The sequence below is a fragment of the Myxocyprinus asiaticus genome, chromosome 5 (genome assembly GCF_019703515.2).
Source record: "Myxocyprinus asiaticus isolate MX2 ecotype Aquarium Trade chromosome 5, UBuf_Myxa_2, whole genome shotgun sequence".
Classification (NCBI taxonomy): domain Eukaryota; kingdom Metazoa; phylum Chordata; class Actinopteri; order Cypriniformes; family Catostomidae; genus Myxocyprinus; species Myxocyprinus asiaticus.
Window position 1 is genome coordinate 39,248,044 of NC_059348.1, and position 72,089 is coordinate 39,320,132.

General features: G+C 37.7%; 1 protein-coding gene, 2 long non-coding RNA genes and 6 gene segments (V, D, J or C); all 9 read right to left on the reverse strand.

Moving 5' to 3' along the window:
* Positions 1-683: 683 nt before the first annotated feature.
* On the reverse strand, positions 684-3,370 carry LOC127441191 (uncharacterized). The gene is made up of 5 exons (XM_051698380.1): positions 3,250-3,370; positions 2,850-3,160; positions 1,645-1,991; positions 1,546-1,556; positions 684-871 (listed from the first exon to the last, which is right to left on the reverse strand). The coding sequence occupies exons 1-5, from the start codon at positions 3,296-3,298 to the stop codon at positions 684-686; spliced, it is 906 nt and encodes a 301-aa protein (XP_051554340.1). The 5' UTR covers positions 3,299-3,370.
* Positions 3,371-3,683: 313 nt separating this feature from the next.
* On the reverse strand, positions 3,684-5,001 carry LOC127440370 (T cell receptor alpha variable 18-like). The segment is given in 2 exon segments: positions 3,684-4,556; positions 4,668-5,001. Coding segments are annotated over 2 exon segments (357 nt in total).
* A 2,958-nt stretch (positions 5,002-7,959) lies between these two features.
* Positions 7,960-9,443, reverse strand: LOC127440376 (uncharacterized). Its single transcript, XR_007897124.1, has 3 exons — positions 9,290-9,443; positions 8,787-8,825; positions 7,960-8,700 (listed from the first exon to the last, which is right to left on the reverse strand). It is a non-coding gene; the product is annotated as an uncharacterized LOC127440376 (long non-coding RNA).
* Positions 9,444-9,445: 2 nt separating this feature from the next.
* Positions 9,446-10,493, reverse strand: LOC127440368 (T cell receptor delta variable 3-like). The segment is given in 2 exon segments: positions 9,446-9,850; positions 9,963-10,493. Coding segments are annotated over 2 exon segments (396 nt in total).
* A 198-nt stretch (positions 10,494-10,691) lies between these two features.
* Positions 10,692-11,628, reverse strand: LOC127440361 (T cell receptor alpha variable 18-like). The segment is given in 2 exon segments: positions 10,692-11,339; positions 11,517-11,628. Coding segments are annotated over 2 exon segments (456 nt in total).
* Positions 11,629-12,446: 818 nt separating this feature from the next.
* On the reverse strand, positions 12,447-13,070 carry LOC127441192 (T-cell receptor alpha chain V region RL-5-like). The segment is given in 2 exon segments: positions 12,447-12,811; positions 13,015-13,070. Coding segments are annotated over 2 exon segments (414 nt in total).
* A 16,321-nt stretch (positions 13,071-29,391) lies between these two features.
* Positions 29,392-30,040, reverse strand: LOC127440365 (T cell receptor alpha variable 19-like). The segment is given in 2 exon segments: positions 29,392-29,839; positions 29,935-30,040. Coding segments are annotated over 2 exon segments (420 nt in total).
* A 20,123-nt stretch (positions 30,041-50,163) lies between these two features.
* LOC127440373 (uncharacterized) lies at positions 50,164-52,737 on the reverse strand. The gene is made up of 3 exons (XR_007897122.1): positions 52,689-52,737; positions 51,350-51,406; positions 50,164-50,207 (listed from the first exon to the last, which is right to left on the reverse strand). It is a non-coding gene; the product is annotated as an uncharacterized LOC127440373 (long non-coding RNA).
* Positions 52,738-53,541: 804 nt separating this feature from the next.
* Positions 53,542-54,392, reverse strand: LOC127440359 (T-cell receptor alpha chain V region CTL-F3-like). The segment is given in 2 exon segments: positions 53,542-54,134; positions 54,246-54,392. Coding segments are annotated over 2 exon segments (582 nt in total).
* Positions 54,393-72,089: the final 17,697 nt, after the last annotated feature.

A 72,089-nucleotide genomic window follows, 5' to 3' on the forward strand; every position in this document is an offset into this window, starting at 1 on the left:
TTGACGTGGAGCTGACAAAGATGGCCCCAGCACCTGAGTCTGCAGACACTTCCACCTGAGGGGGAGAGCGGCGGGGCACTGTAGAGGCAGGGGTGTGTGACCACCACCTCGCGCGGGGATCTGGCCGCAGTGGCGGAGCTCCTCGCCTCCGCGGGGCAGGAACGGGCTCTGGGGAGAGAGCAGAGTGAGAGGGAGGAGGGAACACAAAGGAGGAGGGGAAAGAGAGAGAGAGAGAGAGAAGAAGATGGCTCTTCTGCCCTTGAGTACGCCGCCATATGTTCCTCCGCCAGTCGGACTCCTTCCTCCAGTGATGCCGGATGGTGGCACTGGACCCACTCCGCTGTTCCCTTTGGCAGTCGAAGGATCAGCTGTTCCAGCACCACTCAGTCGACCACTCCCTCGATGTCATGAGTCCCTGCCAGCAGCCACTTCCGGCACGCGTCTCGGAGCCGTTGGGAGAACGCAAATGGGCAGCTGGTCCTCTCCAGATTCAGGGTTCTGAAGAGCTGGCGGTACTGCTCTGGACTGCGGCCAACCCGTTGCAGAATAGCCTTCTTTAGATCCTCATAAGCCAGGAGGTTAGCCGCCGGCAGTTGTTGTGCCACAAGCTGGGCTTCCCCGGACAGCAACGGAAGGAGTCTGACCGCCCACTGGTCACGCAGCCAGCCCCAGATCTCTGCGGTTCACTCAAAAAGATCGAGGAAGGCCTCTTGGTCATCTTCCGTCCCCATCTTTAAGAGTGTGGGTGGGGGCAGGGGGCTGTGGCTGTCCAGGGTTGCGGCCGGGGTTCTCTCCTGGCTGAGGAAGCTCCGGATCGCGTGCCGGTCCTCTGCTTGAGCTTGCAGAATCTCAAAGAACCGGCGGTCTTGTTCTTGGCGCAGATCAAGTAGGGTTTGTCAGTGAGTTTGATGCAGGCCGGCAAGGGACTGGAGGACTTCGGCCAACTGGGTGGAGGGCTCCATGGGGCGTACCTCCAACTATGGATCCCGGGTTTCAGCACCAGTGTGAAGGCGGTCGATAAGGAGGACACGGGAGGCAGGTAAGGATTTTAATGACCACACTTCAGCGCTTACAGCTTCACACACTAATCTCTTCAGCTTCGCAATAATAAATTTTTATCTTCACAATAATAATCTCTTCAGCTTCACAAAAATAAATTCTTAGCTTCACAATAATAATCTCTTCAGCTTCACAATAATAAATTCTTAGCTTCACAATAATAATCTCTTCAGCTTCACAATAATACATTTCTGGACCCAGGCTCTCTCTCGTCCGCTGGTTGTGTGGCTGCTTTTATGCCGCTCTCCCCATGCTGACTGGAATTAGAAACAGGTGTTAGGCATAATTTAGCTCAGGTGTTAGCGCCCATACCGCTTTCTCTCTCTCCGGACAGGCGCTTGACCACGCCCCCGCTGCTACAGCTTTATAACAACAGTAGGCTTAAGGGTAAAATAATACTAATTGTATGAACAGCACTGAGTTGCATTTCTGATTTAATGAGTGTCAGAGAAAAATTGACATTCTTAGTTTTATTTCAATTAGAACTTGGAAGTAATCTGAATAGAGTTTAAATTTGAACACATATTAAAACATATGTAACAATAAATTACAAAATTAAAAACTAAAGTTGTAAATGATTCAAACTTGTGAATGCTCACACAGAGTTTTTGTATGAGTGCTGAATGTGTTTTAGTCTCAGTGGGCCGCAGAGCACAATAGTACACAGCAGAGTCAGACACATGCAGATCCTGGATTGTCAGTGGAACTGATTTTGAAGAGCTGTCGAGAACTGCATTAAACCTGTCTTTGAACTCTTGGTTTTTATTTCCATAAGCACTAATTGTGTTCAGCATGTATTTTGGGGATCCATTCCCTTTTTGCTGGTACCAGAAGATAGTTGGGGATGGATCAGTGCTTTCATATGTACAATTGATTGTTACAGCTGCACCTTCAAAAGCAGTTTGAAATCTTGTATTCTGGTGGACAGCATCCTGAGATTTACACCCTGGAAATACATTTAGAATGTCATGTACCATGTTTTTTATTTCATATTTATTACAATTTAAAATGAAATCAATGGTGTATAAATGTACTTACCCCAGAAATAAGTGATTAACAATACTATATATTTTTGCCAGCTGGTCATCATAATAAATGGACTGTGCAACTAAATTGAATTCACACATCAAATACAACAGAGTTTTAAGCCCCTTTATTCTACAATCACTGTTTGCACTGAGCACTGCCATGTGCACAAGCACCTGGAGGAGGAGACTACGACTATAAGAATATCTGAATACAAATAGTTTCGTTATCACCTCCCTCTGGGGATTTCAAGAGCAGTATGACACTTAAATGTCTAATTTTATTTTTTATCTTTTCTATTTTTGACTTTTGGGGCTCTGAGTTTGCAGAGACTAAAATATGATATTGTCATCAATATGATGCTGCGTAAAATCCATTATTGGATTGGATATCCATTATTTGAAAACAAAAAGGAGAACATGGAGCCAGGGGCTTACTGTGGGATCCCTGCCAATTGTCACTGTATGACAATGGGGCTTTATTTGAGAGATCAGATCTTGCGATGGCAGATGTCTGTTTAAATCTAAATAAGAATAAACATGTATCTTGAATTCTGTTAGCTTCAAAACTACAGCTGTTTATGTCTGAGAATTAAACATGAATGTTTTTGAAATGCTAGAACAAAGAGGTCGTGGTTGTGAAAAATGTTCTGTCTTGGTGACTTTATTTTGTATTTGGGAATGATTTGCGATATATTGAATGACAGGGGCTGTTTGTAGTAGAGCTCTATGTTCTTGTATGAGAGTGAAGCATTCTGAGATCACTGTGGGCTGCAGAGCGCAGTAGTACACAGCAGAATCAGACACATGCAGATTCTGGATTGTCAGTGGAACTGTTCTCAGTGTGGAATCCATTGTTGCAGAAAATCTCTCCTTAAAATCAGGTGCAGTAGTTCCTTTACCAATTGTGAATTCACTCAGAATGAATGTTGGTGATGTGTTTGGTAGCTGTTTATACCAGAAGAGATATGCATTTGTAGTAACAGAAGTATAATTGCACAGTAAAGCAACTTGTTCTCCTTCTTTTGCAGTCATTTCTTTGGAAGGCTGTTCAACGCTGTCTTGTCCCCAGCACACTATAAAATATATTTATCAATTCATGCAAATAATGAGTAGACTATCTCAAACAGATATTAAAGTGCAAATAATAGAAGAATGTTCTTACCAAAAATATGTGCTGTGGAGATAATAGTAAAAATGATCAATTTTGCCATTACTGCTTAAATTCAAAATGAAGAATATTTTAACCAATGTGACTTTTCCAAATGTGTTATAGTGAGTCTAAGTATCCTTCTTATGATTCTTCGCATTGTATTTTCAGATTCTAATACTCCTCAAGTCACACCCTGTATGATAATTTGAGGGATGATGCCTCTTTGTGGTGAGTTTAAAGACATTTTGATTCAGCAGTCTATATTAGGCTACATTACATGCCATCAGTATCTAAATCAGATTTATTTATTTATTTTCTTTATTTAATCTTTTTCTTATGTTTTTTTGGTTTTGTTTTGTTTTATTTATTTATTTTGCCATACACAGTGGGGTTCAAAAGCATGATTAATTTGTGAAAATCCTTCTATTTTGTTTTTATATAATAACTACAGTATTTTCATTAGAATTAAGATTATCAGCATATTAATTTGAGTAAAAGGTTGAAAAATGAACATGAATTTCAGAATTTCTAGTATTTGGTATGTCCCCCTTTAATGACATGTATGCACTCTAGCTGGCATGGACTCCTAAAGTTGTTCAAAACCTGAAGACTCATGTTATCTCAGAATGATTTGAGAATGTTTTAAAAAGCATCTTGTATGCCTTAATGGAAGCAAATGAAAAATCTGACCATTTTGTCTAAAGGGTTAACATGGCCAATGTCACAAATTTGCTTAAATTTTATTAGTGACCTAGAAATGAGGGTATCATAAGGTACATAAACTTATGTGCTTCAGGGATGAATACCATTTTACATTATATTATATTTTCACTTTTCCTTCATTACCCTTTAGAACTAAAAACTCATTTCATTTTTAACCACACACAGGTGTTGCTGCAAGTGTTATCGTATTATCTGAATATAGATTGTGGGTTTGATGTGGATTGAGATCAAAGTGAAAAATCAATATCAGTTTTTGTACAGCTTCACATAGACTTTGTATCACTGGGCTCCGACTCTTAGAGCACAGTAATAAAGAGCTGAATCTGACAGAGTTACATCATTAATAATGAGTTCAGTGGATGTTTGTGATGTAGTCGACTGAAACCGAGGATCAGAGGGGGTCCCAGTATCACTCGATGACCGAGCATCTTTCCAAATTAAATACTGAGGTTCTGTATTAGGATACTGTCTGTACCAGTAAAGTGTAATAGAACTGCTGCTTGTTTCATATGAGCAGCTCAGTGTTACTTTATCATCTTCTGTCTTAATGATATTTGTTCCTATATTTGGTTTTATACGGTCTGCAGTCATCACACCTAAAAACAAACAAACAAACAAACAAACAAGATTACTTATGAGTCAAGTTGCACATAATTACCTCATTCACTTTTTGTACACCACTGGAATGAAAAAGTGTGACATTTTACCTGGAGTCACAATTAAAATCAGGAGCAGGTATCTTTCCATGTTTACTAATTCAGATTAGTTCTGTGTTGATGCTGTCTGTGTTCTGAGCTGTAGATCTGTGTTACTGTGAGTCTCTGCATTTCAAACATAAAGCCATGATGGAACTTCCTGTTTTATGTGAGATGCTGCGATCTTTGCATTCTCAAGTGTCATATTTCTACCTTTTATTTATTTATTTATTTGTTTGTTTGTTTATTTTTGCTGTGCCATTGCTTAGTGGAAAGCTTTTGCAGCAATGCTTAATATTTTGCAGGAAATTCCACTTATATTTACATTTATTCATTTAGCAGATGCTTTTATTCAAGAAAAATGCAGACATGCATAATAATAAAGAGCCAACAATATTAGCAGTGCTTCAGAACATATTTTTATGAAAAGATAGTATAAAGCAAGGCCATACTGTAGGTATAGCAGCAGAATAAAACATAAAATAAGTATATATATGTTAATAATAGAAAGTGCCTCCACATACGTAGGCACTGCCTCTAATGGCTGCTAAGCAACTCCCTATACATGACAACAATTTTATATCTTCTGATTTAGTGTGTCAATAGGAAATATCAGTTTTATATTTCCAAACATTACTTTTGCAAACTGAATAGAATAGAAGTAGAACAAGTAGTCCTGCAACAGATGAAATGGGCCCCACAGAGCCCGGATCTCAACATTGAGTCATTCTGGGATTAAATGAAGAGACAGAAGCAACTGAGACCATTCATAGAACTGTGACAAGTTCTTCAAGATGCTGGGAACAACCTATCTGCCAACAACCTTGGAATGCTTTGTGAAAGTGTATCTAGGAGAATTGGTGCTAGTGGTCACACCAAATATTGATTTACTGTAGTTATTTATGTTTAATGCACATTGTATTAAGTTCATTAATAAATTAATATAAAATTGTACTTTTGATCTTTTATTTTCACCTTTCCCTGTATTACCATAACTGAGATATTAATTCATACGTAACCACACACAGGTGTTGTTACAATTGCAATCATTCAGTGTGTATTGTAGATTGTGGGTTTGATGTGGCTTGAGATCAAAGTGAAAATGAATTTCAGTTTTTGTACAGTTTCACATAGACATTGTATCACTGGGCTTCTACTCTTAGAGCACAGTAATAAAGAGCTGAATCTGACAGTCACACCATTAATAGAGAGTTCAGTGGATGTTTGTGATGTAGTCGACTGAAAACAAGGATCAGAGGGTGTCCCACTTCCACTGCTTGATCGTGCAGGTTTCCATATTAAATACTGAGGTTCTCTATCAGGATACTGCCTGTACCAGTAAAGATCAACATAACTGCTGCTTGTGTCAAATGAGCAGCTCAGTGTCACAGTATAGTTTCTTTATTTGGACCAATCTGGTCTGCAGTCATCACACCTAAAACAAGCAAGAATTATAATGAGTCAAGTTGCACAAAATTATCTTTTTCCCTTGGATGTTTTTGTACAGCACTGGAATAAAAGATAATAATATATTTTTTTTATTTTTTTACCTGAAATCAGGATTAAAATCAGAAGCAGTTGTCTTTCCATGTCTGTTTATTCAGGTAAATTGATGCGCTCAGCTCTGAGCTGTTGCTCTGTGTTACTGTGAGCCTTTCGTATATTAAGTCACTACGGAACTTCCTGCTTTCTGTTTGATGCTGCTGTCTTCTCTTGATATCACCCAGAAACAAGCCATTGCAGATGTCATTTAAAATTGACAGATAGACAAACAGCAAACAGGGTTGATTTTGGAGGGGTCGAGGAGGCCAATTGCACCACCTTTAGTGAGCCGCTGGCGCCCCCCTTTACATGGTGCCCCTATGCATTGCATACCTTGCATATATGGTTTTTGCGCCTCTGGCTCTGGTGCAGGTTAAGAACTATTTATTTCAGTGTAGAATGTTTTTGTATGAGCGTGGGATGTGGGGAGAATAGTGCAATTGGCCCGGTTCACCCACGCAAATAACCTACTGTCATACTAATATCGCCACACTAGATAATAACCTCAGGACTGTCAAATGTACATATTTACTGTATCTCTCCATGTCTTTTCTTCAAAGCTTCTATAATATTTGTAATAGTTTTGACAGGTTCCATCGGACTGTTAGCTTGCATATAGCTGGACTGTGAGGGCAATGTTATATACACTTAGGCCACGTTCACACAGCAGCAGAATGCGGTTGTCAGACCTGTTTCGAGTGCTTAATATGGTAACGTTCACACACAGGGCGGTTATTTACAGGTGTGACAACCACATTCTATAACCGAACTGACATCCGCAAATTTTCAGGTCTCACAACTGCATTCTCGGTTAACCAGTGCTGTGTGACTCATGACAACAGGCCCCACCAGTGCAAAAACTGTCATAACTTTAAAACATATAAAACCACTGTAAATGTGATGAGTGTATTTTATAGAGAAAGCACAAAAAATAAGCACTTTATAGTTCAGACAAATAACATGTCCAAACATACAGATGTTAGGTTAAAATGTACAAATGAAAGTACAAGGTAAAGTGTGTATTTTAGGTGCTGTGACAAGTCAGCATTTCTTCCAAGTTTTTAAAGATCTTAATCACCTTTCAACTTTTTTCTAGTAGTGCAAATAAACTATTGTCTTAGTTAATATGAGGTTGTGGAAACAACAAGTATAATAATAATATATTATATATGTGTATACTCTGTGTAGCTATTCAAGATCATAAAATGTTATTTAAAATAGTCAGATGAAGAAAGTGTCACACAGCAGGACACTGTTGACACTGCATAAAATGTCATTTCAATTAACCACATTACTATGTGTAAATGTTTATTTTAAAAAAATCAATGAATAGAAAGTTGGCCAGAATATGTGCATATATAAATATAAACAAATATAAATATATGTAACAAAAATAATAAAAACATACATCTTAAAGTGTAGATCTTTGCAGATATTTTGCAGATTAATTGCTCATCCTTTCACAGCATACTTTCTGTGTGTTTGTCTTTATATTTGCAGTGTTTTAATTCCTTCCCCAGATTATTCTTGAGAAAAACGGAAAAGCCCTATGCTTTGACAAGCACTGTTTCTGCTATCCTTTAAACAAAGTTAGCCTCAAAGACTCAAATAACCACAAAGTAATATTTTGCATGACTTATTTTCTGCATTTTTGTCAGGTGTGAGCATTATTCAGCAAGCCTCACTTCAGCTCCCAGTAATGTTTTGCAGTATGAATAAATTATGCAAATAACTATGTACTGCTCATAGCTTTACTGTTTTCCAATTTTATTTACACTTCTGTTATTGTATTTGTTGTAACTTGCAGTTATTTGTCATTTTGTGATTATTTAGAGCTCATCTTATACTTAATATGTTGTTTTTGGTTGACACCATTATTGTGATTTGTATGACAAATAAAGAAGTCCACGCGAGGTACATAGTCAATGGAACCTATGTCCCCCCGTCTCTCCCAATTCTATGACAGTGAAATCATAACAGCTCTAAATGATCAAGCTATATGAAAGCAATTTCATTATATGACAGCAATAGCAATACAGTTCTTTTCTTGTGGAATCTTATCGAGCATGCTAATGGCCATAAATAAACATTATGTTGGACAATCATCCAAATCTGAAGGGGATTATACATAACTGCTATTAGCTGTTTTCAATGTGGGTATAAACTTGTGATTATATATATACTTTATGTATACATGTACTTTATAAAAGTAGAACACATCAGAGTCAGACACATGCAGATCCTGGATTGTCAGTGGAACTGTTCTTAATGTGGAGTCCAGTGTTGTTGATAATCTCTTCTTTAAATTCAGGCTCAGTTGTTCCTTTACTAAAAGTATATTCACTCAAAATAATTATTGGTGATCTGTTTTGCAGCTGTTTGTACTAGAAGAGATATGCATCTTTTGTAGTGCTAGTATAATTACACATTAGAAAAACTTGATCTTCTTCACTTGCAGTCATTTCTTTTGTAGGCTGCTCAACTCAGTTCGGTCCCCAGCACACTAAAAAAATATTGTAAAAATTAATCATTAACATGAATAATTTGGAAAGTAAACCTAAACAAGTGTTAACAGAAAATTACTCTTACCATAAAAATGTGATCAAAACCCATATAAATATAGTTGCTCTGTGGAGAAAAGAACAGAAAATTGTATATATCAGTGCTTTCAAAAGCTCTTGGTTTATCTCGTTCTACTTTAAACATTTGTACCATATTGCATGACCTACTAATTAATAAAGGGATCAATGTTGCCCTCACGTGGATGATGTGTGCAATTGCTAAACCTGGTGTTATTTTGGAAACCCTGAACAATTTTTCACAAAATAAGTGTTAGCCTAGCATGTATTTGTTTTTAAAGCTATAATGCTTTCCTCATACTAAACTTGTCTCTCTGTGTGTACATGGGGTATCCATTTACTCTGAATACACCTGAAGAGGTCTTGGTATAGTTCATAAGGTAGCCTATGTGAAGTTATGGGTCACCACTACACTATCAATGATCACATTTTTTATTTATTTACATTTACTTCTGCACTGGTGTCTTTAACATGCTTTTGATACCAGATTCAAGTAAATATATGCAACTGTACCTCTATGATGGTTCAGTAATGAAGATTGTGATATCTATCGTAAAGTCCTTTATTCTTCAAAAGAAGACAATAATATTATGTTAGAATAGAATTTTGTAAATTGTAATAGTTTAGGGAGGACAGTTAGTAGTGTCTTAATGTACAGTAGGTGGTTGAGAATGTTTGAGCTGTAGATGTCATCAGATGTTGTTGAGAAAATTATAGTTAAATTTACTCAGTGTTTTTGTATGTGTGCTGAATGTGTTTTAGTCACAGTGGGCTGCAGAGCGCAGTAGTACACAGCAGAGTCAGACACACGCAGGTCCTGGATTGTCAGTGGAACCGACAATGAAGATGCGATGAGTTTAGCATTAAATCTCCCCTTGAATGCTTCATCATCGCTGCGAGATCCAGAAAATCTCATCAGCATGTTTTTGGGGATTCCATTTACTTTTTGCTGGTACCATAATAGAGTTGGGTTTGAATAAGAAGTTTTGTATGTGCAGTTGATAGTTACAGCTTCACCTTCAAGAGCTGTTTGAACTCTGATATTCTGATCAACTTTGTCCTCAGAATTACATCCTGGAATAGAATTAAACACAATATCAATAAACATACTACATACTGTGATCATACATGATGAAATGTACTCATTAAATATATCTAAAATGACACATGTAATGGTGCTACTTACTCCAAAAATATGTGACAAGGATGAAAACAACTCTGTGCCAATGTGTCATTATATCTGCTGAGCTTTGCAGTTGAAATCACCAACTCAAATGAAGGCTAGAGTTGAAGACTGAACATTCCACTTTAAGAATTTTTGTGATACAACAGCTGTATACTCATAATCCTGGGAGGAGCCTGTGCTACAGTGAGACTCAATACATTCTGTTGCATTGTCTTCAACCTACATATTTTATTTAACTGTGTTATATTTAATGTTGGGCTAAATGTACATTATATATTCAGTTATGTAAATTTCTCCTTATTAGCATATACCTTATTTGCTATTTATTTGTTATTTGCTATCTAACTGTTTTATGTTTTAATAATTATATATTTAGTCTTTTCTTGTGTGATAACACTCCTAGTAGATGATGAACTATACAGTATATTAATCATTCAAATGAATAGCTAAAGCACATTCCACTGAAGCCTTTTATGCATTTAACCTGTTCCCATTGCCCCATTTTCTGAGCTCATGCCTGAATTGGACATGCTCAATAGTAATGGCTGTAGATCATCACCTCTTTGTATTACAGTCATTATTCTGGTCTGTTTTGAAGGGACAAAACATGTCTTAAATAAAAGTCATTTATAAAATAAAAAATAAAGACATTTATTAAAAAAATTAATAATAATAAAAATAATGGAAAATGTGAATACTGAGGGCATACATTACTTATATTTTTAAATAATTTCATTATTTTTTTAAATGCATGCTCTATACTTGGAAGCACATGTAACTTACCCTGTCCTCAGCAAGAAGTCACAATTTTAAACTGCAAAATAAAGTGTTTAAAAATGCAACAAATTATAACTTTAAATTATACTTTCCATAAAACTGTCTATCAAAGTTGTCAGTTTTCAGGAAGGAAGAAAAAAAAAAAAACTGTTCCCTTACATGGTTCGTATCCAATTGTAATTAATTTAGTACTGAAAAATAAAAACTTAAACATGTTTTGTTCCTTATCTCAAGAATCAGTGATTTGTCTTTAGTTTTTGTACAGTGTAGTTGGGTTTCCTGTCACTGTGGGTTGCAGGGCGCAGTAGTACACAGCAGAGTCTGTTACAGCAGCAGAAGAGATCTCCAGTTCAACTCGTTTTTCTTCTTTAGTAGCTTTTGATGACAGACGAAGACCAGGCTCAGATTTGCCTTCATATTCAGTGACAAGAAGCAGAAACTCTGGAGCTGATCTGAGATACTGTCGATACCACTGGAGTGAGGACACAGTAACAGTTTCAGTATAGTTACAAGAAAGAGTCACACTTTCTCCCTCAAGAACATGTTTCTCAGAGGATGATGGTTGTATCATGTTTGATGTTGACTGTGCAGAAGTGTCCCCTGCAAATCAAGTGAAAAACTTTGTTTCAGTTTAAAACATTCAACTGAATTACTATACTTGGATTAAATAATTTTTTACAATAGAGCACATCAAATGATGATGCATCTAGATATTAATTTAAAAAAATCTGGATTATCTGGACAAGTAGCAAAAAATGTTGAATTTCAATAACTTACACATACTTTTAGTCACCAAAAACAGAAGAAGAGAGAACAGAATAGCAGGGGTGGACTGGGAAGAAAGTTCGGCCCAAAGGCCAGTCCGCGCCTGCAGAACAGTCATGTTTGCAATATGAAAAAATGGTTTGTCTGTTCTTTCTCAACTCAATGGGCTCCTCCCATCTGTCAGTGAAAGAAAATAGCTTTGATCTTCTGCAAACATTTGATTAGAAATTAAGTTTGAAGAGAGACGAATGTAGTAGCAGATGAGGATTTCTACAGAAAATAAGCTTGCGAATATTATACATAGAAACAGAGTTGAGCATGTCAAAAATGAAAACATCACAATGAAATGAAAGAATCTGTGTAGGCAAAAAGTAATTTTGGAATCCAACAATAACACAAAATTCAAATTAAAATAATCTATAAAATATGGTTTATTTATAGATGTTTATCTGCTGTGATTTTGTACACTGTGCAGTACAACATAGTTGTGAAATCACTCTCTGCTCCCATATTGTGGAGGGAATGTGTCATTGCTGATTATAATTCAAGTCAAACTTACAGTAAGAATACTCTGCACAACTGATTTCCTCCACATTTAAATAAAATAATAATAATAATAATTATTATTATTATTATTATTGTTGTTGTTGTTGTTGTTGTTAATATTAGCATTATAGAAGTATACAAGCTGTTAGGGATCATCACTGCACTGTCAGGTTGAATTCTGTTAACTGGTCATGGGTAAGGGTGGCGTAGTGGTTAAAGATCTGGGCAAGTTAGTGAAAGGTTGTAGATTTAAACCCCAAAAGGCACTATCCCTGTAAATAACAAATATTTAAAATTTTATTAACTCGGGTTCTCATGTGCAAATACATGTTCTTTCACACTTTTTATATTATTTATATTAATATATATACTTATTGAGTATTGATTTAAAGGAGCTCATTGTTTTCCCAGCCTGAGCAGAATCATGTTTTTGTACAGTGTAGCTGTGTTTCCTGTCACTGTGGGTTGCAGGGCACAGTAGTACTGTGCAGAGTCTGTTACTGCAGCAGAGGAGATTTCCAGATGCACCTGTGTTTTCTTTTTGATGAGTTTTGCACTGAATCTAGGATCTACAATAGACTTCTGAGCTTTATCCACATCATCTGCGATGAGCACAAGAAATTCAGGAGCTGATCTGGGATACTGACGGTACCATTGAAGATCATATGCGGAGGAATAACTGCAGGATAATGTAATATTTGAACCCTCTACAGCAAACACCTCAGTTTTGTTTGGCGTGATAGTATCTCCATTACTGGTACCTGCAAAAGAAAAGCAATATGTCACTTTTCATCCTTTTAGTTTAAAACAGTGCTGGTATTATGACAATTCATGATGTAAGTGTGAGCATTTCAATAGTGTGTAAACTTATTTAGGGCACCCTTTGATTCTGATGATTCATTATTAAAATAATCTTAGCATACTTCATTGTGATCATAAATCGAATACATGAAACATAACTCACATGCTAAGGCAGAGAGCAGAATAACTGAATGGAGTATCATTGAACACATGATCACAGTGGCAGGACTGAGCTGAAATCATTTCATGCCAGAGTCAGCATAATGTACTTCTTTAGCTCCTCCTTCTTCAGCCACATGAGAATGCAAATACGTTCAATATCATTTTGTCATTATCACCTTTTTTGTGACTTTTATAAGTACAACAGGATGAGTGATATCTTTTAAACAAATCCCTGTATCTCACCTTTAATGTTGTCAAAGACAATCCTTATATACACACTCGGGTGTTCCCATGTATAAAATTATATTCTATTTTTGCTGAACAGAGGTGTGCCTCCATCACATTTACCTTTGCACTGCAGTTGCTTTTAAGTTGCTTGGTTTGGCAGACACCTGTGTGGGCAATGCTTTGTACACTAAATATTCACAATGGACAAGGAAATCATTTTAATAGTGAGTTTATTTGTACAGCAACTCTCCCAGAGTATAAAGTGCAACATTAACCTTGTGAGACCCCACATCCTACTGCGCAGACATTGTGTTTTGGCTTTGCTATACACAAAGCATAATTTAAATTAATTTAAACTGACTTATCTCAGTTCAGAAGTCTCTGAACTGTCAGTATAGTGTTAAACTTTCAACGTACAGAGTCATTTGACAAAACAACATGGCGCAGATCACAGTGGAGTTTGTCTTTGGGAGAAACGCCAACAAAAGTACATTTGGTAAGCAACCTAATTAAGTTTTTACATTGAAACCTGAAACCCGAGTCTCTGGTTTCATCCAATATGCCATTTTAAAAAAATTTTATTTGAGCGATTTATTGCGAAACGGCACGCTGTTAAACACAATGACCACTGTAGTGGACAATAGTGCTAGTTTTTCCATTAGAAATACTATATTTACTATGCATTTTCACAATGATTAAAATGTTTTGCTTTCAAAGGCTTTATGTTGAGTTAGGATGAAAATAATGTGCATTTTGAATTGTTCTGAGACCAGTGCAGACAGACAGCACACTGGAGGTCAAGTCATTCACTAACTAGGGAACAAGGGAACATCCTATAGACTTCCTATGCAGCTAAGTTCATTCACTCCTAAAATGTAGTTCAGTTGAAGGCTGCAGATGATGTTTGCACCACTCAACATGTTTGGCAGACATGGGACAATGGTAATCAGTGCATATATTCAGAATTTATAATGTATAATTTTATTTTAACACGGTTGGCAGTGATTGGATGATACTGCCCATTACTTTGAATCAGAATTATTTATGTTCATTTCTGATTGGTAAAATGCTTCAGCAATGGCTATTACTTGTTTGTTTGTCAGTGCAAAGAGAGAACATTGAGATTTGGTTGCCAAAGTAGAAAAAAACATTGTAACATAAAAGTCAAATCAAGTCAAATCATTGATTTGTGTTTTCCTAACACACCTTGTATTTGATGAAAAGAAATCTGACTTTCTACAGCTTGGTATTATTTTAAAATTTCACAACTTAGTTTCGTTTTCCAAATATGTGGACATACATTTTTAGGAAAACTATTTGCTCTAGAATTTTTTGTGCATTAGGTGTTACAAGTTACAAATCAAGAAGGGAATTGGAAAATGCACACAGCAGTCACACTTGGGTCTCAGCATATTAAAAAGAGGCTGCTTGAAATTTATGCATTTCAGTTGTATGACAAATTTAGATCAAACTAAAAGAGTAATTATTAAAAGGTGTACATATGTTTAAATTAAATTTTTGCAAGGAATCATTATTTGAGTGTTGAAAGTGTATGGTAATTATTAAAAGACTAATTATTTGTGTCACTGCAGTCTTTACAATTTATCGAGGGAATAAAAGGGAAAGGTACATGACAAACCCTATCAAAGAGCACCTTCCATTTATTTTTGTACTTTTGAGCAGATTGGATCATTTTTTTCGGTACATGACAAACATTGAATTCTGCAACAAGTACAAGAGCTTGAATAAGAATTTGGTGAATTTACTAGCATTTAAGGGGGTTAGATAGGTGTGCTCTAGATGCAATTTTGTGTCTATGGTTTTTGTACAGAGTAATTGGGTTTCCAGTCACTGTGGGCACCAGTGCACAGTAGTACAGAGCAGAGTCTGATGTGGCAGCAGAAGAGATTTCCAGATCCACACGTTTTATTTCTTTTGTAGCTTTTGAAAATAGACGAAGAGCTGGCTCAGATCTGTTTGCATATTCAGTTACAGAAAGTAGGAACTGTGGTGTTGCCCCGAGGTACTGTCGATACCATTGGAGAGAGTTAGTAGAGGTACCAGTAGTGACACTGTAGTTACAAGAGAGAATCACATTTTTACCCTCTAAAATTTGTTTTTCTGAAGACAATGGTTTCATTGAATCAGCAATAGAAGTACCTGTGAATAAGAAAAGGGCCTCAATTAATCAAGCAACAAAATAGACATCAGAATCTGTATTGTATTAAATGTGGCTTTTATTTATTATTTATTGTATTTTCTTTTAACAAACATATTGCTTAAATCAATGTCTTACCCATGAAAAGTTGGATCATTGTGCAGGTAAAGAGAAACATAATGTCTTCAAAAAGACAGTGATGGCAAAATAGAATTTGAATAACTGTTTTACTTGTTCAGCTTCTCATACTCAAAATCTTTGTGGTAAAAGCTCCACCCACAGCCTTTTGTTTGTTTGCATGAGGGATTTACATGCTCATGTCAAAAACTGTGTAGTGTTTGTGGTTTAATAGCTATGTTTGTTATGTGTAATGTCTCAAAGCTCCTGCACATACAGTAGCAGAGCTCGTAGTTCTTGAATGAAGCTTACAGTGAATCAGTTACAGTGGGCTGCAGAGCGCAGTAGTACACAGCAGAATCAGACACATGAAGATCCTGGATTGTCAGAGAAACTGAGCTTGAGGATTTGTTGAGATCCACTTGAAATCTTTTCTCAAATTCTTTTTCGCTGCTGCTTGATCCAGTTGAGAGTTTACGGAGCATGTATGTTGGGAATCCATTGGATTTATGTTGGTACCAATAAAAAGAAGGATATTGGTCACTTGTGCTGTATTTACATTGAAGTGTAACCACTTCATGTTCAAAAGCAGTTTGAATTCTTGTTGGTTGATCCACAGAATCTTCTGCATTGCATTCTGTCAAATTAATAATATAAACAATTTCAAATATCATCACAATACCGTATATCATATTAAAAATATATCATAAGAAGTAATTGTTTATTTAACATTAAATGTACTTGCCTAAAATAAGAGCCAACAAGAGTATATTCATCAGCCATGTTAACATTGTTTATAGATGAAGCCGGCAATATTTGTCAGATATTATGATGTTAATGAACCAACTCAAGTTTACATTTCAAAGTATGTGACAACAGTGTGTTTTTGCTGAAGCTACACACATAAAGGAGGAGCTTACATGCATTGTAGGCCACTCAGCACCACCATAGGTTCTGCCACAAGGTGGCCTTGTTAAATTACATAATTTTCCAGTGGCGATTGGTGTTTTACAGCAGAAATTCTCATTTGATTTTCAATCTTTTCACTTTTGAAAATAAAAGTATTTTTGAAAATCAGATCTTTTCTGACTTTTACTGACTAAACTCTAATGAAAAATAAAAATCTTTGCATTCATTTAAACAACAACAGGCAGTTTGAAAATGATGAATGATTTTTGTGTATCTTGAAGCCATGTTTTTTATTTTTTTATTTTATGAAATATTGATTTAACTACATTTGTGCCTCTCATCCAGACTAGATTGTTGTGTACTTCCACCAAAAAAAAAAAAAAAAAAAAATGCTGTCTAGTACCACAAAGTTTTGGAAAAAGATGATGTTAAATAACTGATAACAGAGTTTTCAAACAAACATGGATTCGTGTGGATTTGACCTTATCACATTCAACTTCAATATGCATTTAGTTGCTTTTATGCATTGATGTTTTTAGTCTTTACAGTATATGAACTAGTGGAGGATTGGTTGGCAGTGAATCTGTACTGAGGAAATAAAGAGTTAAAAAAAAAAATCTAGCATAATTGAAGAGTTATATTGAAAGAAAATGAAGTCTCAGCAAATGATAACTGACTGTTTCTCCCTTCTTTGGCTCCCTAGCCATCTGTTTTATTTATTTATATAATACATTGTATTACGTGTAATTGTGATATGCTAAATAATTATAAATTATCATCACTGACATTTAAACCATGTTATAAATGTTAAAATATCCAGACATCTCCAGTACAAAAACAGCTCTCTTTCTCTTAACTCTGTAGCACATTCTGAAAGGTTAACTTTATTTTTAAGGAATCCATCTATGTCATTTTTGCATAAGTATTCATTCAAATAAATAGTATAACCTAGAAATGCATTAGCCAATATATAAAACCATGATAGTATGTTTTGTCCAGTGTACTGTATGGTCATCTTCTTTATATGACTGGAATGATTTCTAAATAAAGAACAGATCAGATCCATGCCTCCATTTATGTTTCTTTATGATGTTTCTGGTTTACTTTTATACTTTATATGATAATCTTTTCAGCTACTCACAGGTGTCACCTCATATATTATTTTCTCCCCACTTTGGAATGCCCAATTCCCAATTCGCTCTTAAGTCCTCATGGTGGCGTAATTACTCACCTCAATCCGGGTGGCGGAGGATGAATCTCAGTTGCCTCCGTGTCTGAAACCATCAATCCGCGCATTTTATCACGTGGCTTGTTGAGCGCTTTACCGCGGAGATGTAGCGCGTGTGGAAGCTCACGCTATTCTCCGTGGCATCCACGACACAACTCACCACGCGCCCCAACGAGAGCGAGAACCACACATTATAGTGACCACGAGGAGGTTACCCCATGTGACTCTACCCTCCCTAGCAACAAGGCCAATTTGGTTGCTTAGGAGACCTGGCTGGAGTCAGTTAGCACGCCCTGGATTCCAACTCACGACTCCAGGTGTGGTAGTCAGCATCAATACTTGGTGAGCTTCCCAGGCCCCTGGGCTCCTACTCTTAGAGTACAGTAATAGAGAGCTGAATCTGACAGCATTAAACCATTAATAATGAGTTCTGTCGATGTGTCAGATGCAGTTGCCAGAAACCGAGGATCAGAAGTGTCAGCAGTACTCCATGATCGAGCACATTTATACGCTAAAAACACAGGTTGTCCATGAGAAAACTTTCTGTGCCAGTAGAGTAGAAAATTTTTGCTGCTTGTACTATATGAGCAGCTCAGTTTTACAGTTTCTCTTTCTTTTGTAATTATTTCTGTCTCTTTATCTGGCTCAATGTTGTCCCCAGCTGCCAAGCCTTCAAACAACCACAAAATGTAATTATTTTTTATTTGTTATAGCAAGGTGGACTAAATAATATTGCAAGCACAGGATACAATGCAAATAGTAAAGACTAATATCAATAAAACATTATGGTTTGGATGTTTAAAAACAAATTATAATCATTTAGAATCAGAATCAGAATGAGCTTTATTGCCAAGTATGCTTACACATTCTGTCTTGGTGACAGAAGCTTCCAATACACAAACAATACAACAACAAAACAGAGATAATAAAAACATAGAATAAAAATAAAAAGCGAATAGAAAATGTAAGTATATATAGAAACACACAATAAGACATATATATATATATATAGGGTTGGGGAGTAACGGAATACATGTAACGGGAATACGTATTTAAAATACAAAATATAAGTAACTGTTTCCACTACAGTTACAGTTTAAATCATTGGTATTTAGAATACAGTTACATTCAAAAAGTATTTTAATTACTGAAGAGATTATTTTTCATTTAGTTGTCATTTGTTTCACTTAATATTTAATCCTTTCAGATGGAAAACATTAATACATATAAATGATGCGATACAAAGAGCGTTTGAGCAGCGGTGAAACATTTTCTTATGATGTGTTACATTCATACGTGCAGACAGAGAAGTAATTTTGAAGTAAGTTTGGAACAGAAGAAATAGAAATAAACCTTGTGTAAATTTTCAGCATTACGCTAAGCTAAAGTGCTATTTCTAGCCATTTTACATGCACATGTTACCAGGCACGATCATATTTTTTTATCAAGAAAATTCACGTTGGATCATAATTTCTTTTTTTCTAGTTAGACTTTTGATATTAGGGCAAAAATCATGATTTCAATCTTGTTAATCTTTTTTGTATTGTTTTCCTGTAAAAATATCTAAAAATCCTTAAAACAAGATCAATAAGATTGATCTTGTTTAGAAGCAACACTGCATAAGATATTAAGGTTTTTCAGAGAATGTATTTTTAACATGTGTATTTTGTCTTACTGTACTGGCAGAGTTTTTATAGTCAAAACAAGTGAAAAATCTACCAGTGCTGAAGAAGTAATCCAAAGTATTTAGAATACGTTACTGACATTGAGTAATCTAACGAAATACATTACAAATTACATATTTATATATATATATATATATATATATATATATATATACGTATGTACAAATCTGTTATATACAAGAAAATGTAATGGCAGAAGGGTTAGGATATGTTGGATAAATTTAAATAGACTAAGCTGTTTATTGCACATAGTTATTGCTCAATTGGGCAGTTTTAACTGTTCATGAGATGAATAGCCTGAGGGAAAAAACTGTTCTTGTGCCTGATGGTTCTGGTACTCAGTGCTCTGTAGCACCGGCCAGAAGGCAACATTTCAAAAAGGTAGTGGGCAGGGTGAGTGGGGTCCAGAGTGATTTTTCCAGCCCTTTTCCTCACCCTGGAAGTGAACAGTTCTTGAAAGGAGGGCAGGGGGCAACCAATAATCCTCTCAGCAGTCCGAACTGTCCTTTGTAGTCTTCTGATGTCTGAGTTCGTAGCTGAACTAAACCAGACAGTTATTGAAGTGGATTATGTGCATCATTTCATCAATGACCCAGTTATTAGCATTGGCTACCTGTTCCCATAATGAGAATGAGTAGAATGCATATAACCATGTTGAATCATAACTCTTTGTGTGGCTTTCAGTGCTCTGAGTGTATCAGAGTCACTGCAGCACAGGAAGACACCCAGGAACTTCTTGCACTCTGTCACATGATGCTGTTTAGTCATCCTTAAGTTCCTGTTGAATATGACTGATAGTAAAATGAATTCCATTGTTAACCTTAGTAGCCAATACACGATACAGTACAAAGTGTTGTGTCAATACAATATATCTAATAAATGCAAGTCATAAATTATTACCCCTGTTTAACATACTAAAGGTATAGCTCTCCGAGAAATGGAAATTCTATCATTTACTCACTCTCATGTTGTTCTAAACCCATATGAATTTCTTTTTTTCTGTGGAACAAGGAAAACAACAAACCTCGTTTTAACAAGCTACTGCAAATGACAATTATTTGTCTCCCTCTACTGGTTTGCTACAGTTGATGCATGTTAACAATATTCACAAATTTATCAGTTACAGTTTCCTGAATGGCCCAAGTCAGTTCACATTTTTTCTGTCTTAACAGTTCAGTATTTTTGCATAATTATGTTTTTTATAACTATCAGTGGTGATCAGTGACATTCTAACTATATTATTACTATTAAAATTCCGAGAAGCCTACATCATTAAAAACAAAGGAATGGACAAATTACACAATCAAATAATTATAAAAAAATACTATTTTATATTTATTTATAGAGATATTCATCTTCTCATGTACTGTATTGAAGCAGGTTCAAAAAATACAAAGCATATTATTTAGGAGACAAAATAGTGGTAAGACCACCATGAATCTCATGCAGGTTTTTGTCTGAGTGTTTAATGTGTTTTAGTCACTGTGGGCTTCAGAGCGCAGTAGTACACAGCAGAGTCAGACACACGCAGATCCTGGATTGTCAGTTGAACTGTTCTTAATGTGGAGTCCAGTGTTGCAGAAAATCTCTTCTTAAATTCAGGCTCAGTTGTTCCTTCACCAAAAGCATATTTGCTCAGCATGAATCTTGGTGATCTGTTCGGTAGCTTTTTGTACCAGAAGAGATATACATTTGTATCAGTGCTGGTGTAATTACACGTTAAAGTCACTTGAGCTCCATCATTTCCAGTAATTTCACTTGAAAGCTGTTCAATCAGGTCTTGCCCCAAGCACACTGAAAATATAAATTTAACCATTAATAATTTACATATATTGAGTAACTCAGACACATACTAAAGTGTAAACAATGAAAGAATGTTCTTACCAAAATCATGTGCTGTTAAGATTAGAGCAATAATCACACATTTTGCCATTATTGAGTTAAAGAGGCAGAATATTTTCTAACTTTACTAATATATGTATATTCTTTGTTATCTAACTAAATATTCGGCTATATGTATTCTAACTAATGTGCCTCTCTGTCTTTACTGTAGCTGTCTGTTTTCTTTTCACACTTGTGACCATATTTTCAAGCCCTTAAGTGGTACACCCTGGCATTATGGATTTGGGATATGCTGCCACCCTGTGGTGAATTCATGTATTTCGTGACAACGTCATTTTTAAAGATCAGCAAACTTGTTGAGCAGACTGAGTAGTGTCAGTTGAGGGATTGTGTCACCTGTGCCAGATGAATAGCTTATCTTTATGGGACATGGATGACACAGCCAGAGGTGTCACAGTTTACAATCTGAACAGAAGTCACATGTCTGGTCCACAGTCACCATATCAGCAATGAAATTGGTTACTTTTAATTCTTATTGGTGACAGTTATAAGTGAAGTAACTTATGGTTTATTCTTTTACTTTGTTTTTTATCAAATTGTATTGAAACAGTATTGAATGCACATTCACACACACACACATTTGGCTGTGAAATATCTATCAATCAGAAGAACTTGTTTCACACTGTTATTAATGTGCTGTATATTGAAAAACGTTGGGCTTCTTGGGATTGTTAAACACATTAACACAGTAGTGAATTATTTGTCTAAGGCCAGAACACTTACTTTCCCACTTTCATTACCAACTTTCATTTTATAGCTCTTTTTAACCTAATCGTATCCACACAGGTGTTGTCACAGTAAATGCCTGCCTTTTGTTTTTTCTGTTGTTTTGTTACTTTGCTTTACTATTTATACTGTTATTAAAACTGCATATAGATCTTAACACTCCTGCCGTGGTGTCCTCGCTACAGAAGACTTCGCCAGACTTAGATCCAGCAGCTTTCCAACAGTTACACGTGCTTGTTTCAGCACAAGCAGCCATGCTTAATCACCATCAGCAGCTGTGCAAGCTCACCTCAATCACAGAAGAACTCTTTAAATCTGTGCAGCCAAACCCGCAAGTATCTGGAAAGGGGGTTTCCACTAACAACTCTGCCTGCAGCACAATGCACTCTGCAACCGTTGTTTATCCTCGACTCTTGCTTCCTGAGAAGTTTGAAGGATCACCCAGTAAGTGTCAAGGATTTCTCTTACAATGTGAGCTTTTTCTGTCTCAACTACCTCTAATGTATCCCACTGATGAAGCTCATGTTTCCTTCATTGTAACATTGCTGTCAGGAAAAGCACTAGACTGGGCTATGGCAGTTTGGAGTCATGAAAGCATTTTAAAGTGTTCCTTGTTTCACTTCCTAACTTGTTTAAGAGAGGTTATTGAGCATTCTGAGGGTGGGAAGGACCCGGGAGGACTTCTATTGAGTTTAAAACGGAGGAAGAAGTCTGTTGCTGAATTCGCCTTATCCTTCCGCACGTTAACACTTTGAAGCTGTTGTTCCGTCAGGGGTTAAATCCTGATCTTCAATCTGAGCTAGCATGTCGTGTTGAGGGGAGATCTCTCGATGAATTCATCAAACAAGCCATTCGCCTGTATAATCTGATTAAAGCCCGTCGTCCAGTCAGTTCTTCACAGTCACTTCACTCTAACATTGCTGCAACCAGTCATCATGAGCCCATGCAAGTGGGTCTTTCTTCTCTCTCCTCTGAGGAATGACGACACCATCTCCGAGAGATATTATGTATCTACTGCAGACAGTCGGGACATTTATTGGCTGCCTGCCCAACTCGCGGCGGTGAGTTCAGAACTTCCAAATTTAATTCTTATTGAACAGTTTGAACTTTCTCTCATGTTGCATGTTCAAAACAGTGAACATCAGTTGTCTGCCATTTTAGATTCGGGGGTTGCAGATAACTTCATTGACCTGGCTCTTGCCATGAGTCTTAATGTCTTTTGTCCCATGTGTCCCACCTTTACATGTCTCAGTGCTAGATGGACGACCCCTGGGCTCTGGCAAGATTCAACAAATCAGCCAACCCTTTCGTCTTCGAGTTGGACTCTTTCATCATGAGGAAATTCAGTTCCTCATCACTCACTCTCCTAAGAACCAGATGGTTCTTGACCTGCCATGGCTGAGACTTCACAACCCTGAGATCTCCTGGAGCGATGGACAAATCACTCATTGGAGTGCTTCCTGTTTCCAGTCTTGCCTCAACCTTCCTGAACCCATCTCTCTCCCTCCTGTTAGCACCACGACAATCCTCCCTGAAAAGGAGAGTTCGATCCTACCACATTGTTATTCGGATCTCCAGGAGGCATTCAGCAAAGCCAAGGCTACTCAGCTTCCTCCTCACCGTTCCTGCGATTGTGCCATTGACCTTCTGCCAGGCTCCTCTCCTCCACGCAGATGGATGAACCTGAGACTAAAGTCATGGAGGAGTACATTTTGGAATCTCTTGAAAAAGGATTCATTCAACCATCCACTTCTCCTGTTTCTGCTGCTTTCTTCTTCATAGAAAAGAAGGATGGGGGTCTTCGTCCATGCATTGACTATCGAGGCCTGAACTCAGTCACCATCAAATATCGCTATCCTATCCCTCTGGTACCAGCAGCGTTAGAGCAGTTATGAGACACCAAGATCTACACCAAATTGGATCTTCGTAATGCCTACAATTTAATCCTCATCAGGGAGGGGGATGAATGGAAGACTGCCTTTTCTACACACACTGGCCACTATGAATACCAGGTAATGCCTTTCGGATTTTCCAATAGTCCATCTGTCTTCCAAGCCTTTGTAAATGACACATTTTGCGATCTCATTGGCAAATGGGTTATAGTATATATAGATGACATTCTTATATACTCTTCTTCCCTCGACGAGCACATTCAACATGTCAGAGAGGTGCTCAACCACAACATCAACTCTATGCCAAGATAGAGAAATGTGAGTTTCATCAGCCTACCATCTCTTTTCTGGGATATGTCATCTCTCCTGAGGGGGGTCATCATGGACTCTTAGAAGGTACAAGCCGTGCTGCAGTGGCCACTGCCTGTGTCAGTCAAAGAACTGCGCTTTCTTTTTTTTTGCCAACTTCTACAGATGATTCATCTGAGGTTTCAGCTCAGTGGCTGCTCCACTCACCTCACTGCTCTGTGGTAAAGCTCAGAAACTTAACTGGACACCCCCTGCTCGTCAAGCCTTCGATAACCTCAAACGTTTCTTCACTACTGCCCCCATTCTCCATCATTCAGACCCCACTCGACCCTTTGTGCTGGAAGTGTATGCCTCTGACTCAGGAGTTGGTGCAGTACTCTCCCAACAACAAGGATCTCCCACCAAACTTCATCCCTGTGCCTTCTACTCATCCAAGTTATCTGCTGTGGAGAGAAAGTACGATGTCGGCAACCGAGAACTTTTAGCCATGAAGGTGGCTTTCAAGGAGCGGAGACATTGGTTAGAGGGAGCTCGTCATCCTTTTCTGGTAATCACGGATCATCGCAACCTGGAATAAATTCAGTCTGCTAAACGCTTAAATCCTCATCAGGCTCGATGGTCCCTCTTCTTCTCCAGGTTAGATTTCACCATCACCTTTCGACCTGGCTCCAAGAACACCAAAGCCGAAGCCCTGTCTCGTATTTATGGGTCCACTACTGGCAACAACCCTGTGACTTCCATTATCCCACCTACTTTCATTGTCACTCCCGTACAATGGGACATAATGGCAGACATCACCCAAGCTCAGAACCAAGAACCCACTCCCGCTGACTGCCCTCCAGATAAGGTCTTTGTTCCCAACTCCTTACGCAACAGAGTACTACAGTGGGTTCATGACTCGGCCTGCTCGGGACACTCAAGCTACTTGCAGGTTAGTGCAAAACCGGTTTTGGTGGGAGAACCTAGCAACTGAGGTTGCTGACTATGTAAAAAACTGCAATGTGTGTGCCACCTCTAAATCTATTCGACAGCTCCCGTCTGGTCTCCTTCAGCCTCTACCTGCCCCTCGACATCCTTGGTCCCATATCGCTGTAGATTTCGTCACAGATCTACCCAACTCTCAAGGTTTTACTACCATCTTAACCATGGTGGACCACTTCTCTAAGGCCTGTAGATTCATCCCTCTGCCCAAGCTCCCCTCATCTATGGAATGTGCTGAGAACCTGTTTCAGTACGTCTTCCACTTGTATGGCCTACCCGAAGACATTGTCTCTGACCGTGGTCCCCAATTCACCTCCTGAGTCTGGTCTGCATTCTTCAAATTGATCAACGTCAATGTAAGTCTAACCTCTGGTTACCATCCTCAATCCAATGGTCAAGCTGAACATCTAAATCAGGACCTTGGTAAATTCCTCTGGGCCTACTCTCAAGTCAACCAGCATGACTGGAGCCGTTTCCTGCCCTGGGCAGAATATGCTCAGAACTCACTGTTCAAATCAGCTACCAGAACCACACTTTTCAAGTGCATCCTAGGTTTTCAACCCCCCACTCTTTCCCTGGTCCGGGGAGCCATCCGATGTACCTGCAGTCGACGACTGGATGCAGTGCAGCGAGGCTATCTAGGATCAAGCTCACGTCCACTTACAGCATGCCATTCGCCGACAGAGTGAACAGGCCAATCTTCATCGGCGCCCTGGCCCTAACTATGCTCCTGGACAATGGGTTTGGCTATCTACCCGAGATCTTTGTCTGCGACTCCCGTGCAAGAAACTAAGTCCCAGGTATGTTTGTCCTTTCAAGATTCTTTGTCAAATAAATCCTGTATCATTCAAACTCCAGCTCCCTGCTAATTACCATGTTTCCCCCACCTTTCATGTTTCCCTGCTCAAACCCGCGACGTCTCCGAGAGAGGAGGGCCCTCAAGTCCCCCAGAGACCCCTTCCATTCCTCATTGATGGAGAGGAAGCTTTTCGGGTACACAAGCTCCTAGACTCTCAATGCCAGGGTCGGACGCTTCAATACCTGGTTGACTGGGAGGGCTACGGCCCTGAGGAGCATTCCTGGACGAACTCGGAGGACATTCTAGACCCTGCTCTCATCACTGAATTCCATCACAATTTTCCTAATCGTCCCGCTCCCAGAGGTCGAGGTAGACCCCAACGCAGACAACCTCCTCACGTCAGGAGCTGTTCGCGCGCGGGTGGGGGGGGGGTGCCTGCAACCTCTCCTGTAAGCCGTCAGAGGTCACCATCCCCGGAGTATTAACATCTCATGAACTACATTTCCCATAATCCTCCGCTCGGACTGATTACTCTCACACATTAACTCTGGTTATTTAAGTTCCCTATTTTCTCGCATTCAGTGCGAAGTCTTGTTTGCCTTGTCAACATTTCTGAGCGTTATTTACCCATCCTGTTTTCCCTGTGTTTTAACTCCTGCCTGTTTCTTATATTTCCCAGCCTGCTTGTGAGTTTTGTGGATTTATTGCCTGTTTACTGGATTACCCTTCTGCCTATCGGATTTACTTGGTTTGCCTTTCTGGACTGTTTGCCTGTGTACCGAACCACTGCCTGCCTTTTGTTTTCTCTGTTTTGTTACTTTGTTTTATTATTTATACTGTTATTAAAACTGTATATGGATCATAACACCCCTGCCTCGGCGTCCTCGCTACAGGATGTATGTCATGTAGTTTATTGAAACCGAGGATCAGAGGGGGTCCCAGTACCACTCCATATCAGGGCATCTTTCCAAATTAAATACTGAGTTTCTACTTTAAGATACTGTCTATACCATGCAGTGAAGTACATAATTAAGTAATACAAACAGCAATTGTTACTTCGTAACATAACTGCTGTTTGTATTATATGAGCAGTTCAGTGTCACAGGCTCTCCTTTTCTACTGATGACATTTGCAGCACTGGTCCACAGCCATCACACCTGCAAACAGTAGTTTTTGGAGCTTCTCCAATAGAACAAATCACATTTTCTCTTGAATGTTTCGCTCAGTAAATTCAAAACCATATCTTCTAATCATTCTGTAAAACATAAAGCATTTTATGATGCAAAATATTTACAAAAGATGTTGGTAGGGTCATACTGCAAGGAGGACATTATTCAAAATGTTGATATTAAGAATCCAAGAAAGTATAATGTCTATAGGCACAATATTTCTGCATATAACAAGTCTCATTTTCTTTTCCTCTGCCACTCCATAAAATATTAGCCTGTTTTTTACTGGCACTATTTTGATCACAAAGGTCTAAAAAAATACTTTTCTTATCTAAAACATGCATTGGCTAAATGTATGCTATACATTGTGTGCAGAAAATATGAAATATTAGTAAACATTTTTAACATCTATGCATTGACACTGTATATTGACTCATTTTGATGAGCTACCTGCTCGACTCTCTCACACACCCACCTATGTCGTCATAGAAACACACACATACTAGATGCATGCCTAAAATTTTCTGCTCACTGTATCTTTATAAACTTTACAGATGAATGCATTAAAATCATATACTGCAAGTTAATTTGTATACCGGAAAAAAAAAAAAAAAATATATATATATATATATATATATATATATATATATATATATATATATATATATATATATATATATATATATATCGTGCAGCCCCACTGGCTGTCTGTGCAGTTATACTAGCATTTTAAAATCCTGCTCATCTAATCCACCCTCTTACCTGGCATAGTCACTCAAATTCAAATGTGTCTTCCTCAAGAGGGCACTTACTGCCAGTAAAGCAGAATCTTCCATTGGGCCGCATACAAAACTCAGGCCCTTTTTTGACTTAGTCTTTGAAAGGAAACAATTGTACATTAAAAGTATGCTGGTTTAAATCTACTAGTTCAAAGGATTGGACCAAAGATACAAATGGAAATACACCGTAATCACAAACGACTGTGATTGGTGCATCCTGAACAGGGCTGAGAAAAGTAACAGGTGCCACGTGACTACACCTTTATGCGACAGAAGCTGTCGGACAATAATTTACACATGACTAATGATACTGAGAATTTTTAATAGTCATTAAAATGGAAATAAAAAGCATTTTATAAATTTTAAGTGTTTCCTAAGTGGTAAAACTGCCCAAAAGTTAGTCAAGACATTTTTGATTCTCTGAAAGTTGATAGGAACATGTCCCTATCATCCCTACCTAAATCTATGCCTGTGCTGTTTGGAATTGCTCTTTGTACCAGAATAGATATGCATTTGCTGCACAAAGTGTATAAAAAGTGTATCTGCACAGTAAAGTCATTTGATCTCCCAGAATTTTTTCTCTTAAAGGCTGTTCAACACTGTCTTGAACCCTGCACACAGAAAATACATTGAGCAATCAATAAATTAAGTAACTGACACAGATACATAAGAGGAAATTGTTGAGAGGGAATAGTTTAAAGGAAACGTTCACCCAAACATAATTCTCTCATCATTTACTTGCCCTTATGCCGCCTCAAACTCACTCACACTTTCTTTCTTCTACAGAACACAAACAAAGATTTTTTGAAATATTTGATTTGTTTCTCACCCAAAGCTATCATTTCGCTCCAGAAGACACTAATTAAGCCACTCAGATCATATGGATTACCTTTATACTTTAAGTTTTGGACCCCATTGATTTACATTGTATGGACTAAAAACACCTCAAACATCCTTCAAAAAATCTTTGTTTGTGTTCAACAGAATATGTGGTGCATCTAACCATCTTCTGGTTTCCTAAAAGCATTACAATTTATATTACATTTAAAAATCATTTTTAGATTATTTTGTTTTATTTTATATTAACTGTAAGAGTATTGTTTTTTTAAATCATCCCTTAAATTAGGATCATTAGTTCCTCTAAAAATTAGTTTAGAATGCTATAAGAATGTGCTATTTAATAACTGCTTTTGAAAACAAATAGTTTGAAAAGTGCACTAGAGAGGTAGTTTATTGCATACATATGTATGGGTGTTTGTTGTTAGTGACATAACCATCCTGTCTGTCACATATTCACAAGACAAATTTACACTTAGTTCAATAAATATGATATACAAATGCTGGTTACAAAATTAAAAATTTTAAAGATGTTTCACACAAGAATACAAAGATAACTTAGTGCACTTAGACATTTATTACAACAAATTTCAGTCAATCAAATTCACTCTGCATACTGTACCACTACAAGAATTAAGAAAATATTTTTAATTGCTTAATTTAAAGGTTTCTCTAAATAATATGTATGTTCTTGTCATGTGAGCTAACAGAAGTCAATGGAATGTGGATTTACACCATGTCATAAGATTAGGTGCTTCCTCTGTTTTTGAATGAGTGCTGAATATGCTGTGATCACTGTGGGCTTCAGAGCACAGTAGTACACAGCAGAATCAGACACACGCAGATCCTTGATTGTTAGTGGAACTGATTCTGATGACTTTATCGCTTCAGAGTGAAATCTCTCCTGGAACTCTGTGCCATTCTCTCCTGCTCCATATGTATTTCTCCTCAGGATGTACTTAGGAAAATCATTTGCTCTCTGGATGTACCAGAAGAACTCTGTTTGTCCAGCAGCTGTTTTGTATTTACATTGTAACGTTACTGATCCTCCTTCAAACTCAGTGATTTGTTGTTCTGGCTGATCAACTTTCTCTTCTCCATGACACTCTGTAAAGGCATAAGAAAACAATTTTAACTTGGCCTCTAATTGTGCTAAGAAACTGTTTAAAATAATTAGGAAATGATACATTTGTCCTACTTACCGCAACAAATTGATGCAAAAATGAACAACTTCAACAACCAAAGTGTCATCATTTTTATGTGGTGTCTGAAACAAGAGGAACAGAAAAATAAGACAGTCAGTTCTGTCAGTGAGCAATGGAGTGTTTAAAAGCATGGGAGAGGAGTTTGAAGCAATTCCAGAGAGTATTGTCAACGTGTTTACAGTGCCCTCTTCAGGACTTTTTTTTTTTTTTTTTTACTGTCATTTTTTTCTTTCTGTTTCAAAACATACAGTATGTCATACAGGGTTGGGAGGGTTACTTTTGAAATGTATTCCACTACAGATTAAATAATACATGCTGTAAAATGTAATTTGTAACATATTCCGTTAGATTACTCAAGGTCAGTAATGTATTCTAAATACTTTGGATTACTTCTTCAGCACTGGTAGATTTTTTCATTTGTTTTGACTATAAAAACTCTGCCAGTACAGTAAGACAAAATACACGTTAAAAATACATTCTCTGAAAAACCTTAATATCTTATGCAGTGTTGTTTCTTAAACAAGATAAATCAAAATGATCTTTTTTTTTAAGGCTTTTTAGATATTTTTACAGGAAAACAATACAAAAATTATTATCAAGAATATGATTTTTGCCCTAACATCAAAAGTCTAACTAGAAAGAAAAAAATTATGATCCAACATGAATTTTCTTGAAAACAAAAATATATTATTGTGCCTGGTAACATGCGCATGTAAAATGGCTAGAAATAGCATTTTAACTTAGCGTAAAGCTGACAATTTACACAAGGTTTATTTCTACTTCTGCTCCAAACTTACTTCTCTGTCTGCTCGTATGAATGTAACACATCATAAGAAAGTGTTTCAGCGCTGTTCAAATGCACTTTGGATGGCATCATTAATATGTATAAATATTTTCCATCTGAAAGAAATGAAACAAATGACAATAAAATGCAAAGTAATCTCTTCAGTAATCAAAATATGTTTTGAATGTAACTGTATTCTAATTACCAATGATTTAAATTGTAACTGTAGTGGAATACAAATACTAATATTTTGTATTTTAAAATATGTAATCCGTTACATATATTCTGTTACTCCCCAACCCTGGTCATAGATATTCAGTCAGTGTTCCTTATTATAGGCTACCTATCCCTTTTGGGCCTAAGCTGGTCAGCCTATGTTGGTCTACCAGCCTGATCAGACTGGTCTGTTGGCTGGTTTTAGAGAGTTTTGGGGCACTTTTCCGCTGGTCAGTCTGAAAGACCAGCCTTAACCAGCTAAGACCACCAAACCATGTTGGGTTTTTTTTCTGCAGGGATGACAAAACTTCCATACCACACTCAGAACAAGATTTAACATGTGTCCAGTGCCAACAAGGTTACATTAGATAGAATACACTTTCAACACTTAAACACAAATGATCATACATACTGGTACCGTACATTCACATTCTATTCATGTGTATACAGTGACAGGAAAATGTTTATTTTACCCTTCAATATTTATGACATACAGTATAGCTGTCCTTCCTTGCTCAAAATATAAGAAACAGAAAGTTTACATATGCCAGATTTAGAGGAATGTTTGAATGTGAACTCCACAGACACTGAGAATCATTCACGTTGTATCAGATGACAGAGCAGACTACTAATCCACTGTGAAGCACATATTACATGTAGATTATTTATTTATATAATTAAATCACAGCATTTGCGCTTTAATCTCAACTCAACTTTATTTATATAGCATTTAAAACAACAGAGCTGACAAAAGTGCTTCACAGTTATAAAATGTAAAACAAAACATCATAACAACATTTCAAAATTACCACATACACAAACACCAGTAATCTAAAATTAATTTGTCAGACTCAAAGGCCAGTGTAAAGAGATGAGCTTTCAGACGTGACTTAAAATTCACTGATCACACTGTGGTGACGTGAACTGTTTATCTGGAAAAGTGAAGCTTCCAGCAAAAAAACACGCATCATAATAAAAGCACGATTTATAATAATGGTGCATTCAAGTTATGTAGGAATTACTGTAATTACAAGATGGGAACTCAGAGGTTCTACTCGGAGCCCTTCACGTCCTCAGATCTTGTCAGTTATTAGTTTCCATAGAAACATTTATAACGCCAACACGGCTTTGTATTTGATAACAGTAAAATGTTTATCACGTCAGTTATTCACCTCTATATGCTTTAAGAACAAAAAGAAATGCTCCAGGCATCAACGGCATAATAATATAATAGCATATTAAACATAAATATATTCACTACCTTTAATTGTTTCAGCCATTGCTATTTTAGCTGCTTTTCCACCATATGGCCGAATGGTTCTGAATATGGAACGAAACGGTTACAGTAGCATTTCCACTGGAGCACAGTTTGGCACAGCACGATTATAAACCCTTCTTGGCCCGGAATTCTCGTCATGGTTAGCTAACTGAACTCAACCGTGCTGGTAGAGTGGGTTTAGTACCTGGCGACTCGTTTAGTATATCTTCATGATTTTATTATGATGGTTTAACTAGTATCGTAGCCTAAATTTTTTTTTTTTACAAGTCTTTTTCGTCAGGAAAGTAGATTACTAGCTCATTTAAACTTAAAATACATCAATATATTCTCATAAAATATTTTCATATAATAATTATATAATACTTTGTCAATAAATATCCTATTAAGCTAGTCTGGGAACTTTTACACTTCTGCATGTTTGTTTACGGTGGCAAACACAAGCCTTCCACAAATAATGGTACCTCGTGCCTTTTTCTCTTTACTTTCCTTTTTGTGACATGGTCCGTGTCTTTGCTGTTTGTTAGCAGAGTAAAACCAGGGAAAAAACAGTCCTAAAAACTGGAATATGCGATCATCCTCCATAGCGCGCAGCACTCGCTCCAATGTTTACCTCTCACGCAGATCTGTTACGTACATTCTACTAATTTCATGGCACCACAGTGGAAAAAGAAAGCGTAACCAAGCCAACTGGCCTGAATCAGCACAGAACGGTACAGTTTTGTGACAAGAACTGTTCGGCCCTATGGTTGAAAAGTGGCTATTGGTTCTTTTCACATGACGTCATGACTGTCAAGTTGGAGCTTTCATAAGCCGCTTTCCACCATCCAGCCGAAAAGTTCTTGTTGCAAAACCGTTCCGTTCCATGCCGATCTGGGCTCTTGTTGAGTACAGTTAACTAACGTTGCAGAGAATTCCGGGCCAAGAACTATAATCATGCCGTGCCGAACCGTGCTCCAGTGGAAATGCTGGTGTTACCGTTCTGTACCGCGCTTAGAACCATTCGGCCTGATTGTGGAAAAGTGGCTATACAATTCCGAGTTTACAACTTGTAATTTTAAATAATAATACTTAAGCAATATATCACAAGCAAGACTACTAAATTAAAATGTAAAATATGGAGTTCTGGAAAATAATAATCATTAAACTATAATTATTTAAATAACTATTAAATGATTAAAAATAACTAAACTGGTGTGTTCAATAGCACATTATCATATTAGCATATTTTTGCTGTGGTATCGAAATTGGTATTGAGAACTGTGAAATTTCACTGGTATTGGTACCGACTACTGAAATTTTGGTACCCTGACAAAACTAACCATATAAATACACTTTAATATCCTGATGTGAATATTTTTTTTATGTTCTGAATAACATTTTATTTTATCTCCACATTTATGATTTAATTTTATTTTTGATTGTGTTCAGACGAAGTACTTGATGTAGTCAAATGAAAATGAGGATCAGAGGGGGTCTTAATTCCAATCCTTGATCATTCAGATTTATATTAAATTGTGAGTTTTTTATTAGTTTGCTGCCTGTACTAATAAAGCCAAACAAAATCACTATTTGCCTCATGTGAGCAATTCAGTTTTACATGGTCTCCTTCATTATTAATGAGAGTGATTTCTTTGTCTGGTCTAATCTTGTCCGAAGATAACACACCTAAAAAAAATAGCATAAGAATCATCAGTGGAACAAAGTAAGACAAATATCTCTACTGCAGTCAGAAATTGAGATCTGGTCAGATGTGGCATTATGATTTTTGAACAATCTTTGAGGTAAAAATAAATAAACACACACAGTGTCATAATGAGAATCAGCAGCAGATAACTGTCCATGCTGGGTCAGTACCAGATCAGTGCTGTGTTAATGTTTTCAGCACTCTAAGCTGTTAGTATTATCCATCTCTGTGTGCTAATGCAGGAAATCATTGAAGGATTTCCTGTTCTCTGTTGTATGCTTGTTGGATGTCTTCTGTTCTAATGACAATTATTTCTTACACTCTTGATCTGATTCTATCACTGTTAAATATAACTGCAGTTTGTAATATATTGCTAAATAAACTTCCAATATTGATTAACCTGGTGTAATTTAATTACATTAAGTGGTTTATAGCACTAAAGAAAAAGAACTTGAAGAAGGGGGTTTGGGTGTTTCCATAAACTTGTATGAGGAGTTTTATTGCTCATGAGGTTTTTGTACAGTGTAGATGAGATTTCTGTCATTGTGGGCGTCAGTGCGCAGTAGTACAGTGCAGAGTCTTTTACTTCAGCAGGAAAGATCTCCAGGTGCACAAGATTGTTGCCTTTATCAACTTTCGGTTGAAGACGGGGAACAGGGTCACTTGTGCTTCCCTGTAGATAAATCCAAACCAGGAATTCAGGTTTGGATCTCGGATAATGGCGGTACCATTGCAGGTTATTTACAACTCCTTCATATTTACATGAAAGAGTGACCTTTTCTCCCTCATATGCAATTGCCTTGTTCTCCAGTGGTGTTATTGTCTGTGCAAATGTGTCCCCTGCAAATCATAATAGAAAAGAATTTAAAACAACCTGTTCTTAAACAATGTGCAGCAAAAGTAAATTAAAATATACAGTAAAAGTATATATCCAGACATAATGCAAAACTACTTCTTGGACATTGTTTGACCCAATAACTAAAAGACAAATTTCATTGACTTACTTTGAATCAACAATAGCAGAAGCAGAGCACAAAGAATCCTCATGTTTGCACTTTGAGAGGTAAATTAATTTGAGTGAGTAGTTTGCTCTTTTTTAAATCTCAGCAGACTCCTCTTGTCTGTCAGTGCAACTGCAGTGAATGAGAATCCAGCATTCAAATCATTACAGCTCTGGATGATCAACATTTGAGGTAGAATATGAAAGTAATATGATAAAAAGAAAGCTGTAGCAGTACAGTTCTTTTCTTGTGGCATTTTATTAAGCATGATATAAAGGCCATCAAATATCCATTATGTTGGTAATTGGGCTGCTGTATTATCCCATGTCAGAATCATCCAAATTCGAAGGGGATTATTTATAACTGTCAATAGCTGTAATCAGTGTGTAATATAAACTTAGTGATTTACCAGTTTTCATATTCATGTTTATACAGTATATTCATACTTGTTATTAGTTGTTCCATAATTGGTAATGTGTCTTCCTGAGCTCCACTTTATTTGTATGAGTGTTGAAGGTGCTTTGATCACTGTGGGCTTCAGAGCACAGTAGTACACAGCAGAATCAGACACATGCAGATCCTGGATTGCCAGTGGAACTGTTCTTAATGTGGAGTCCAGTGTTGTAGAAAATCTCTCCTTAAAATCAGGCTCAGTTGTTCCTTTACTAAAAGTATATTCACTCAAAATAATTATTGGTGATCTGTTTGGCAGCTGTTTGTACCAGAAGAGATATACATCTTTTGTAGTGCTAGTATAATTACACTTTAGAAAAACTTGATCTTCTTCACTTGCAGTCATTTCCCTTGTAGGTTGCTCAACCATTCTGTCCCCAACACACTGGAAAAAATATTGTAAAAATTAATCATTAACATGAATTATTTGGAAAGTAAATCTAAACAGGCATTAACAGAAACATAAAATGCTCTTACCATAAAAATGTGCTGTGAAAAACAGAAATCAAAGCCCATCTAAACATAGTTACTCTATGGGGTAACAGAACAGAAGATTTCATTCATCTGTGCTTATCTCACAGAGCTCTACTTTAAACATTCAAATACTTGAAACATTTAAATCATCTTACTTACACAACCTACTCTTACATGAAGAGATCAATGCTGTCACCTTGCGGATGAAGTGTGAAAGTTCCAAAACTGGTGTAACTTTGGAAACCCTGAACAATTCTTTACTAAATTAATGTTAGCCTAAAATGTTTGTTTGTTTTTAAAGTTAATGCTTTCTTCCTTCTAAACTAAACATGTCTCTCTCTCTCTCTGTCTCTCTCTCTCTCTCTCTCTCTCTCTCTCTCTCTCTCGCTCTCTCTCTCTCTCTCTCTCTCTCTCTCTCTCGCTGATTATTGTGGCTGTCAGCTTTCTGATGAGACTTCTTTGTCAGTGTAGTAATAAACAGATGACTCAAAAGACAGCCGTCTTGTTAGTGTATGAGTGTTAAATAACTTTTTTTTCTTGTGTCACTGCAGTATTTTCGGTTTATGTAAAAAATAGTAAAAGGTACTGTACATGCCGGACATTTAAGTAAGTCAGTAACAAATACATTGAACATATGATGTACAACTTGAATAAGAATATAGTTAATTTGACAAGCAGTTAAGGGGGTTGGATATATGTGATATTAGAGATAATATCAGGTTTTTGTACAGTCTAGTTGGGTTTTCTGTCACTGTGGACACCAGTTTCTTACCCATGAAAAGTATTATGCAGGTAAAGAGAAACATGATGTCGTCAGAGAGACAGTGATGGCAAAAGTAGAATTAGAATAACTGTTTCACTCTGTCAGCTTCTCACACTAAACATTTTGTGAAAAAGCTCCACCCACTGCCTGAGTGTTATTCTGTAATGATGGGGAGGAAAATGCTTTTATGCAAGAAGATTAATCAGATAACGAACATACAAACATTGTAATATATTTTTGTAATCTGTGAGAATATAAAATGGCATATCATTGACATTGTGTATGAATGATTAATGTATGTAATGAATGCATGTCAAAACCTGCTGTGTAGTGTTTAATGTTGTTACTGTATGTGCAATGTCCATGAGCATGAACTGTATGTTGGGAATCCATTTGTTTATTGTTGGTACCAATAAAGATAAGGATATTGGTCACTTGACTGTATGTATATTAAAGTGTAACCACTTCATGATCAAAAGCAGTTTAACTCTTGTTGGTTGATCAACGGAAGAAATATTATATAATATATTATATTATATCATATGATAATTTATAGGAATCATTCAATTGAATAGTAGTTACTTACCTAGAACAGCAGCCAATATAAGGATATTCATCAGCTATGTTAACATGGTTTATACATAAAGCATGCAATATTTGTCAAATAGTATGATGATGTAAATAAACCAGGTTGAGTTTACATATCACAGACTGTTTTTTTCACAAGCAACACACACACATAGTATGAGCTAGCATGCATAGTACGCTACTTTCACTCAACATCACCATTGCCACAAGGTGGCCAGGTTGTGAAATGACATCACTTTCACCACTAAAATTCAAAGAGTTCTTCCCATAGGCAAAATGTGATTATAAAAGAAAGTCCTGAAGTTTTTCTCTATTTAACTTTTGATATTTTCACTTTTGTGTCATACACATGTAAAGTATTTTCTTAGATCTAAAGTAACTTTAACTTTTAAAATTGAATCTATTCATTTACCACTTACTGTTTACAAAAGAGAGTTGGTTTGTATAAGTAGATTTGTGCACACTAGCTGTGTGTGCAGTTTTGTGTACTGTATATACAGTTGATCAAAGTTTGTATGTACAGTTATGTACATTTTTGTTAAAGCTTCTCTTTCAAACCCAGGTATTCTTGTATATATCAGCCAAACTTGCTTTTAATGCATTAAAAATACTTCACTTTTATGCCTTCAGCTTCACACAGGTGTTACCACATATTTTATTACATTCTGGGCTTAGATTGTGGTTTTGATTGAGGTTTTCACTTGATAGTTTCAATGTTAAAAAAACATTCAGGTTTTTGTATGACATGTTTCATGTTTTGCATCACTGGGCTCCTATTCTTAGAGCACAGTAATAGAGAGCTGAATCTGACAGAATTAAACCATTAATAATGAGTTCTGTCGATGTATCAGATGCAGTTGCCTGAAACCGAGGATCAGAGGTGTCAGCATTACTCAGTGATCGAGCACCTTTATATGCTAAATACAAAGGTTCTCCATGAGAAAATGTTCTGTACCAGTAGAGTAGAACATTTTTGCTACTTGTACTATATGAGCAGCTCAGTTTTACAGTTTCTCTTTCTTTTATATTTTCTATCTCTTTATCTGGCTCAATATTGTCCCCAGCTGCCATGCCTGCAAACAATAAGCACAAAATAAAATAATTTATGACTTGTGATAGCAAGGTTGACAAAATAATATTGCAAACACAGGACTCAATGCAAGCAGTTAAAATGGCTGAAATAAATCATTAAAACATTAGGGTTTTCAGGTTTTCAAAACAAATTATAATCAAACTTTGGCTACCTGTTCCAATAATGAGAATAAGTAGAAAGCATCTGTCCATATTAAATAAGATAATCTCACAACTCTCTGTTGAGGTTTTCAGTGCTCTGAGCTGTGTATCAGAATCACTGCAGCTCAGAAAGACACCTAAGAACTTCTTGCACTCTGTCACATGATGCTGTTAAGTCATCATTGAGTTCCTGTTGGATAGTAAAATTGATTCAGTTGTCAACATTAGTAGCCACGATACAAGTTTTTTGTCAACCCAGTATATCTAAAACATAATTTATATCTGTATATGGAAAGCATAAATTATTGGCAGATGCTATTTGCACCCTGATGCAAATAATGGTATATGCTGTTTACACCCCAGTGCAAATAGTGGCAGATATTATTTGCACCTACCCTGGTGCAAATAATGGTATACTAATTGCACCCTGATGCAAACTGTGTCAGATAATAACATACAGTATATGGGCATCACTGCAGTGTGTTTTTTGTGTTTAGAGTCCCACAGACACAGTTAATTAACTTCTACGCCTAAACCTAACCTTACAAAAAATAACCTTGGTTAATTTTTTGTACGTTTACAGTAACCACAAAAATAACCATGGTTACTATATTACCGTCGTATTCCTGTACTAACACCAAGTCTGTGTATTTATAGCCCTCATGTTCTCTAGTCCTTTGTCAAGTATTGTTGATGTCAAGTCAAGTCGTTTGTTTTGTTTTGGATTCACTTTTTTGGATTTATTGCACTTTCTAAAATAAAACTGCACTTGGGTTCTCACTTTATCGTCTCGTCCGTTCTTGTCTTCAGCCTGTTCTGCCTTGCCGTAACATTACATTATATATATATATATATATATATATATATATATATATATATATATATATATATATATATATATATATATATTAAAAATAAAGAAATAAATTAGAAGAGAAAATTTAGGTTGTGTTAAGAATAATCGATTTCTTGATCATCGTGGCAATATTCTTAGTTTTCAGAATGAAAATGTTCTTGAGAATGGATTTACAAAACAAAACAACTTTCTCTCAGACATAGATTCAGCCTATGATGTAAAAAAAGTACAAGATCCCTAATATTTTAAGTTTGTGATTTGAAATTTTACAATGTGATGTAGATTAGAATATATTACAATTTTATTACAATTGTTGATGTGCAAGTACAAGTGCAGAGCAAGTGAAATGCTATTAGCATCTTACCAGAAGTGCACATAGTGATTCAGTATATTAATACATTATAATAAATTGCAAATTGGCAAGATACTAATGTCAGAATAATGTAAGTGATCATTGTTGTCCAAAAGACATGTTATATGGTATAGAATGTGGTCAGAGAATAGTTAAATGTGCACAATATGCAAACACTTAACATAACATGAAATTAATTCCTAAATATATACACAAATATATGTTATAATATTTTTATAAGTGTTACACAAGTAAAGGCTTGATTTTCAAATGGTATGCACATTCTTAAAAATGTATTTACAGTCTTGATTATTATACTTAAAAAGACTTAATACATATAATCAGGGTTGGGAGGGTTACTTTTGAAATGTATTCCACTACAGATTACAGAATACATGCTGTAAAATTTAATTTGTAACATATTCCGTTAGATTACTCAAGGTCAGTAATGTATTCTAAATACGTTGGATTACTTCTTCAGCACTGGTAGATTTTTCACTTGTTTTGACTATAAAAACTCTGCCAGTACAGTAAGACAAAATACACATGTTAAAAATACATTCTCTGAAAAACCTTAATATCTTATGCAGTGTTGCTTCTAAACAAGATCAATCTAATTGATCTTGTTTTAAGGATTTTTAGATATTTTTACAGGAAAACAATACAAAAATTATTAACAAGAATATGATTTGTGCCCTAATATCAAAGGTCTTAATAGAAAAAAATTAATTATCCAACGTGAATTTTCTTGAAAAATACAATAAAAATGTGAATGTGCCTGGTAACATGTGCATGTAAAATGGCTAGAAATAGCATTTTAGCTTAGTGTAAAGCTGACAATTTACACAAGGTTTATTTCTGTTTCTTCTGCTCCAAACTTACTTCAAACTTACTTCTCTGTCTGCTCGTATGAATGTAACACATCATAAGAAAGTGTTTCACCGCTGTTCAAATGCACTTTGGATCACATCATTTTTATGTATAAATGTTTTCCATCTGAAAGGACTAAATATTACATGAAACAAATGACAATAAAATGCAAAGTAATCTCTTCAGTAATCAAAATACTTTTTGAATGTAACTGTAGTCTAATTACCAGTGATTTAAATTGTAACTGTAGTGGAATACAGTTACATAATATTTTGTATTTTAAATACCTAATCCCACTACATGTACTCTGTTACTCCCCAATCCTGCATATAAATTACCATATTTCTATGGCAACAAATATATATATATTTTTTTTCTGTTGTTCTCCAGGTGTCACTGCTTCCTGTTGTTAACAACCCTTGCAATTTCTAAAGAGGCACAAATGTGGTTTGAAATGTTCAAATACGGACTGTTTAGGGCACCAATGGTTTGGTCAAGCTTTTGTAAAACTTCCAAGAGACTTTGTATCAGTGGAGTACTGCTCTAATAGCACATAATAGACAGCCGTGTCTGATAGATCCATGTTTTCAGTAGTTATTGAAGTGGATGTGAAATGTGTAAATATCTCCTTGTGTTCTGCTGAAAAAAATAAGAGCATACAGGTTTGGAACAACATGAGTGTGAGTAGACTTAGTGGGACTATTCCTAAAGATATTATTCATGTTTTATAGCACCCTCTTCTGTTCAATTACATGTACATTCCTCCTGACTTTTATATATATATATATATATATATATATATATATATATATATATATATATATATATATATATATATATATATACACACACACTAATTTGCCAAAAGTATTCACTCACCCATCCAAATAATTGAATTCAGGTGTTCCAATCACTTCCATGGCCACAGGTGTATAAAATGAAGCACCTAGGCATGCAGACTGCTTCTACAAACATTTGTGAAAGAATGGGCCGCTCTCAGGAGCTCAGTGAATTCCAGCGTGGTACTGTGATAGGATGCCACCTGTGCAACAAGTCCAGTCGTGAAATTTCCTCGCTACTAAATATTCCACAGTCAACTGTCAGTGGTATTATAACAAAGTGGAAGCGATTGGGAATGACAGCAACTCAGCCACGAAGTGGTAGGCCACGTAAAATGACAGAGCGGAGTCAGCGGATGCTGAGGCGCATAGTGCGCAGAGGTCGCCAACTTTCTGCAGAGTCAATCGCTACAGACCTCCAAAGTTCATGTGGCCTTCAGATTAGCTCAAGAACAGTGTGTAGAGAGCTTCATGGAATGGGTTTCCTTGACCGAGCAGCTGCATCCAAGCCATACATCACCAAGTGCAATGCAAAGCGTCGGATGCAGTGGTGTAAAGCACGCTGCCACTGGACTCTAGAGCAGTGGAGACGCGTTCTCTGGAGTGACGAATCACACTTCTCCATCTGGCAATCTGATGGATGAGTCTGGGTTTGGCGGTTGCCAGGAGAACGGTACTTGTCTGACTGCATTGTGCCAACTGTGAAGTTTGGTGGAGGGGGGATTATGGTGTGGGGTTGTTTTTCAGGAGCTGGGCTTGGCCCCTTAGTTCCAGTGAAAGGAACTCTGAATGCTTCAGCATACCAAGAGATTTTGGACAATTCCATGCTCCCAACTTTGTGGGAACAGTTTGGGGATGGCCCCTTCCTGTTCCAACATGACTGCGCACCAGTGTACAAAGCAAGGTCCATAAAGACATGGATGAGCGAGTTTGGTGTGGAAGAACTTGACTGGCCTGCACAGAGTCCTGACCTCAACCCGACAGAGCACCTTTGGGATGAATTAGATTGAAGACTGCGAGCCAGGCCTTCTCGTCCAACATCAGTGTCTGACCTCGCAAATGCGCTTCTGGAAGAATGGTCAAAAATTCCCATAAACACACTCCCAAACCTTGTGGAAAGCCTTCCCAGAAGAGTTGAAGCTGTTATAGCTGCAAAGGGTGGGCCGACATCATATTAAACCCTATGGATTAAGAATGGGATGTCACTTAAGTTCATATGCGTCTAAAGGCAGATGAGCGAATACTTTTGGCAATATAGTGTATATATATATATATATTTTCTCTCAAATTAATTTCTTCATATTATTTTTCACCCTTACATTCATTACCATCCATCTTAATTCAAATAGACCTTTTATAGGTTTTCCACCTTCAGCTGTGTCAGGTTTTTGTACAGTGTAGATGGTTTTCCTGTCACTGTGGGCACCAGGGCACAGTAGTAAAGAGCAGAGTCTGTTACTGCAGCAGAGGAGATCTCCAGATCCACTCTGTTATGTTTTTCTTTTCTGAGTTTAGTAGAGAATCTTGGATCTACATCAGATGTCTTATTCTCTTTCACACCATCAGTTATGAGCACAAGGAATTCAGGAGCTCTTCTGGGATACTGACGGTACCATTGAAGTGACTGTGCAGTAGAATAACTGCAGGATAGTTTAACAATAGAACCTACTACAGCAAACTCCTCAGTGTTATCTGGAGTGATTTCATTTCCAAAACTAGCACCTGAAAATGAAAACAAACCTTTCATTTATCATCAAACAGTGTTGACATGTACAGTACAAACCTAATTAGGCTTGTAACAATAAACAGTTACATTAAGGGTTTTAATGTTGTGCATCATGTATTGAGATTCTAAAGTCTACAAATTGCTTCACAAAATAGCACGTGACCAATTTAAGGATGTAGTAGATGTATTAAAGTGTTGAAAAAAGTCCAGAAATCTTACTGTGCAACTAAGACAATTATTTTTGCAATAAAATGAAGACTAAATTAATAAAATAAATTTTTATAGAGTAAAAAAAATACTTACATGCAAAGACAGAAAGAAGAATAAATGAATAAAGTATCATTGTGCAGGCACTCACAGTAAAGGAGATTCAATCACCTCTGCTATAGACAGATTACAGTCAAATTTAAAAAGATGTCAGATCTAAGTAGGCCTGCTGTAAGCCCCTCCTCCCTCAAATAAAGAATAAGTCATATTTCAAGAGTCACAGGAAAGCATTATGTGATTCTGCTCAGAGACACTGTCATGTATTTAGAGCAAATTATACAAAATCCTGCAAAATATGTTTCTTCATTTTCATTATCAACATGCTTATGTATTATTCATGAGAGTTTTTCCCAAGATGTAACATCTGTTAAAGACACTGAGAAATTCTGACTGCATCTGATATTCATGATGTGCCCTGAATATTAGAACAAAAGCTATTTTCAAAAAAAAAAAAGAGCTGGTTGGTAACTGTACCAGATGAGATGTGCAAATCTAATAGTGTGGCCACACATTAGAGCCATTTCTATCTCTGTTTAGTGGTGATTTCTCGTGTAGGTTGGTAACTGTCCTGCATAGTATTTATTTAACACATCTTGGCAGTCTAAATTACACTGTCACGGGCCAAAATTCAGGTAGGGCCAACATTTTATAGAGAACATGAATATATATACATACAGTATATATACGTATATCGCATAGGATCCAATATATAGTATTTCATTTTGTGGTATTGCAATTTCACAATTAAGTCAAAATGAGTGTGTTACATCATTTATTTGTGGCATTAGACCTGAACTGAAGTCTGTTTTTGTACAGTATTTTTAAGTGTCCTGTCACTGTGGGCTGCATGGTGCAGTAGTATACAGCAGAGTCTGTTACAGCAGCAGAGATCTTCAGATCCACAATATTGGCTTCTTTTCTGTCTTTGATGGATATTCCAGGAACTGAGGGATCTGCATGAAAAGTTATGCCATAATTGTCCAGTATGAGGAACTGTGGTGGTGAATCTGCATACTTCCGGTACCATTTTAGACTGTTGACCACAGAAGCACTGTAGTTACAAGAGAGTGTAACACTGTCACCCTCAATAGCAAATTCAGTTTCACTAAGTGGGGTGATGAAATCACTGGCTTTGCTACCTGTAAATGAAAGACAGTTGTGTTAATTCATTTGAATATATCTAATACAAAACTAATATACAGTAATTTTTGTTCTGTTTCGAACATCTTGACATTGTACAAATTCAAATAAAAGGTTTCTTTGTAAGTTATTTCTTAACTTAAGTGCATTCCCTCACCATTATTTGATGAGAGTAAAATTATTAAACAGATTAACATAATGAAACACTCTTAACAGGCTTGAACAGGTTAAATACAGATAATCTGGTCTTCAGAGTGTTGTGTAATGCTTAATCAGTACTCCATTCTGTGTTATATAACTTTGCTAAGCTCCTCCACACTGTAATACGAAGTCTGTGCACATTATAAACACTGTGAAGTAAAAGCATAATTTTGTCACTAATGATCAGTAACAAGATACTTTAGATGATGCATTATTGTTTACATTTTATTTCAGTTATTACGTACAATGTGTATATTATTGCAGTTTCATAGATGCCGCATTTCAAGAAATATAAACACACAATAGCACTTGATACAATACAATAACTTATTTTTAAAATAAGTAAAAGGTACTTATAAAGATAATAAAAAGCGTAAAAGAAACAGACTTGGAAGGGAAAGGAAATGTGTAGGGTAAATTACGTTTTGTAACAAGGCGTGTAATGCTGCATAACTTTGTGGTTGTCTGCTTGCCTTTATCTTTTAAATTTGATGATGTATGCATTGTATTTTGCGTATTGCATATAACATTTCAGTCTTAACTCTTTTGCTTTCCCAAAACTGTTTTTTTAATGACATCTTGTAAAAGTGTGGGCCTCAGGGCACAGTAAGGCAAGGCAAGGCAAGTTTATTTATATAGCACATTTCATACACAATGGCAATTCAAAGTGCTTTACATAAAAAGGATAAAGAAAATACAAGATGTATAAAATGTTTTATTTAAAACCAATTAAGAACAAGAAATAAGAATAAAAATAAACAAAATAAATGTAAAGAAAAAATGATTATAAACAAATAAAACTGAAAAAGAATACAGAAATAAAATGATGCAGTGCAATCAGTGAGTGCAGCACAGAACTCAGTGAAGAAATGCACAGATAAACAGATGTGTTTTCAGTCTGGATTTGAATGTGCCTACTGCTGGAGCACATCTGACCTCTTCTGGAAGCTGGTTCCTGCTGTGGGTGGTATAATAGCTAAACGCTGTCTTACCTTGTTTTACCTGAACCATCTGTATTTCAAACTGACTTGATCCTAATAATCTGAGAGATCTGTTAGGTTTATATTCAACAAGCATATCTGCAATGTATTTAGGTCCTAGGCTATTGAGCGATTTATAAACGAGTAATAGCCTAGTACTTTAAAATCAATTCTAAATGTAACTGAAAGCCAGTGTAAAGACCTGAGGACTGGAGTAATATGCTCAGATTTCTTTGGTTCGGGTGAGAATACTGACAGCAGCATTCTGAATGAGCTGCAGGTGTCTAATGGTTTTTGGGGAAGGCCGTTGAGGAGTCCATTGCTGTAGTCCATCCTACTGGTGATGAATGCATGAACAAGTTTCTCTAAGTCTTGACTTGATACAAAACATCTTATTCTGGTAGGGGTGTAAGGGTGTATCGTGGCACGATACATCGCGGTTAAAAAATGTGACAATACGCATCGTGGAGATTGGACTTTATTTTTTTTTATTTATTTTTTTACAAGCATCTGTATCCAATATACGCAACGTCCTAACGAGGCCATACACATGGAAATCGCTTCAATGCACACAGGGAGCTCTAAAATGCGATTACTAGTTGAATCTGCAAGAACTGAAAGTGAAACCATGTAAGTGAATGTAATAGAGGGTGAGGGAGAGAGAAGCGCCTTTTTAACCTGGAGAGATCTGATGTCCGTCTGATGCACGAGAGACAATTAAGCTATGTTCACACAGTCAGTATTTGGGATTGACAACCGTATTAACTTAGAGGTAATGTCCTGTTCATACAACAGTTTACAGTAGCAGTTCGAATACTGTCTGCATGAACAAACAAGTGCAGCCCACTTCTAACTGCTGTAACCACAGTGACATTGACTAAAGTACATATAAAAGATGGCGACATCCATAACACTGGCATGTCTAATTACAACTGACTCACGTTATAAAATAAACAAAGGTGTGAGTTCGTCCATCAGATCAGAATTAACTGACAACAGCTTTGAATGCTTTTTAACTGTGTGCAGAGCAGCTTTTGTGTTTGGAGGCTCGTGCCCGTTGGAAAACAGCGGCTGAATCTTCGGATGACAACGAAATCTCAGTTTCCATGAGTTAACGAAACCCCACATGAAACACATTTAGTACTTTTAATTACAGTTCTAAATTGTAAATGTTTTTCATATGTCTTTAAAATAATAATAATAATAATAATAATAATAATAATAATAAAATGTTCAGTCTTAACTTTTCTTGATTCAGGCTGTTTAAAGAATCGTAACCTGAACCGAACCGAACCATGAAATCAGTATCGTGACCAGAACTGAATTGTGAGATGAGTGAACTGTTAACACCCCTATATTCTGGCTATATTTTTTTTAGATGAAAGTAGGCTGATTTTGTTATTGCTTTGATGTGACTTTGAAGGACTGACTCCAAAATGACACCAAGATTCCTCACTTGATTTTTTTGTCTTTAGACCCCTGGAGTCAAGGTATGTGTTCACCTTGGGAATTTGGCCTTTGTTGCCCCAAATATAATTACCTCTTTTTGTCTTTATTTAACACCTTTTTACACCTTTCTCAGTATGTATTTGGGGGAGTCCTTTCCTCGTTGGATGAACCAGAAGAGATACGGTTTAACATCAGTAGAAATATATGTGCAGTTAAGGGTCACCATTCCACCATCAGAGCTTATCATGCTTTCTGACTGATGGACAGTGTATTTTGCACTGATCACTGAAAATACAAAATGACACAAAATAACTCAAGTAAATAATTCACAAGCAGCTGTATTACAGCTAAAGTGTTACTAGATTCAACTGTTTTAAGTGGAGTAATACACATTATCATACATAAGCAGAACACAATACAGATGAGTAAAGCCTTGTGCCAGTGAATCATCATCAATGAGCTGCTCAGCTATGAGAAAAGTTATGTCACAGACTTTCACTCTTCTTTCTTTCTCTCATGGTATGAAGGTTCATGATGGAGAAATTTAAGCTCCGCACAAAAATGTAGGTGGCTAGGTTGTCACATACATCTGTAAACCCCTCCAGGTCAACAAACTATCACCCTCTAGTGGAAAAGGAGAAGCATCACATTCAATCTCCTTCAGAGGATGTTGATGTTTGATCCTATCTAGTAATGCAAAATATGTAGAAATTCACTTTGCAAAAGTTTTACCTCCATTGTAAGGAAGAAAAGGATGTACGAGTCAAAAATATTTTTTGTGGTAATCAACATTATGCCACAAATGCTGTCAATTGAGTTTAACTTGTATTGAACCCAGAATATTCATTTAATCAAAACAATTTGGCAGTTTTTTTGGCAGGGGATTTAATTTCCAAAGTGAATTTTGGATATACAGAGTTCTTAGTCTCTTTCACACCATCCAATATAAGCAAAAGGAATCCAGGAGTTTATTTTGTGATACTGACAATACAAATATAATTTCCAACATTCAGTTCTAAAACTGGCACCTGCAAAAGATGAGTAACATTAAGTGATCACAGAAATTTTTAATTATATCTACTGTGCATGCTTCCACTGCATTTAAAACTATTGGATTGTTTCTAATGAAATCTTTCTTGTTGGCTTTCCATTTTGAAATAGAATTAAGTGATGCAATGCTTACAGACTAAGACTAAGCAAAACAATACTCAAGTTTTGATTATTATTTAAGAAGTAAATAATTAGTAATGGTTAGTTAGTTCTGTGTGAGTATTGCCCTCTTTTGGTCTACAGCAGCTTTTATTTAGGGGGCTCATATAGGCTCATGCATTTTCAGAGTTTTTGTATAAGAGTTGAATGTGTTTTAGTCACAGTGGGCCTCAGAGCGCAGTAGTACACAGCAGAGTCAGACACACGTAGATTCTGGATTGTCAGTGGAACTGATTTTGAAGAGGTGTCAAGAACTGCATCAAATCTCTCTTTGAATTGTTCATCTTTCTCAACAGATCCAGGATATTTCTTTAGCATATATTTAGGGAATCCTTTTTTCTCTTGTTGGTACCAGAACAGGTATGGAAATGAATCAGTTGTTGAATATAAACAGTTGATTGTTACAGATTCACCTTCAAAAGCAGTTTGAACTCTTGTATTCTGATCAACACTATCCGAATCACATCCTGCAATAGAATTAGAAAAAGAAAAAAAAATTCAATAAACATATTTTCCGCTGAACATAGAAATACACACATACTCATGGAAATCCATTTTAGTGAAAAAAGAACCACTTATTTAATGATACCACTTACCACACAAATATGTGAATAAAAAGATAACCACCCTTTGCCAGTATGTCATTATATCTGGTGTGATTTCCATTTGAAATCACCAACTCAAAAAATACTGAGGAGTTCTGAGACATTTCTTGTTTCGGCGTCGGCATGTGATACATCTGAACTTAAACAGGAGGAGCTTATTCTAGAGGTCAGCCTCAATAGATTTATAATTAGAAACTGTTATTATACAAATGTTTTAATGTTTGTCTCTTTGTGGCATTTAGATATGTTATTTATTGTTTATTGACTTAATGTAAAGGAATTTGCTCATGTATCCCCCTTCCATTTTTATATCTGCATCATTACAGGTGTTTATAGTTCTACATTTAGAGAGAATAGATCTAAAGAAATTACAATAGTAAATAATTACTGTATTGTGATTACTATCAAGGTATGTGTTTGTTGTCAATATACAGTCTTAAATTTACTTTTGTCATGATCTTTTCAAAATATCTGTGGGTGTCAACAAATTAGCTGTAGCGCTATTTGTTTTACCCATTTATTCATCTAAATCCATATGCTCTATTTCTTTATTACTTCTTTGTTGTTTATTCCAAACAACACTATCTGCTGGTGCCCCCTTTTGTAAGTGTAAGTGTTCTGTGAAACTTATACTGTTTATGAGACTAAAGTTTTATTGTTCAGGAGGTTTTTGTACAGTGTAAACATGTTTTCTGTCATTGTGGGCGTCATTGCGCAGTAGTACAGTGCAGAGTCTGTTACTTCAGCAGGAAAGATCTCCAGGTGCACAAGACTGTTGCCTTTATCAACTTTAGGTAAAAGCCGATGAGGCAGAGGTTGACTTGTGGCTCCGTGTGGATATATGAAAACGAGAAACTCTGGTTTGGATCTTGGATACTGACGATACCAGTGCAGATTGGTTACAGCTCCTTCATATTTACAGGACAGAGTGACATTTTCCCCCTCAGATATAAATGTCTTGCTTTCCAGTGGTGTTATTGACTGTGCATATGTGTCCCCTGTGAATCAACCATAAACTTTTATATCAAACATACCTATAGAAATTGTACACGTTACTGCATTTTTTTTTTAAATCAGTCGAACAATTTCAAAGACAAAATGAAGAGGCATATAAACATTATACAATGCTCCAACTTTACATTGTTTGTGCACCTAAAAGCCAAATACCAGTAAACTAAACTTACTTTGAATCAGCAATAGCAGAAGCAGAGCACACAGAATCATCATGTTTGCACTGTGATAGGCAAATTAAGTTGGATGAGTAGTTTGCTCTTTCCCAAATCTCAGTAGACTCCTCCCATCTGTCAATGAAACTGCAGTGAATGAGAACACATCATTCAGCTACACTTCAAGTTGATGAAGATTTAGGTTTACAAATAAAATCAATCTAGTAGTTATTGACAGCAGAACTGTGCTTTTGGTCCATCCTTTTCTTCTGACACTTTATTGAACATGCTGTACAAGTGACACAATTTCAGTTTATGAAAGTCAGTTGTTATTATTCAGAGGGAATTATTGCCTTCAACAACTGATCATTTAATCTAAAAGGTGACTGAAGGAGGTGAAACCGATCAAATTGAGAGTATGTCTAACTTTTACGGAACTGTCGAACCCAATATTTTATACAGTTTAATAACTGCTATTAAACTCTGTATTTCACTTTCAGCAGCTTTCACCATTGCATGCTTCATTATAATAGTGAAATAAAAATTTCAGCTTATGAATGTTTTATGTACCGCTAAATAGCCTCACAGTACCATCATTTTATTCACATCACCAGCCTTGGGTATCTCATAACAGAACTGTTAATGTTAAGTGTATATCGCCCTCTTGTGTTCCCCAACAAATTCAATAAAATTTCAGAGTACCTAGTTTACTGTAAAAAGTTTTATTTTTCACCATATGAAAATCAGTTTTGATGGTATTATCCAGATGTGTTAAATATACTGTTTTACTAGCACAATGATTCTTGTAAATTGCAGATATAAAAGCAATTGTCAAGGATATAAATGTAATGTAACTAATGTAAAATATTTTAAAATAAAAGAACCCTACCAAATTAGAGTAGGTTGGTGAAGATGAAATAGCCTGAAATCGTTGATTAAAATTATTATTCTAAATTAAAATTGCATAATGTTTTAATTTATGCTGATGTATTTTCAGGGTTTTTGCATGAGTGTTGAATGTGTTTTAGTCACTGTGGGCTGCAGAGCGCAGTAGTACACGGCAGAGTCAGACACACGCAGATCTTGGATTGTCAGTGGAACTGAAGATGTGCTGATATTTGCATGAAATCGTTCCTTAAATTCTTCTTCATTATATCCAGATCCAGATAATTTATTCAGCATGTGCTTGGGGGATCTATTTACTTTTTTCTGGTACCAGAAGAGTGTTGGGTTTGTATAAGTACTTGTATATGTACAGTTGATTGTAACATCTTTACCTTCAAATGCTGTTTGAACTCTTATATGCTGGTCAACTCTGTCCTCAGAATTACATCCTGGAGTAGAATAAAAGACAATATCAATAGACATATTACCCATTGGACAGGAAAACAGCACAAGGAAAATACATTTTAAATACAGTATATTTGAAAGGAATTACACATTTGATAGTGCTACTTACCCCAAATATATATAACAAGGTGCACAATGACCCTTTGCCAGAGTGACATTATATCTGCTATGCTTTGCAATTGAAATCACAAACTCTTAAAAACAGAGACAGTATGAATCACCTCTTCTTTCTTCAACTCTTTGAAATAGCTGTTGTGAACTCATATCACTTGGTCAGACACCTGGGAGGAGCTTGTGCTACAGTAGGTAAAGTGGCAATGAATTCTGTTGACTTCAGCTCATCAAATTCTGTGTAAATGACTTATACAGTATTTTATTTTGTTTAGTGGTAATATTTCCAGCAAATGAGAAGCTAAATAACCTATTAATATCTTTCATGAATAAGCCTTTCACACATTCAAACTCATTATAAATGGGTTCCGCCTCTGGCTCCTTTTTATTCATTGATGAATGATTTTTTTTTTTTTTTTTTTTTTGATGATGACGATGATGATAAATATATATTTTTTAATAACTAAATAATTAATTTAGACTTTAAAAGATTTTAATATCTCAAAGTCTTTTTTTACATGATAAGGTGAAGTTATTGTCATATTTTATGTGACTCTTGCAAGTCAGTTGCCTTAAGAACAGCATTATAAACAACAATTTTAATATCCTCTAACATAATTTAGCTGCTGCATCTTCCTGTTCACTCTAAACACCCCTCACCCTCAATCATTTTTGTTCAGTGCAAATGAGTTCTCTGTCACTGTGGGCTCCAGGGCACAGTAGTATCGTGCAGAGTCTGTGACTGCAGTAGAAGAGATCACCAAATCTACACTGTTGTCTTCTTTTCTGTGTGTGATAGAGACTCCTGGGACTGTAGGAATAGCTTCAGTAATCACCCCTTGGTAGTCCATTATGAGGAACTTTGGAGGAGAACTTGAGTATTGACGATACCAATAAAGGCCATAAGCAGTGCCACTGTATTTACAAGTGAGAATAGCTCTATCTCCTTCCCTAACATCAAGCACATCACTTACTGGAGTTATTTTGTCTTCAGCTCCTGAAGGAAATAAAATCCAAGTATGTAGCACTTATCTGCTTTACAAAACTATGCTAGTAAAATCTTTATCAAATGAAACAGATGGTTATTACCTGCGATGCTTTTACTGAACATTTAATATTCATGATAAACATAAATGATACAAACATATGACATACCTGCAAGTGCTACGAAGAGAAATGCTAACAGAAACATATTGCAGTTTGAGTTATGATGTACAGAAGTGTTGATTCCTTGAGAAACCAAAGACATGATGTTACTGCAACTTCAAGAAGCTCCTCCTACTAATTCAACTTTCTGGAGTTTCTAGTTTGTTAAACTTTGTTTAAACAAGTCTGCATCAGTTAGTGAAGCAAGTGAAGAGAGGACCATAACTCTCAACAATTTGATACCACACAACCAAAATAAAAAGTTTTGGACCAAGGGATAGATTTTATTTAGAAGAATTAACCCTAAGAGGTCAAGACTCAGAATGAGCCAAATGTTTTTGTTGCCATTGGTGTGTTACAAAGCTTTTCCAATATTCTGCTGCCGTTTGCTTTGAAATACACCCATATTAACCATCTTAATGGAGTATTGTGATTGTTGGTGATTGATTGGATCTGCTTGACTGAGCTCATCTTTATTGAGTAAATAATGATTCTCTTGTAGAATGCTGTCTATACCTGTAAAACTAAACATCTTCAATACTTTTTCATCTGCTCATATTTACAGACTGTCCCTCATTTCTTATGACATTAATGTTCTGGCCATTTTTCCCAATTTGACTTCAAGGTTCTTTCTTTTGAACCACATATGTAATTCTTTTCTTTTCACATATAAAATGTATTTTTAGAAGATGAAAATGGCTTTGGGTTTTATTGAAAAGGTACAGGCATTCAAAAAATCATTAATTGTTAATTAAACACATTGAATCTGTTAGCCTTTTTATTAAATAAGGAATGTTTGGATGTACAGAAAATGTGTTATACTCTTGGGTGAAATAGCCTACTAACAAAAGTAGAATATTTACAATAAATAAATAAGTACAAATATCGAAAACATTGCATGAAACAAATATTTAAGTAATATTCAAACCAGCCTTATATAGCTACAGCAAACCATAATAGACTGTTTAACACCCTCTACTGGTTTCATACAGCTATTGCATTTTCCTGTTATCCCAGTTTTCTGTAATGTGCAAAGGAAATGTTCAATGAGTTTGGAGCAGGACTCCCTTTTTGGCCAAACACTGGCAGATGGGGTAAAGAGGGGAGAAGGCAAAGGTTTTTGTATGAGAGTTGAATGTGTTTTAGTCACTGTGGGCTGCAGAGCGCAGTAGTACACAGCAGAGTCAGACACACGCAGATCCTGGATTGTAAGTGGAACTGATTTTGAAGAGCTGTCAAGAACTGCATTAAATCTCTCCTTGAACTCTTTGTCTTCATCTCTAAAGTTACCAACTCTGTTCAGCATGTATTTAGGGAATCCATTTACTTTTTGCTGGTACCAAATGAGTGTTGGAGAGAGCTGAGTTTTATATCTACAGTTGATAGTTACAGCTTCACCTTCATAAGCAGTTTGAACTCTTGTGTTCTGATCAACACTGTCCTGTGATTCAATAGCTGTAGAATAGAATTTTGAACAACATCAGGAAAGAAAATGAATAAAATGAAAAAATAAAAAATAAACTTTGACAAAGGTTAAAAATAATTTCTCACTAAAATAATACTTACTCCAGATATATATGAAAACAATGGTCGCTTGTTTTGTCCAGTGTGTCATCTTTCCTGCTTTAAGAATTTAATTTAAGTCTTTTCTTAGTCCAGAATCAGATCATATCCTCTCCTCCTGCTCTAGTCTGTGATACAGCCACTGTAAATATAGCAATGAACAAGAGCACTTTGGAAGAATCTTTACCACAGTACAGTTTCTTTGACTCCTCCCTCATAGTCTATGGCTAAGTTCACACCGCAGCTGAAAGTGGCCCAGGTCTGATTTTTTTTTTTTTTAAACTCACATGTGAGACAGATCTGTTAATTGGATGACCATGTGAAAAGCCAAAAGCATGCTGAATCTGACATTTTCAAATCCGATCTGGGCCACTTATATGTGGAAATAAATCGAATACATATCTGATTATTTCCAGTGTGCTTTCGGTGTGAACAGCCAGGTCAGATTTAATGTGATTTTTACATCAGTCTAACTCAACATTCGTCATTTGTGCACTTGATTTCTGGGTGTTATGGTTTAAAACTTTTAACTGCGAGTCATATCTTTTCTAGTTAATGGAAATTATCTTTTCTAATTAAGGAAATAAAATAAAATTAAAGGCTCAACTGTTGGGTTCAGCGGTTCGTTTGGACTACACGTAGTAAAATATGCACATGAAAATATGCAGCGATAGATTTGTGTAAGTGCTCTACTCATGTCACTCGCGCAAAATGCACAGTTTCTATATTTTTAAAACTGCATTAAAATGTGAATGCAAATGCAAGCATGTCAATGGAAATCTAAAATAATTATATACAGCAACTCTTCTTACCTTACACAGCCTACTGTATATGTTATGCTGTTTTTCTAGCTGTCATTTGAATTAATGGTGTGTTTTGCTCTTATGTAATATTACACTCTGATAATTAAATTGCACCATACGAAACAATTACTTTATTTAAAAATACTTTATCCATCAAGAAGGTCTTTCGCCATCACTTGCTGACATATTATTAAATGAGCATTACGTTTCCTATCCGCTTAAAAAACAGCTAATTACATTTTTAAATACAATTTAATAGATTAATCATATTATAACATCATTACAACATGTATATATATATATATATATAATAAAAAAAATGTAAAAACAGATTTGATCAGAAATTAGATTTGGGCATATTTCTAACTTTTGTTGTAGTTGGTGATAATAAATTAGTAGTAGTAGTAGTAGTAGTAGCAGTAGTAGTAGTAGTAGTGCAGAACAATACACATACAAACCAGAGATGTCCACATAACAACAGGGGTTACAAAGACAAAAAAATAAATGAATAAAGACAAAGGACAGCAATTGAACTACTTATTTTTCAATTAAATTCTGCTCTTTAGCAAATGAAATAGTACATTTAGATTTTTTTTTATTAATAATACGTTTAAGAGACTCTATAAACAAAAATAACTCAGTTATGAAAACCTTAAAACATGGTTTAGAATGACTTATTTCACTTTTGTGTATATGAAATGTACCAAATAAAATCATAAGGTTCACAAAACAATTTTGGACTCAAAACAAATAAACAGGCGCCTGTGAGCTTCGCCTCACGAGAGTGTGCATGCTTCAGTTTCTTTTCTTTTTTTTCTTTTTTTTATGCTTTATTTATCACAACATATAATAAGTGCAAAGAAACAACAACAACAAAAAATAGACAGAATACAGAAAAAAAAAACAGAAATAACAAAAACAGAAGTACAACTATATACAAAGAGGTATTTAAAAAAAGAGTCTCAGATAAGACACTAATTCTAAAGCCACAAAAAAATTCACTAAGATGGGTAAAAATTCAAGGCTCTACAGTAGTCCAAAGTCTTTATAGCCTTGGTGTTTCTCACATCCTCCAGTGCTTCAAGATACTGATAAAATTCAACATTTAAAATAACTAAAATTTGGTATAATAGTATAAAGTTAAGAACAAAACACATTTTCTTTTCTAAAGGTTTGTCATAGAAAAATAAAAAATAAATATATATCTTCCAAAGTAACCTCAACTCCAGTAATCTCCTTAAAGAAAACCCTCAAAGTCACCCCAAAACATTTGTTTGTACAAATGCAGCCCAAAAAAAAAAAAAAAAAAAAAAAAAAAAATGAGCAATAGGCTACTCTCGTCATTCAGATTGCAAAGTACACGTCAAATCAATATATTTTTTAAATCTTCCTATAACCTGGTTTACAGGATAAATACAATTTATAATCATATGGTAAATTAAACTTCTTTTATCTTATTGGTGACACAGTATCTCCTAGAAACCATGAAGACTTCATCCCATGTTATATCAAGAAAACGTGAGTTCCAAAAGGTTTTAGCTGGTGGTATCTTACATGGCTGACATACATGTCTAAGGAAGCTATTATTGCATTTATAATCAATAATACTCATACCATCTAACTTCAAATTTAAATCAACATTCAGATTTAAGTCTATGATTTCAGCAAAACACAACAACTGTAGAAGTCCAGATGGTATAGCATCAAAGACAATTGCATATTCCCTGGCAGAAACTGGAAGTTTAAATGTATTTAAAAATTCGGTGTAAGAAAGTAGATGACAGTTACAGTGGAATAATTGTGTCTGCAATAAAATATTGTTGTTAAACCAATATAAAAAAAAAAAGAAATGAAAAAAAAAAAGGATTTTATTCTTATAATTAATATACTTATTATTTCAGATCAAACATCTATGGGGAGAAAAAATATGTTTATACATCATCAACCAGGGGTGTGTTTCCCATACAATGACGTAACTCACTGTGTAACCACCACAGTACGATGTAGCATTGTAAAAATTAACTAGCTAGTCACAACTAGTAACTATGTCGCACATCCATTGTTCGAACCATGTTGGTTGAGCTGTCATTAATGACATTACTTAGGGGGTGGAGTAATAACTTCCGCAAATATTAAATCATAATAGCTAATTTACACGTAGATCAAAAGCTGTTTAATGCAAGGAAGCTGCAGAAGACATGAAAGCAGCATGCAATTTGTTATGCAACAGAAACATTGCACTGCTATAGTGGGGTTTCCCTCTACATTAGAATTCGGTGCTCCACTGACGCACTTAAGCATATTCACAAGTGAGTTCTGAGTTCCTCATCATGGCCTCCAAGCCTGCCATGGTCCACAAGCCAGCGCCACACTTGCCACGGTCAACGAGCCAGCGCCCATGCCTGCCACGGTCAACGAGCCAGCGGCCATGCCTGCCACGGTCAACGAGCCAGTGCCCACGCCTGCCACGGTCAAAAAGCCAGTTCCTGAAGCCTCGTACATCCCAGAGCCAGCACCTGAAGCCTCGTCCGTCCCAGAGCCAGCACCTGAAGCCGCATCCATCCCAGAGCCAGCAGCTGAAGTCTCAACCGTCCCAGAGCCAGCGCCTGAAGCCTCTACCATCTGAGAGCCAGCACCTGAAGCCTCTACCGTCCCAGAGCCAGTGCTTGAAGCCTCTACCATGCCAGAGCCTGAAGCCTCTACTGTCCCAGAGCCAGGGCCTGAAGCCTTAACCATCCCAAAGATAGCATTTGAAGCCTCAACCATCCCACAGCTAGCATATGAAGCCTCAACCATCCCAGAGATAGCATCTGAAACCTCTTCAAGTTATGTTGTTAAGTCTGCCCTGCCAAGCCATGATGTCATGTCTTCCATGCCAAGCCATGTTGTCTCGACTGACATGCCAAGCCATGTTGTCTCGCCTGGCATGCCAAGCCATGTTGTTACACCTGCCATGCCATACCATGTTGCCACATCTGCCTTGTCATGCCATGTTGCCACATCTGCCTCATCATGCCATGTTGGCCCATCTGCCTCATCATGCTATGCTACCTCTGAGCCCCCATCTGCTCTGACCTCTGATTCCCCAGCTGCCCTGAACTCGGCTCCACCATCTGAGCCTCTGCCTCCAATGGCACTGTCCTCCGAGCTTCCAGCGGCTCTGCCCCCTGGGTCTACGCCTCCTGCAGCTCGACCCCCTGAGTCTCCTGCACCTGAGTCTCATGTGGCTCTGCCCTCTGAGAATCCAGCATGCCATGCTGCCTCGTCAGCCTCGTCAATCTCACCTTGACATGCTGTCTTGTCAGGCCCTAATACAAAGCCCATGTCTGTCTCATCAGGCACTGCTCCTGGCCTCCTGCTGGATCTGCCCTGGTCTCCTGCCATCCACTCTGGTCTCCTGGTCTCCTGGTCATCTGCCTAGTCCACCTTTGTCTCCTGGCCTTCCGCCTGGTCCACCCTGGTCTCCTGGCCATCCGCCAGCTCCGTCCTAGTTGCCTGGTCCACCCAGGTCTCCGGGTCATCCACCAGCTCCGCCCTGGCCATCTGGATTGCCTTTGTCTTCAGGCCCTCAGCCTGCTCCACCCTGGTCTCAAGTCCTGTCCGGTCCCCCGTGGTCTGCTGTCTGCTGGGGGGGGGGGTCTGTCATGTCTGTGTAGCGAATTACATCAAATAACTAATTTAGATCTTTGCACGCATTCTCCCACTATTATATGTAGTGAATTTATATGTAAATGATTAATTAATTTGTTTACAAATCTTGGCCGCATTCGACCACCAATATATGTTGGAAATTTTGTAGTTTAAATGTACACGGGATGGGTTAAAGTGCCAGTGTACCCCCACCATTATATGTAGGGAAACAGTATGTGTGAACTAGGAATTAAATTAAACTGTCCCTATTCTATATTATTATGTAAGGAAATTTATAATGGAATTAGTCGCATTCGACAACCATTATAAATTAGATAAATGACAAATAACTAGATTATTTGTCTTTATAAAATTCTCCACAATTAACATCGTAATACAACGTCTCGTTGTATCCGCTCACAATTTCTATTGTAAGGAATTAGCTTTAATAAGGGAATTATGATTAATTCACTTATTGGCGTAATATTATTCTCACGGCTTATTGAAAATAATATTACACATATTTAGGTACAGCTTTGAAGAGAAATCTTTTAAAAACAGGGATGAGATTATTTATCCAAAATATACCACAGTCAAATGATCTTTGAATACAGATAAACTTTATTGCTATTCTAAACATAAACTAATCTAACACATAAAACATGAAACAGGTTGGTGAGTAGTGACAGAATGTGAAATAAATTATCAGTACAGAGAAAATGAACTTTATGGAGTCTGGTGACAATGCCTTAAGAACCGTTTATCCTTCTTTGAGTCTACATCGATTTGCAATCGGATTACCCAAAGTATTTAACTAATATACCAGCACTTTGAGCAAAAGTCTGGAGATGTACCTGTGTGTCGTTGCATTGCGTTCTTTGTGTTGCTTGGTTCTTTGGCTCTTTGTAGAAAGTTCGTTCTGTCGATGTTTTGGACTTCTGTTATGATCGGATAGTTATTGTCTGGATGAAGCGAGACCTTCTGCAAGAAGGACTCGTGACTCCCGTTGGATGTCTGAACCGTAGAGCAGAGAGTGAGAGTTTTCCTTGGACTCTACATGGCACGGAGGATTAGGAAGCAGCAAGAGAGCTGAAGAGAGGAAACCAAACGACGGTTCCAAGAGAGGATTCCAAGAGAGCAGAAGCAAGTGAGAAGAAGCACATTTTTCCTGTTTTGGAAACATTTGAACTGAAATTGGCCACACCCCAAAAGGTGTCCTGAGCCAATCAGAAATGACTTTCAGAGTCACATGGTCGACTGGTCTGTCCTTTTCAGAGTTGATTTACGATCCTTTGTGTGCAAAATTCCCACTCAAAAATAATGAATGTTTAAGAATGAACTTTTATATCTTGAAAGCGTTGCAAGAGACATGACATTCATTGTCATCAACATTCTCTACGTAAACAAGCAAGCATTTACATACTAAATGTGACATACTTTCATAAATATTACACGTGTAAGCAACAAAACATAAAAATCCCTGATTACCAGTCATACTGGTTAATTCACTGGTTTTACAACATGAATATTACGTTACACGTTATGAGAAACCTGATTGTCGGGGTATTTTAACAGGTGAAGCCTTGAATAGTACAAAATTTAGAGATTATAATCATCGATTTGTTAGTTAGAAATGATTACAAATCACTACACATTTTAAAAGGTACATCGGCTATAATCATTAATTTGTCAGTTATAAAAGTAATCACAGGTCAAAGTAATTTTCAGAATTATCTAGCAAGGCTTGGTATTGTGTACATTGTGGATCTAAATGCATTCTGTACATTTTACAGGATTGACTCAGTGAAAGTATAACGTTCATGGATTCCTTTATGAGTCACCGTTTCCTGATATGGCCGAGGATTTAAGGTCACAAGATCTTACTTGGCCATTTGGTCTTACAGAGTGTTTAAGTTTGTGGAACAAAGAAGGGTTGTCCATATTGGTTAGCTCTGTTATTACAAACCCTAATTTGAAATTAAGCAGGAATTTAGGCACCATGGATTCGTTTTATGACTCTCTAATGATGCCGAAATGACGGACATGCTTTCCCGGGCGGCTGCGAGCCTCGGGTTATAGTGGAACCCTCCTCTCTCCCCTGAACCCTCGCGGCTTGATGATTGGTTCCTGGGTGCACCTATGCCCGCAGAGCACCGCCACCAAGCTTCTGTCCAAGCCCTGTAGGCTCATGTCGTCCCTGACGGCTAAAGCCTACAGTGCTGCTGGACAAGCTGCCTCTGCCCTGCACGCCATGGCTCTCCTGCAGGTCCACCAAGCCAAGGTGTTGAAAGAACTGCACGAGGGTAGTTCCGCCCCAGATTTGATGCAGGAATTGCGCTCGGCGACCGACCTCGCTCTCCGAGCGACGAAGGTCACAGCGCGGTCTCTCAGGTGGACGATGGCCACACTAGTGGTCCAGGAGCGCCACCTTTGGCTCAACCTGGTCGAGATGGGTGAGGCCAACAAGACACGGTTCCTTGCTGCCCCCATTTCACAGGCGGGCCTATTCGGCGACACCGTCGAGGACTTTTCCCAGCAGTTCTCGGCGGTGAAGAAGCAGACGGAGGTAATCCGGCACATCCTGCCCCGGCACGGCTCAAGATCCCGCACCCCGTCTGCTCATCGCCAAGGGCGTCCCCCTGCGCCCCTTCAGCCCGGCCCCGGCGTGGAGCCCACCGCAGGAAGCAGACACCACCCGTCTCACAGCCGGTGCCTATGAACCCACGGAGGTCCTCAAAGCGCCCCTGTGACAGGCGACCCAGGGACAAGGGAACCCACTCACGTGGAGCTGGTAAAAAGACCACTCCATCCCCCGGAGGAGGGCCGGGTGGAAAATCTTTTGTTGCCTTTTTTGTTTGATTTCGCCGCATGCCCAAGTGGCTGCGGTACCCAACAGTACAGCAAAAGAGCGGCTTCCTTCCTCCCTGGGTCACATACCCGGTGTGTACGGTCGTCACCACGACTACCATACATGGGTTTTTTCTTGCAGGATTGGCGCTCCAGTGGTGGCCTTTCCGCCCCTGAGCACCCAGCTGTGGCACACAGCCGCCCCCGATGTGGCAGTCTCCACGGGTTATGAGGACAGGCCTCTTCCTCCCCCGTCCCAGGTTGTTCTGGGGGTGGTCACAAGGAGCCAGGTAAGTGCTTCGATGTCCCTAGACTTAGCATGGCCATGACGTGGTGTGGCACCTCGAGCTCCACCCCGCCACGAGGCCACACCTGCCGGTATGTCCAACGCCGTTGTCCCCTTGGTCCCCCTTGCGCTGAACTTGGACACGTGGCTCGTGCTTTCCAATACATCGCGATGGCTGATCCGGACTGTCTGACTCGGCTACGCAATTCAGTTCGCCAGGCGCCCGCCCTGGTTCAGCAGTATTCAATTCACCTTGGTCAAGAGCGAAAAGGCTGCCACCTTGCGCGGAGATCGCTACCTTCCTATGGAAGGGCGCGATAGAACCTGTCCCTCCAGCCGAGATGAAGAAAGGGTTTTACTGCCCCTACTTCATCCTACCGAAAAAAGGTGGTGGGTTGCGGCCAATATTGGACCTGCGAGTACTGAACCGGGCTTTGCACAGACTCCCGTTCAAGATGCTGAAGCAAAAACGCATTCTGGCGAGTGTCCCGCATCAAGATTGGTCTACGACGGTAGACCTGAAGGATGCGTACTTCCACGTCTTGATCCTTCCTCGACACAGACCCTTCCTGCGGTTTGCATTTGAGGGTCAGGCGTATCAGTACAAAGTCCTCCCTTTCGGCCTGTCCCTGTCTCCTCGCGACTTTATGAAGGTCGCAGAGGCTGCCCTTGCCCCGTTAAGGGAGTTGGTCATTCGCATTCTCAACTATCTCGACGACTGGCTAATCCTAGCTCACTCTCGAGACATGTTGCGTGCACACAGGGACCTGGTGCTCTCACACCTCAGGGCTTCGGGTCAACTGGAAAAAGAGCAAGCTCCTCCCGGTTCAGAGCATTTCTTTTCTCGGTTTGGAGTTGGACTCAGTCTCCTTGACGGCGCGCCTTACGAACGAGCGTGCCCAGTCAGTGCTAGCCTGTTTGAAGGCGTTCAAACAGAAAACAGTAGTTCCACTGAAACTTTTTCAGAGGCTCCTGGGGCATATGGCATCCTCGGCGATGGCCACCCCGCTCGGGTTAATGCATATGAGGCCACTTCAGCACTGGCACCAGACTCGAGTCCCAAGATGGGCATGGTGCCACGGGACACACCGCGTGGTCATCACGCCGTTCTGTCACCATCTTTTCAGCCCTTGGATCGACCTCTCGTTTCTACGGGCAGGTGTTCCTCTAGAACTGGTCTCCAGGCACATTGTGGCCACGACAGACGCCTCCAAAATGGGCTGGGGCGCTGTTTGCAACAGGCACGCAGCTGCCGGCCTCTGGACGGGTCCGCGACTGCATTGGCACATCAACTGCCTCGAGTTGTTGGCAGTTCTGCTCGCCCTGCGGAGGTTCCGGCCATTGATCCAGGGCAAGCAAGTGTTAGTTCGGACAGACAACATGGCAACGGTAGCATATGTCAACCGCCAAGGCAGTCTGCGCTCTCGTTGTATGTCACAACTCGCCCCCCGTCTCCTCCTCTAGAGTCAGCAGCACTTCAAGTCGCTGCGAGCCACTCACATCCCGGGCAATCTCAACACTACAGCGGACGCGCTGTCATGGCAGGTTACCCTCAGGGGAGAGTGGAGACTCCACCCTCAGGTGGTCCAGCTGATTTGGAGTCGATTCGGACGGGCACAGGTGGACCTGTTCGCCTCCCAAGAATCCTCCCACTGCCCGCTCTGGTACGCCCTCACTGAGGCATAGATGCACTGGCACAAAGCTGGCCCCCTGGCCTGCGCAAATATGCGTTTCCCCCAGTGAGCCTGCTTGCACAGACCCTCTGCAAGGTCAGGGAGGATGAGGAGCAGGTCATCCTGGTAGCACCCTACTGGCCCACCCAGATTTGGTTCTCGGACCTCACGCTCCTCGCGACAGCTCCCCCCTGGCGAATTCCCCTGAGAAAGGACCTTCTTTCTCTCAGGGAATCTCCATGTCTGGCACCTGCGGTGGTAGACAAGATCACTCAGGCTAGGGCCCCCTCTACGAGGTGCCTGTATGCCTTTAAGTGCCATCTGTTTGCTAAGTGGTGTTCTTCCCGACGTGAAGACCCCCAGAGATGCGCAGTCAGATCAGTGCTTTCCTTCCTGCAAGAGAGGTTGGAAAGGAGGCTGTCCCCTTCCACCTTGAAGGTGTACGTTGCCGCCATAGCAGCACACCACGACGCAGTCGATGGTAAGTCCTTAGTGAAGCACGACCTGATCATCAGGTTCCTAAGAGGCGCCAGGAGGCTGAGTCCCTTCAGACGGCGCCTTGTTCCCTCATGGGACCTCTCTGTAGTTCTTCAGGGTCTACAGAGAGCCCCCTTTGAGCCTTTGCAGTCAGCCGAGCTTAAGGCACTCTCCTTGAATACTGCCCTCCTGACTGCGCTCACTTCCATCAAGAGGGTAGGTGACCTGCAAGTGTTCTCTGTCAGCGAAACATGCCTGGAGTTCGGTCTGGGTTACTCTCACATGATCCTGAGACCCCGACCGGGCTATGTGCCCATGGTTCCCACCACCCCTTTTAGGGACCAGGTGGTGAACCTGCAAGCGCTGCCCCAGGAGGAGGCAGACCCAGCCCTGTCGTTGCTGTGTCCAGTGCGCGCTTTACGCATCTATTTGGATCGCACGCAGAGCTTTAGAATCTCTGAGCAGCTCTTTGTCTGTGGCGGAAAGGAAGCACTGTCTCCAAGCAGAGGATCGCCCACTGGCTCATTGACACCATAACTATGGCTGCCGTGTTAGCACATTGAAACAGCAATGTGATAGATTGTGAGCAAACTTACAAAGTAATGGCTTACATGTGATTGGCTAGGAGTTACCTAGCTAATGGTGCGATGATGTACAGCTGCTAGTCTTCCTGCTAGAATTACGGTGCGCTTACATATCTTGGGCTTAAAGACATATAACGTTATAAACAGCTTATTTAGTTGATATTGGGATGTGATGGCAGGTGAAGCTACCAAATCATTTTCACAGCACAATATGAGTTGAAAGCAAATGTGATGTATTATGGCTATGTTAAAAAGCAAAGCAAAAGTGCACTCACCTATTAATTCACAAGATGAAGATCACTGCTTAAACACGTGTTAAAATCACCACTTAAACACGTGTGGGCTTCCTGTAGTTTTGTGTTCACAAAATGCAATGCAAAAAATACTGTAAAGTATTGTTTTCTTTCCTTCAAGCAATCAATACTGTAAAATACCGTAATATTATTTCTAAGTCATTTAACCAACCAAAATTAACAGCAATGTTCTGCATTTAAATATAACAGGAATATACTGTTGATTTTTTGATGTAAATTAACAGCAATTTTTAACACTGTAGTGTCCCCATAGTTCAAGATGAGCAGTCTGTGGAAAGAAGGGCTTCATCGCTGTTTTAAATGAGCTTCTCCAAACAATAACAGAGTGTACAGTGTGGCTGTGGCCAACAACAGCCTTTAATAAACACCCTGTGTAAAACCAGAAGTGATTATACCCACACTCTGTAAAACAGAAATCAAACATGCCATCTCTTGCAACTAGCCAATAACAAATATCCTTTTCCCACAGTTTTTGTAAAGGTTTTTTGTTGTTTTTGCTTATTCCCATTGTGTGCCTATCAACTCAAAAGTCATTTTGAATTTTAAAAACACGTAAAAGTAAATGTAAAAAAAAAAAAAATGATGTGAAATGAGCCTATTTTATGCTGTTAAGAACCCTCTAAATAAACCAGGCAGTGATGAAACAAATAATTTAATATAAGGATTTTTTTGCACTGTATATTGCTTGCAAACATGTATATTTCATCAGAGTACATGGCTTATTTTGAATGACCATCCAAGCATCAACAGAGAAACATATGGTGTAATTGTATAGTTAGAACAACCCCCCTTGTGAAACACAAACTGAAAATTACTTATGCACCTTTAAACCCATGCTTTGAGTGTAAATACTTGATTTCTTAATAGAAATATTTACAATATTTAATTTATAGTATTCATTTTTCTATTAAATAACCAGAATTTGTTCTAGCAGTAGTTTGTTTTGAATGTTTGTGAACAATGCCACCCTGTGGCAAACCTGTTCCTGCACAATGCATTGTATACGAGAATCCTTTAAAGGGGACATATTTTGCCAAATCCACTTTTTAAATTTTTTTGAACATAATTTTGTGTCCCCAGAGTTTGTAGACAGCCACAAAATATGTTAATAGACCATTCTCTCATTTCTTTCCTTCCCCCATCTATAAAACACAGTGTCTTTGAATGAGCCGTTCAGTTTTGCAGCCCCTTATGACGTCAAAAGGGGAAAGGTACTGCCCACGGCTGACGAAGAGATCCGCCCGATTAGCTTAGATCCACCATCATTAAAACCTGAGCAAGCAGTGCACAATCCACCATATTTATCGCCTCGCTAGAACCGTTTGTGCTAACTTGGACTGCTTCATCAATGATGGTCAACACAAGGCTGGATTTGCTTCAAAGCTAAGGATCAAGGATGGATCGATACAAACTTTTTGTGACACAACTTCAGATTTGCAAGTCGTAAGTTTCGCACTTTATACTTTTTTAATGTTTGCAATTTGGCTTTCTGAATTTGCTTGTTTGCACGTTGTGTGAAAAACAATTGTTGTGAAAACATTGTGCTTTGTGTAACGTAGCATCTAGTCCCTAACTACCTTATTCCATAACAATGAAGCTGTTGCTCTGTTTCGGTTACGATATAAACTGATTGGCGTCCTCCACAGTCCCGCTTGAGTGGTCATGTAGGTCATTATTTCAAAAACGGTTATAAAACGATAGTGGTATTTTCGACAACTATAGCTGTTTTTCATAATTCATAACTCAACCTTTGTTATGCACAATACAGTAAGATGAATGACTTAGTGTGTTCTCAGTGTTATTTATAATTTTTTAACTGTTTAAGTTCTCCTGAATTATTGTCGCTGGGATATCCATGGCACCAGCAGGAAAGGCACAGCCCACTTCCAGAAAGGGGTGTGGGGAGCAGCAGCTCCTTTGCATTTAGCTACAGACACAAAAACAGCCCGTTTGGAACAGGGCTACAAAACAGGGGTATAAAGGCATGGTAGAATAAATGATCTGTAAGTTATTTTGAGCTGAAACTTGACAGACACATTCTGGGGACACCTGAATGTGTACATCGTGTAAAAAGGGGCATAATATGTCCCCTTTAAAGTTTAATGTTTTTGCTTACATTTCAGAGTCATCTGAATTACAGTGTACACTAAATTTCTTTGTGAACTAAAGGGTATTACATTTGATGTAGTTCATCTTTCCTGATGTCACAAATTCATATGTTGTAATAAAAATAATACTTTACTTAATACTCACTTTAGAATATTACTTTTTTATATCTTTTTGCCTTGGATTTATATATTTAATTAAATAATATTTCTGTGCCTATTTATTTGTTCATTTATTCTATTATTTATCTGACATACTGTACATACTGTAATACTGTCATTTTACAGCTAGTGTATACAACCTTCAATCTTTCTGCGTTTCTCTCTTTTTGTCAATGGATAACAGGAATAGGTTTTTGTAGAGAGCTGATGGGTTTCCTCTCACTGTGGGCCTCAGAGCACAGTAGTACAGAGCAGAGTCTGTCACTTTAGCTGACAAGATTTTCAGATCCACATGGTTTGGTTGCCTTTGTTTAACTGAGAGTCTTGGATCCACATCAGACTGCTGAGCTTCTTTTGCACCACTGAAGGTGAGTACAAGAAATTCAAGTTGTGATCTGCCATTCTGACGGTACCAGAATAGATAATCTCCAGCTGTAGATGAATGACTACAGGACAACATAATATCTGAACCCTCCTCAGCAAAAACTTCTGTTTTGTTTGGTGTGATGACATTTCCAAAGACAGCAGCTGAAAAAGAAAAGGGACATTCAGCTTTTTAATGATTTGATTGGATTTTTCAATAAAAATCATTGTTAAAAGGAAATAAATTATTAAATGCACATACCAGCAAATGCACATAACAAAATCACTGAATGAAGATTCATTGCAAATGTTCACTCTGTGAAAAGTCAGAATGAATATACTGTAGTTTCCACTACTATTTCTGTCAGACAAGATTCAATCATGTGTACATAAAGTCCCTCCTCTTTTTGCCACATTTGGTTATACCTAAATTTCACACATCCTAATGTTTTCAATTGTTTTCTGTGTTATATTAATGGGTTTCACTGTATGGTTACTGTGTGTCAAGCAAACCTTTTTCAAGAACATGATTGTGCTTCCAGGGGTTAAATTGGGATTTCAGAGGTGGGGGAACCCTAAAGTCAGGCGATGTCGCAACCCCCCATAAAAAAATAAATAAAATTAAAAAAATTAAATAAAGTGTTTTAGTAAAATGTATGGGTTTATAAATATGGATTTATTAATATGCATGTATGGTATGTAATTCATAGAAGTTTTTTTCTTTCAGATGAATACATTTTACTGGGATAAAGATTTGTCTGTCAATATGTAACAATGTTGGCTGTGGCAATGATGAATACGATGATGATGAGAACCCAAGTGCAGTTTATTTACAAAAGTGAATCCAAAACCCTAACTATAAACATGATTTAACAAAAACATGGAATGGAATGGAATGGACTGGACTGGACTGGACTGGACTGGACTGGACTGGACTGGACCACATCCAATACTTGACCACTACACAATGGCAAACATGAGGCTTAAATACATGGAAATGGGGAAACATAAACCAATGAACAAACAGAACTGATAACAAGATAATTAAACAATAAACCAATGAAAACATGACACATGAACATGGAGGGAAAACAGGAATCACATGACAAGGGAAACAGGAACTAAACATTTCAAAATAAAAGACATGAATCAACAGAATACACATGACACAATATTTATGCAAGTCATTATTCAACTTAACTGTGAAAATACATAATTACATGGAATATTTGGTTTTGTGTTTTACATGAGGTTTAAAAAAAAATAAAAAATACAAAAATACTCTTTTATACATTTTATAAAAATCAGATGAAAGCTGGGACAAGTTACCTTCTTCTTGCCCTATGTTGGGGGTTGGTCAACTTATGCGGCATCAGACCTGGGCAACTTACGGCCCACGGGCCGTATCCGGCCCTCCACATGGTTTAACGTGGCCCGTGGCTCATTTATCTTAAAAGTGTTTTGTTTTTTTCATTGAATATTTCAGTTATCTTGCATTGGGACCTAATGCACCTCCACAAGTGTTTAACATGCTCAGGGTTGCCAGATAAGAGACGCAACACCCCCAATTTGAGATTTATACCATGCACGGGAATGTGCTCTTTCTTGCTCTCACTCTCCTCTTTGAACAAACTTAGCGATCTCTAGTGCAATATTCTGCTCAAGGAAAAGTGTTATATGGCCACTCTGTGTCCATTCTTGAGGCTGCTTGTGATGTTTGGTGCTACTAAGTTTGCAGGTAAACCTTCTCAGTGATGAAATTAAATATAAAAGTACATCTCGGCATTACTGACATGCGAGCAAAAGCAAGAGTGAGACGAATATGTATATGTATTTTTATTTGTGCAATTTAGAAATGTTGAAGTTCCCTGGCACCTGTATGGTAATCTAACTCTTGCAGTGATCATTTATCAGTCATGCAGCCTGTTTTATTCAGTTTGCTGAATGGAAAGTCAAACCATTGACGAGATCCGCATCATGACCCTTTTAGCGTGTAAACGGGTAATGTTTTGAGAATAAAATAAGTAAACTTGCCCTCTTTGCGAAAAACATTAAAAGTTCTATTATTTTTTTTATTTATTTTTTATTAGAACAGACCCCTGATATAGAGAGTGTTAAATTGAATAATAAATTAATAGGGAAGTAGAGATGGTAAAATAAATCATTTATAATAAGCGCAGCCTTTATTCCGTTTTTATAATGCCTGAGAGAAAAGTATCTACCTTTGTAGAGCAATTCAATACTTCAGGCAATTGCAGAATAGTCCCATTAGCCACATATACATTTCAGAAAATTGAGTACACAACTATTTCTGGGCCTAAAAGATAGAAAAACCAAATCAGTGAGGAACATTGTATCTCAAAAAGAATAAAATGTGACCCCCTATACACTACTTAAAACCCGATGTGGCCCCTTTACCAAAATAGTTGCCCACCTGTTATAGAACATGCTAACTTAAATCTAATTATGTTACAGTTTAAAAGCAAATGCAAATTGTTCTTAATGGGGGAAACAAACACCTTCTACACAACTACCTTTTACTCATACTGTAATGAAAACATTTCTGTTAAATTATAAAAGAGTTTAAAATTCTTCACTGTAACTGAGTGAATCCCACTGTACATTTGCTAAAAAAAAAAAAAATCCAAAAGAAAAAAAACACACAAAATAAAAAAAACAATAAAAATGCTGAATCAACAAAAATGGAGAACACATAAATATAATATAAATAACAATGAAATCTTTTACAGTGTGTTGGTCAAATGGTCTTTTAATCTCAAGTTGTATGATATATTGATCAATGTTATTGTTGCTTTGGATGTGTGATTTCGGATTCAAACCCCCTTCGTATATGCAAATTTTTAACAACTAAGCAAAATCGTTACTGCATATTAATGTATCTAAGAAGAAACAGGTGAGCAGTTGATGCCATTCTTTAAAACAGAGATCATACCACGGCTGCTCTCGAATGCCCCTGCCAGTGTCCGCAACTGACTAGACCGAAGCATAATTAACTTGAAATATTCAACCCGATTTCATGAAAATTCATACTTAATTTACGAGTTGGCTATTCCGTATGGCCTCACATGATATTGTTCGCATAAACTCGTACGACTTCATCATATGCAAATTCCCGTATGTCTTATGCGGAAGCGTGAGTTCCGCGCACGAGGCGTTAAGGGCATACCCTTATCTAAATTTAACCAATCAGTAGAGTGTGTAAACATGATAGGAAGCTGTTGTGTGTGACAGAAGCAAGTAATTGTCGCATACTAGATGGAAACGATGTCCAGCGACATCATTGGCTATAGTGAAAGTCGTAGTCGAGTGCAGTCGCACAGTATCATACGAATTAGGCAAATTTAGAAAAGTCATACAAATCCTGATGATTTTGCCATGAGAGTGTGTTGCCTTAACGCCTCGTATGCGGAACTCTCGCTTCGCATTAGACATCCGGGAATTTGCACATGATAAAGTCGTACGAGGTTATGCAAACAACATCGTACACGACCATACGAAATAGCCAACTCATAAATTATGTACGAATTTTCATGAGATCGGGATTTAATCATACGCGGAAATCCCACATCTTCATCAGCGGAGTAGTAGGGTAACATAACTCTGGCAATGAACACTCCAAACACTTTAGTTATTGTTATATGTCTGTCCGAACTAGCACTGAGTTCCTTAAAGACGGAAGGGAGTGTGTCTGTGTGCAGTTTTGGGCTCACCTGTGGCTCTGTGCCACGCGCTATCTATCCTTGGATGATGTCGGCGTGAATAAATAATCAAACATCGATGTATTACCAGTATACGGCACTGACGTCGAGCCATGTCTGCAAACAGTGCTGTAACAGGGGTTAAAATGGGAAAGGAGGAAGCAGGAACCAGACGACGCATCAAAGTAATATTTTAATGAAAACTTAAACAAAAGACACAAACACAAATACACACACAGTAGCTGCGTGTGACTCTCTCTTTCTTGAACTGCCACATCTGGCTGCATTTTTCCCTCTCCTCAGCTGATTAACCCGATTGGGGGCCAGGCGTGCATAGTTACGGTCCAGCCCTACCCTCCTCCTCGTCACAAGTGCCTGTTTTGTAAAGGTTTTACGACTATCGCTGTTGTGATTGACTGCAAAAAGAAAAGGTTCCCAGACAGGAGACTTGAATGATGCAGGGGCTTCTCTATCTTGCGGCTTGTTTTCTCAGCTTGCCATTTTCAACTTCACACTAACATGTGCAGAACTCTGATGTCATCAACTGATTTAACATACTAACAGTTAATAGGACAGCTTCTCTCTGTAGAAAGTTGACCCACATGAAACAGGCAGAGCGTGTCTACAGAGCGATACAGGTGCATTAGTGGAGGATATAACTGCGCATGTCTATTTGGCGCTTTATTTTCTTTGCCAAACTGTATGATCCAGATGTGTCATTAAACTTGAGGTGAACTGCGTTGCAAATGCTTACCGAACCTTGGGTGGCGAACCATTCCGTTTGTTTTTTTACCGAGAACCGTTACACCCCTAAACTTTACACAGAAAAAGTTAGTAAGCAATTTTATCACACTAAAATCTTGTTAACACACATATTGTCTTGT

What these genes read in the sequence shown, in the direction of transcription:
- LOC127441191 (XM_051698380.1), bottom strand. Translation starts at nt 3,298, where the DNA reads ATGGCAAAATTGATCATTTTTACTATTATCTCCACAGCACATATTTTT. An exon ending in CTCCACAGCACATATTTTTG is followed by an intron (nt 3,161 to 3,249) that starts GTAAGAACATTC and finishes TATATTTTATAG; the next exon opens with TGTGCTGGGGACAAGACAGC. An exon ending in ACTGCGCTCTGCAGCCCACA is followed by an intron (nt 1,992 to 2,849) that starts GTGATCTCAGAA and finishes TGTAAATCTCAG; the next exon opens with GATGCTGTCCACCAGAATAC.